Below are 72,089 nucleotides of genomic sequence, written 5' to 3'. Positions count from 1 at the left end.
AATTTATCTATATCCTAGATTTTTTTAAGAAAAAAATGTATCTTTAGCGTATCAGTATCCTCGAAATATATATATATTAAAAACATATATATATAAAAAATGACGCATCCTTAGACGTATCCGTATCTTAGTTTTTTAGAAATTGATGAATCGCTGTATCCGATCGTATCCGTATCGTGTAGTCTGTAAAGATAATAATAATAATAAAAAAAAAGAATTTAGGTCTAATCCATCCATTCAAATATTATTGTAATCTGTGAAGACAATAATAAAAAAAAAGGAATTTAGGTTTTCTTTAAAAAAATAATAATTCTTAACTTAAATTTTCTAGTTGTCACCTCACCAAAAATTTTAAAAAAATAAAGAATCAGCAACAATTTCTTTTGGTTATAGATATTTTCTTAACTAAAATTTTTACTCTCGAGTCTCAATAACATTCTATTAAAAATGTATCGATAACTTTTTTTTTAACCTAATTTTTGAATTTGTATTGCTTAGTATATATTTATTTGAATCAATTTTAGAGTTAAAGCTACAAAATATTTTCTCATTCCTTGTCAGAATATACGTATTATATTATTCACAAGGTTCATTTTTTTCTCAATCCTTTTAATTTTCATACTTTTAAATCTATGTAATAAATCATAATACTTTTATGATAATACTTTTTTAGAGTTAACTCTACTATTAATATGGAAAGATATTTTAAAAGAAAATTAATAATAGAGACCATAGAGTATCGTCTTTAAAAAAGAAAACATATCTCTGGTTCTGATAAATCTCATATAGAAATCAATTTAAGAGAATTGTCTGCAGATCCTAGTTAAGAAGTAAAATTTCTAAATATAATTATAATATTTATGATCAAGTTCGTAGAACATACTTACAACAAGGTATTTGTCAATCTTAGAATCATATTTTTTTCATTTAAGAAATTTAGATCGATTTCAAAATATGAAAACTCGTAGAGGACACTTGTGATATGTACTAAATTAGTTATCTATCAATCTATGAATGTTTTTTTTTTTTTTTTTTTACATTTTCTAATAGTTTTTTTATTTACATAGTGCCCCCTCTACAAAATTTTTGGCTCCACCACTACTTACACATTACTCACCTTTATATTGATTACCTGTTGCCATAGCTACAGTAGAGATAACATTTTCTGCTATGCATATCGTGAAGTCTCAATTGCGTAATAGCATAGGAGATCAATGGATGAATGATTGTCTTATAGCCTATATTGAAAATGATTTATTTGATAAGTTAGATATTGAAGTTATCATGGATTGATTTCAAAACATGGAAACTCGTAAAGGACAATTGTAATGTATTAAATTAGTTAATTTATGAAATTATGAATATTTTTTTTACATTCATTTATAGATATCTTTTTTGTTAGACATGTACATATAGTGCCCCTTTGTAAAATTTCTAGTTCCACCACTGGATGCCAATGAAGAGTAGAGGAAACAATTAGGTCGCTCAACCCAATTAGCCTACCTCAGCTTTAGAGGTCGAAGTCGAGACTAACTTGCCCCTCTCCTTTTGACACAAGCCAATGAAGAGAGGACAAAGAAATTGGCGTGCTAGGCTAATTGGCTCGCCCAAATAAAGTCAAGGGTAAGGCCAACTTGTCTCACTCTTTGGAGCATATTCTTAATAGGCTCCTATTTGGCACTCCTATGTGGCTCAATCCAACTTTGTGGTGCACGACAACTACACATCTGTAAGTTCATCTTCCTCACTAAAAGTTTGTTTTGACCCTTGTGTTGAAAACAAAATTTCTACATTGAATTGTCTATGACAAGCATCACACCCGCGTGTTATTCTGATTGTTTTGTCGGTGGTCTTTTCCCTAAAATATAAATTCATCTTTGATGATACATAAAGGTCGATGAGATGGGTTTCCTTAATTAGATTTTACCATCAACATATACATAATTCTTCTTGTGTTGGTTTAGCCAACTAAATAGACTTATGGACCATTCTTTTCCCACCCTAAGGTGTACAATCTTGCTTTCAGCAATTTTTGAAAATGGACTTAACAAAAATTTGCACTTTTGGAATATTTATAAATGCACATTTAATCCCAAGTGGAAACTAAAAAGTGTTCACTTTCATTTGATATAATTCCACTATTATTTAAACCTTTTTTTAAAGGGACATTATCATTTAAAGCTTGCTTTTTGTACCCATCCAAAATTTCATCATGTTCACACTTCACGAAGAAAAACATCAACATTAGGTTATTTTAGTTTGCATCTTGATGATTTTCCATTAAATCATAATCTCTCTCTGTAATATAGTACATCTACATTAAATACAAGTCTCTCTTCTCCTTCTTTCAAGTTGGTTGAAGTTAGGTTCCAAAAAAATTATATATATCTTTGAAAAAAAATTAAAAAATGCTCCTTTATTCATTTTATACTTATATATAAATATTGTCTTTATTTAAAACAATAACAATAAAAAGAGGAATGAAGATTTGAATCTTCTATCTCAAAAGAGATGACACGTGCTAATTATCGTTGAGTTATGCTAATTTTAACCATATATTTACCATTCATTATTTGAAATGGCTTATTTATTTAAAAATAGTTATATCTTTAAAACTAAAAATAAAAATCTTGTGAGTAGGAGAAAATTTAAGCCAATGTTTTTTTTTTAATATATATAAATTTTAGCCTAACATTGTTGATTAAACTTTGAAATCATATGAAGTAAGTAAATATTAAAAAGGTCAAAATGAAAGTATGCTTTTTAAAATTTCTTTTACTTTTAAACAAAGATGGTAAAAAGAGACACCCATATAAAGTCCTATGATTAAAAATAAAAAATAAAAATAAAATCTTTCCCTCCAAAATCTCATATGAAAGCAACTTTTCCCTTAACCTTGATTACACTTTTCTTAAAATTTAAAAATTAAAAAAAATAAATAAAAGGCCTATTTTATGCTTTAAAACTAAGTGACCATGTAAATGGTTTTCATTTGAAATTTTAACTATTAAGCATTAGTTAAAATAAAAATGACTTAGCACAAATTTGTAAAATGATTGTTTAAATTTTAAAAAAATAAAAAATGCATGATCCAAAAATAAACCCTAAACTCATTTTCCAAAACTCTCAATAATAAATGTGCGCTTAAAAATAATAAAATAAGTGTAATCTATAGTTTATTAAAAATATATATGAAGAATTGTTGAACAAAAAAGTTTTCAAACAAAAATAATCATCATAAAATATATTATTTATGTAAAAAAACTGCATCAAATATCTCTGACATGTGAACTCAGCACTTAAAACACTCAAAACACAGACATATGAATTCTGCAACATATAAACTCCACAAATATATGAACTCGAGATATATAAACTCAGTTCAGCATGTTAAATGGCCTTTCGATTATACAATAATATAAGTACATTTTATTTGAATTTCTAATTTTCTAGTTTAAAAATATATATAATATTTTAGTTTCTAGAAGATTTGAAACAGGTTAGGAAGACATAGTTCTCTTTCAATTTTCTCTTATTTAAATATAGAGATATAGAGATATTTTTTTATCTATAAAAAATTATATTATGAAAATTGATGGAATTATTTTTGCTTATATATTTAGGTGAATAATTCTATAAAGAATTATAATAATGCTAAAATTAGTATTACTTAATATAAATATCATATATCAATGCATTTAAAATTTCATAAATTTAATCTCTCAGTTTTGAAATTTGTTAGTAATAAATTCCTAAGGTCCGTTTAATAACCATGTCGTTTTTTGTTTTTTGTTTTTGAAAATTAAGCGTATTTTCTCTAAATTTCTTACAATAATTTGCATCTTTCTTTAGTATAAGAGTCAAACTCTTAATTAAATTCCAAAAACAAAAACTATTTTTTTTTAGTTTTCAAATTTTGGCTTGGTTTTTAAAAATATTAGAAAAAGTTACATAGATAACAAAGTACGAAATTTAGAGATGAGATGATTGTTTATAGGCTTAGTTTTCAAAAATAATAATAATAATAATAAAATGGTTACCAAATGTGGTCTAAACTTTCAATTTTGACTCTATTCTCTAAAATTATCTAACAAATCTATAAAACTCAATTTTATATTTAATAGATCTCCTAAATATTAAAAATGGAGAAAAAAATTATTTGTGTCGAATTGAACCTTAAATTTTAAACTTTGTAGTTAATAGATAAATTAATTTTAAAAGATATCTAATGTACGTAGTAAGTACAAAATTAAATTTAATGTATGATATACCATTTATTTTTTAACATCTTCAAATATGTAAGAGACTTATTTGATACACAACTAATATTTAATAATATATTAAATACAAAAAATCAAGAATTCGTTGACCTATTAACATTTTTTTAAAGTTCAGGAAATATATATAAACAAAATACAAATTGATTGGTTAAACTTCTAATCTTATATATAATTTTATTCTTAATATGAAATTCCGAATTTGCCCTGCTGATGAATAACATTTATGTGGTAAAGAGTAAACGGTTAAATAAAAGTATAAATCGTGGAAAAAAGAAATACATAATATTTGTCATTTCTCAACTTAGACATTAAAATGTAACAGTAAATTAAGGGGAAAAAAAGGTTCTAACAACAAAACGGCGTCGGTTAGAACTTGCAAACTTCAAAATGAAAGGGATATTCAAATTACTGACCGTTATAGCCACAAATGAACTTGGCTACAACTATAATTAAATGGACGGTCCAGATTTTGCACTATTCTCCAAGAACAACGGAAGTTTTTCAAAATTTTCGAACCTTTCAAACCAAACCCTTTTTTTATTGACATTTAGAGTATAAATTAAAATACCAAATTTTAAATGGCAATTGAAGTCAAATTTCTAGTAGTAATAATATATATATATATTTTCCCCAAAAATTGGATTTAGAACTCTCAAGCTCTCTCAAATGTATAAAAAGAATATATATAAAAAAAAATTATAAAATTAGGTTGGTCAAAGTCAAACCAAACAAGAGACAAAGTTGTCCCACCACCATGGTGACCAAAACTTTTGTTATAAGGTTATTTTTTTTTTAAGTTCTCTCTCTATCTCTAATAATTTAATCTTTTTTGTCAAATAGAAATTAACATTGCACGTGCTTTGGAGACCAAAAATGAAGGTTGGTGGTGGGGGCAAACCAATAGGTTATTTTTTTTTTTTTTCGGTTCGAAAATTTGAATCACTAACCTTTTAATCAAGAGTTTAGTTTTTATATCAGTTATGTTACATCTCGTGTTGGTGAGACAAACAAGATTTCCTTACATCTAGTTTGGGACCTAATTCTTTGATTTTTTTTTTTTTTTAAGAATGTCTTGAATTAGGGACAGTGACAAATGTAGCAATCAAGCCTAAAGTGTTAGTAAATATAGCATAATATAAAAAAAAAAAATTACAAATATGACCAAATGTAGATAGTATATCGGTGATAGACTATATTAGTGATAGATCATATCATTGGTAAGAGTTTATCAGTGATAGAAATCTATCAACACTTAATTATTATCTTTTGTAACATTGCTCATTGCAATTACCTTTGAATTTAGTGAAATTCTGACGATTAATTTGATTCTTATCTAGACTTTACTATCGTTACTCAGAAATAAAAGAAAAATAACTTATAACCAGAAAAGAGTCGTACAAATTTTATGAATATTAATGGTTACATTGGTAGGTGGATTAACTCTACTTCTCAATCAATATAATATTTAAAAATATGATATAAATCATGTTTTTCAACATGTCAAACTCTTTATAATATTATCATAAAATGTTACAAAATACAGTTTATTTTTCATGTCGATGACAAGAGTGCAAACAAAATCTCACATTGATTATGGAAGAAAATGATCATAAGTATATAAGTAAGGACAACTATCTTCATTGGTATGAAGCCTTTTTTGTGGTATCAAAAACAAAGTCATGAGGGTTATACACAAAGTGGACAATATCATACCATTGTGAAAATGTATGGAGGTCAGTTATCTTTATTAATTAGTATCAAAGCCTCGATCTAAATCTAGTTGTGCGGGTGAAATCCTCGGATTATGAACAAATAAATTTAAGGAGCCTATCGTGCTCTCTTTGGGTAGCCTTGTTGGTTTTTTCTACCTTAAGAGCAAGTATGATATGTGCTCGTGCTCATGTCCTCTATTTGGATATTAACCTGAGATGAATGAGAAGTGCCTCAAGATGAAAAGTAAGTGACCCAAGATGAACTGGAGGCGTATTGGTATTTAGAGTAAGCTCTCGTAGTTGGGAGTGAATGGATGTGTTCAAAGGGAGAATTGTTAGGAGTTCGAACAAAATTCCATATTGATTGGAGAAGGGAATGATCATGAGTATATGAGGCATTTTGAGTGATATCAAAAGTAAAGTTGTGAATGTTTATACTCAAAATAGACAATATTATACTCTTGTATGAGTATGCGAAGATTCGTTGTCATTATCAAATGGTATATGAATAACTTTATTATTGTTATGCTCAGTGCATCCAAGTAAAGAATTCAAAGTTTAACCAAAGTACAAAGATAATGATCAAGCTTTTAAAAGCAACTAGATGAAAGGTGTATTCGAACCTACAAATAATCTACTTGCAAGAATGGACAAAATTGGATATTTAAAAAGAAATTATTTACCAATAGAAGGCAAATTTACTCATAGTTGTTGTGAAAATCTACTTTTAAGATAAATTATCTCTTTTGAAAGATGATTTTCCTTAAACTTTGGAAAATTGTGTTGAAACCAGCTGTTTCCAATAATTTTTCTTTTTTCTTTTTATCTTTTTTGAATACCACACTTTACAAATGGAAAAGAACAACAACCCCCAATTAGAATGAAAAGGAAAAATTAAGATTTTTGTAATGAGAATTGGCATAAATAATTTTGTTCAAATCCCACTACAATGGCCCACTAATTATATTTTGATTGATGGGTTAAAAAGTAAGATTGAGAGTGATGGGAATTTTGAATATTACACTAAATAATAACAAGGTTATTGAAGGTTTAAGATATTTTGTATGGATAATGGGGTTCAAAAAGACATTATAATTTTGAACCATATAATAATAACAGTGCCAATAAACAATATGATAGAAATAAAAGGAATAAGACTTGAAATGTATTATTGAGTTTTTAACATATGCAATGTCAATGTACAAAAGAAACACAAATCCTATCATAGAGATATGGTGATGCAATATGATTTTGATATGACCTTGGGTTTAAAAAGAAAAAAAAAACCTATATATTCCTTAAAATGAGGCTTTTTTTTCAATAATATATAAATAGTGCTTCATTGTATTTTTCTGTTCAAACAATTTGTTTTTAATAGGTTAAATCGTAAATTTGGTTCTTATGATCCGAAAAAAGTTAGAATTTAGTTTTTATAGTTTATAATTAGAACTTAGTCCTTATACTTTGATAAACATTCATAAATAGTCCCTATAGTAGAGATTGTATATGAAAATTTGATCAAACTTTAGAGACTATTGATGAGGTTTTATTAATTCATAAGACCTTTCTATCTTTTAAAATTATAGGGACTAAGTTCTAACATTTTTTAAATCATATAGGAATGAAATTTGTAATTGAATCTTTTTAATATTTGTGAGTGCTTAGGCTAGTTTGCATGAAACAACTTATGTGGATCAAGAATAATTTTATAAAAGGTGGTAAACAAAATTTAGAAATGTTGATGAGTAAATAAGTTTGGTAAAACGAAATAGTTTATTAAATGAAGGTTTAGGCTCCATTCGGTAACCATTTTATTTTTATTTTTATTTTATTTTTTAAAATTAAGTCTATGGACACTACTTCTGTCACTAAATTTCTTTCTCTATTATCTACATCTACTTTCTCTAAAGCACTAACTGAAGAAGAAGTGTGTCAGGCTGGTTTTAAAAACCAAGCCAAATTTTGATAACTAAAAAAAATAGTTTTCAAAAAGTAGTTTTTGTTTTTAGAATTTAGTTAATAATTCAACCATTATACTTAAAAATATGCAAATCATTATAAGAAATGTAGATGATATAGGCTTAATTTTCAAAAACAAAAACAAAAAATCAAATGGTTACCAAACGAAACCTTAAAGTTTTCTAATTTTAACTTGATTGAATTTTTCTTATCAGGATTCTAATAGTACATTACAAATATATAGACGGTTTAAAAATAAAATTAATTATGAAACCTAGGGCTCCATTTGGTAGCCATTTCATTTTTTGTTTTTTGGTTTTGGAAATTAAGCTTATTTTCTTCTCATTTCTTACAATGATTTGCATTTTTCTTAAGTACAGTGGTTGAATTATTAGTCAAACTCCAAAAACGAAAATAAATTTTTAAAAGCTACTTTTTTAAGTTTTCAAATTTTGACTTAGCTTTTAAAATTATTGATAAAAAGTAGATAATAAAAAAAGAAATATGGATAAAAAATAGAGTCTATAAATTTAATTTTTAAAAATAAAAATAAAAAAAACAAATGATTACCCAACTATGTAAAAATTCTCACAATTAAGAAGTGAAACAGTTTTTCTTTTTTCTTTTTTTTCTCTTTCTTTCTCTCTTTTTTTCCTTTTTATTGAAAGGTATGAACTGAAATAGTTACTTTCAATGCCATTGGTACACGTGATTGCAGTAATAGTTAATAAAAATATATGGTTTTTGTTCCTAAAATGAATGCTCTTCATTTGACGTTAAAAAAAAAAAAAAAAAAAAAAAAAAAAAAAAAAAAAAAAGCTGAAACTTATATAATTCCACTCAACTAAATGACAAGAACAAATTTTAAATTCCCAATATAAAAGAAAAAAAAAATCTTAAAACTAAAAACCTTATTTGAATGTATATGATATAATATTACAACAATAATAATTAAGCTTTTGAACTAAATAAAACCAAATCAAATTTTATTTGATATAGGCTAAAGCATATACTGACAATCAAATCATTAAATTGAATTAAACTATTATGTTTAGTTGCGTGATTTTTTGGTTGAATGCTTCGTATTTTTTAATGAGTTTAAAGGTTGTTAATTTGTGGGAGGATAATATATTTCTAAATATTTTTAAGAGATTCATCCACTAGTTTGAATAAATTTTTACTTTTTTATGAATGTTTTCTTTACTTTCCTCTATTATTTATACGAGTCCTAAATCTAGACCAATGGTAAATTTATATGATGAAAGTCGAACAGATGCTTATATACAAAACAATAGATAGAGAGTATAGTCAACATACCTTTTGTTCATATCACTTTTTTCCCTTTATCTATAGAGACGAGGTTATATATAACATACTAGAGCTTACTACTATCTTGATCAACAATCTTAATTGAATTCTTGAGATAAACTAAATAGAAGACTAACAAAAAAACGTGTAGAACCAAGCTTGAGACTCAATCATGTGGACCAACTCGAGTTGGTTAGCCTCAACCATGACAAGTTAACTTAGTCTTAACTAAATAGTCCTGATCATGTGAGCACCTCAGTCATGGCTCACTAACCTTCACCATAAGGGTCAACTTAGGCTAGGTAGCCTCAACCATGGCAGGTCGACTTGCCAATTGCTAGTTAACCTCACCATGGTATCACCTCGGCTATGGTCAATTAGTTTCATCGTTGGATTTTGACTTTTTTGTGAATTTTGGATACGACTTATCCCCATTTACTTTTCATTCCCGAGTTGACTTGATGACTACCTAACAATCTTATTCTAACGATGGGTATAAATGATAGGCTAAAATTTTAAGTTGAAAATCAAATTATAATAAAATTAAATATGAGGAAAGAAAAAAAAAAAAAAAAAAAAGAAAGAAAAAGAAACTTTAGAGTCCCCACTAATATTTAGACGGATTTTATATGATTTTAATAAAAGTTCGTTATGGACTAGTATGGGACAATTTAAGTAGTAGCCCATGATTAAAAGGAATTAAGGGTTATATTAAAAGAGAGATAAAATAATAATATATAGCTACATAAAATGGATGGGCTAAAAATAATTTAGAAAAAATAAATAAATAAAAGGGATAAGGAAGGAGCAACTTTATTGGGGGGGGGGGGGGGGAAATATAATAAATTTATAAAATTATTATTATTTTATTCGTAATCCAAGTTGGGGCACTTTTTAGTTTTAAGATTCGACCAAAAGCTAAAAACAAAACGCGTTTGTTTGACTAGGAGAACGCGGCAACTTTTAGCTTCACACTTGCCTAATTGTCCTTATTACCATCTTATTATTCTACAATACCCAATAATAATATCTAACATCCTATTTTATGCCCACCCAAATTTAATCCACGTAGGAGGTAGAAATAAAAAATATCTAAGAATCAATTCAATCCAAATCCATCTGATTGTTTTGTTTCTTTTTTATTATAAAATTACACATATTAATTTGTATTTGAAGAAATCTAAAAGGTATTGATTTGGATTGATTTCTCATTCATAGGTTTTATTTTTTAGATAATATCATATTCTATTTTAAAATCAATTGATCGCAATGAGAAAAGTAGTTCATCTATCTTATAAAATTTGTAAAATCTCTTGATTTTATGTACGATTTTATGGGAAAATTTGAAAGAAAAAAAAAACAAACATAAACTTCAAAACACAAAGAATTAAAAATGAAATAAATGGTTAAACTGATAATATAGATCCCGTTTGATAATTATTTTGTTTTTTAAAATTCAGTCTATGGATACTATTTTCATCTCCAAATTTCTTCTTTTATTATCTACTTTTCACCAATTGTTTAAAAAACTAAGTTAAAGTTTGAGAACTAAAAAGAATAGTTTTCAAAATGTTGTTTTTGTTTTTGGAATTTAACCAAGAATTCAACCATTGTAATTAAGAAAAAATGCAAATCATTGAAGAAATGTGTATGAAATATGTTTAATTTTAAAAAACAAAAAACGAAAAAATCAAATAGTTATTAAATGGAGCGTAGTTTTTTATTTTTAAAAATTATGCGTAAAAACGCTGCCTAATTAGTTTATTAGAACATTTGATGAAATTTTTGCTTTTTTTCCCTTCATATCTTCTTTCACACAATAGACTCTATCTTTATCAAAATGACGCTTAGGTTCTTAATCAAATGTAAAAAACAAGTATTTTAAGAGCTACTTTTTCAAAATTTCAGAACTTAGCATAGTTTTTTTTTTTTAAACTTAATTTATATACTAAAAAAAATTAGAGTCTATTTTATAACCATTTCGGTTTCCAGTTTTCTCTGTTTGAAATTTATTTGAAATTAATGTTTGTTTCCTAATAAATATGTTCCCATTGTTTTCACATATTCTATATTAACATTTGAATTATTAGTCAAATTTAAAAATTTACCTTAATAACTTTAATTTGTTGAAGGTTGTCCAAACCAAGGCCCAAAGCCCATGGAGGACCCAAGCCCAAAGGGCACAAGGAAAGAGCATATGGGAACATGCATCCTAAAAGAAAAATGTCAGTGCCTCAAGGTTTTGGTCGATGAGTTGAGCTAGTATTATACCAATTGAAAAATAAAACCAAACGAGACCAGACTAGCACCCTATAACCTCAGGCACTTGAAACATCTCTAACACCCTTATTGTCACATGTAACCATAGTCATGTGTTGGAGGACAACCTTATTAATAACCCCACTCGACTACCCCAATGGGAGAAAGTATAAGTAGTCTCCAAAGGACTAATCTTACTTCTTTTTATACTTAGCCCAACTAGTCACTCTTGGTAGTACTAACTTGAGCATGCATCAGAGTGCAGTAGACTCGACACAAACAACGATTTCATACGCAGATCAGCTCAAAACATATCGAGACCTGACTAGAGAGAAACGAGCCAAACGTCAAGACTATTGAATACCTGCAGTGAAATCCGATGCAGATGAGATCTGAGTGCCAACTACTTTATAAGTAAAATTAGTGTTTATAAGGTTAATTAAAACAACTGAATTGTGTTATCAAACAAAATCTTAATAAATCCCATATTTTATTGACTCAATCTAAATAAATAAATGGTTATGTAATATAATCACACGACAATAAATTTCATATATATCCATCTAGTGGAGTTATATAAGAAAAGGTAGGAATAGAAGTAATAAAATAATAAAGTTGGATTTATGTTGTAATTAAGGGGAAGGTTAAGGTATGAATAATGATGGAGAGTGTGGTGTCACATGGGAAGGCCTTTGGGTTGGGTTCCGTACCTTGTGTAGCCCACTCATATGGCATCTTTTAGTGGTGGGACTCCATTTCCCTTTCCACATAAAACTCTATTCCCACTCTCTTCCCTAGCGCGTTCAATTCACCTTCTTACTTTTTTTCCCTTATTTCTTTATAAGTTTTAGAGTAAATATCAATTTATATTTTTGTCGATTTAAACTTTAAATTAATAATTATATCTATTTAAACTTTAAATTTCAGAGATTGTATCAATTTAAACTTCAAACTAATAATTGTGTCAATTTAAACTATGAGTTTTTTTATAAATATATCAATTTAAATCCTGAACTTTTATAACTGTATCAACTTAAACTCTCTATTATGTTTTATTTAGATATACTTATAAATATTCAAGGTTTAAATTGATATATTTATGGAAGTTCGAGGTTTAAATCGATATATTTATGAAAGTTCAAGATTTAAATTGATATAATTATTAGTTTGAGGTTTAAATTAATACAATTCCCAAAGTTTATGATTTAAATTGACGCAACCTCCCAAAACTTAAAGTTTAAATTATACAATTATTAGTTTTGAGTTTACATTGATACGGTCCCCAAAGTTTTGGGGTAATTGATATTTGCCCTAAGTTTTAAGGTGCCTGTGAATTAGTTTGAAACAATTTTTAGATCCAACCTAATTGTTTGTGTCGTAGGTTTCTTTAACCTAAATAATTGACATAATGAACTCAATTTAACCCAACCATAAAATATTTGAATTGAATTGGTTGTGTCGTTTATTTAAATTATTTTTCTAAAAAAAAATGTTTTATGTAAAAATATATTTAATTATTTTCATATATTTAATTAAGATTAACAACTCAATCTCAATTTATATCGTGAAAATTTTCTTCCTAAATTCCTTCAAAAGTTATTTTTAAAAGTTGTTAGAGAATAATTTATCCAAAAAATTCATAAAAGGAAACAATTATGTGTCATCGTTTGGGAAGGTAGACGGTTTAGGTACTGGCATTAGGGATAGCAACGGGGTAGGACGAAATCGGGGATACACTTCCCATCTCCGTCCCAGTTTCATTCCCCATTTGGGGGGGTCGGGTTGGGTTCGAGTCTCTGTGGGAAATAATCCCCGTTTTATTTTTATTTTTAATTTTATTTAAAATCAATTACAATTTGGTATTTGTCTTGAAATGGTAAATATTTGATGCAACAAGTTAATATTATCATTGTTTCATTTATTTAAATGTATGGTTAAAATATACTTTTTACTTTAAATGTAATAAAAAACTAAAGCTATTATATTATAAAATTATTTTTTTTAAAAAAATAACACTAAAACAAACTACATACATTTTTCTTAAAAAAAAAACGTATTGTCATTTAAAAATTGAAACTATTTTTAACTATAATTTCAGATAAGATTAAACAAAATTGTAACGGTATATATGCATATATGAAATGTTCTTAATAATATTAAAGAATAAAAAAAATATTCGATCTGGGGATGGAGTGGGGATCCTTTCCCCACCTCGTCTCGTCCCCGACTGGTGACTTGATTTAGATCATCAGTTTGACTCTGTTCCCTATTTAAATCGAAGATTTCTTGTCCCGTTTCGGTCGTGGACCCGCAAGAACCCGAACCCATGGCAAATTTTGTCATCCCTAACTAGTGCTTACACATAAAAAAATACTTTTTTTTCATCACTTTTTAATTATTCAGTTTAGCCAAAAATGGAAAGTGTTTTTTCCTTAACGATTTTTTATTTCAACTCCACAATTGTAGATGTTTCGGATTAGACATTGATTTTTTTGCTCTCATTCATAAATTTATTTTTTCATTTTTCAAACCAATACGGGTCCTTTCAATATGCTTTGTCCTCACTCACATGTATCCTAGGAAAAAACTAAGCACGCTTAACTTTTGAGTTCTTATGATTGAGCCACCGAAAAGAAAGGTGCACCTTATTAGTATAGGTAATAATTTTCAATTCTTTTAGGCCTTTCTTAACCATACTTTCATGTCCTTAGGATCTCTCTCATTCGGATGTGATATCGATTCATTCATGTACCCCTCCTGAACTCTGGTCGTTACAATTAAGATATACATTGACATAAACATAGTTCGATAATAATTCATATATACTTCTTCTTTTAATGTCGAACTTTCAAATTCCTATCCTTATATATATATATATATTTCTCAAGGAAAAAAAATGAAATGCAATAGTGAAGAATTATTCATAACTTGTGGTAAACACTAACAATAAATATAATGATTCTTATTCTCTTATTCTTGTTCCTAAAAGTGAACCTATTCTAAAAAGTATGACCTTATCTCTTCCAAAAATATGATCATGTTCAATAGCATGGAATAACATAAATCATAATTTTTTTTTTCATTTAATTATGAATAATGACTAATGGCCACATAGGAAAAAACTATTGAACAAGGTTGTCTCCCATTATAGAATGCATATTTAAAATTTTGCAACCTCTTAATAACACTATGATATAAATGTAAAGTATTTATATATATAACAATGTAAAACCCCCCTTCCTATTGTACTGGACTCTCCCAATAAATTTTCAGTTAAGTAATCTTTTTTTAAAATGATAATTGTGAATTGTTTGTTTAAATAATTTTATATGAATAGTAATTTTATATAAATTTAAGATAATTAAAGATTATAATCATATAAAAAAAAATATATATATTTTTCTCTCCAAATATTTGATTTCCTTTCCAAAAAAAAAAATTCTTTAATATATTGAAAACTTTGTTTTTTATTCTTAAAAAAAAAAAAAAAACCCTGCTATTGACTTTTTATAAGTCACACCGTTACTATTAGTTTAAAATACTATTTTGATCCATGTATTTAAAAATTACTTTTTTTTTTAATAATTTTAGTCCTCATATTTTTAAATGTCCAATTTTAGTTTATTTACTTATAATATATCTTAAATTTAGTTTCTACTACTTTTTATTGTTAATTATTTCCTTTTAGAAAAATAGTTATCTATTAGCATTTTTACGGTAAATTTTGAAAATATATTTATATTTTCAGTTTCCTTACTGGAAATTTATTATGATAAAAAATAATTTTGAGAGTTCGACTTTAAGATTTATCGAAATTACATGAACTAAATTGAACTAATTTTAAATTATGAGAACGAAAATAATATTTTAACATTATTATTATTATTATTATTATTATTATTATTATTATTATTATAGTAATCAAAGAATAAGATCATGTAAGATTTTGACTCAAAGAAGGTCATTATCAAGACTTTAGAACCAATATAATAAAAGCACAACACAACTATTAAGGTATAATCTTTTTCTTTTTAAAATTTAAAGTTCAAATTCTTACTGTGATTTTATTTTTTAAAAAAGTAATAATAAAATTGACTAATTGGTGGCAATAGATAAATAAGAAAAGAGTATGTTGTAAGGATGTTGGAGATATTATGTACAAACTCTTATGATACACTTTCATGTCCCATAGGTTTTTGGAGTTAAAAGTAGTTGTACTTAATATGGTTCAAAACTTTAAAATATGTCTTATCCATTTTCAAACTTTTTTTTAATATGTATAATAAGTCACTAAAGTTTAATTTTATATCTAATAAATTTATGATCAATCATATGTTAAATTTCATTTTGTGTTTAATAGATTCATATATAAAAAAAAGAGATAAATATGTTATACATAGTTATAGATATAATTGAAACTTTATAAATAGCTAAATTATACCCCCAAAATTTGTACATTTTATTAAAGAAATCCTTGAACTTTGAAAAAAAAAAGTTAAAAAATATATTTACTGTTAATGTTTTGTCTAAAAAATATTCATGAACTTTCAAAAGTTTCAATAATACATTTAAACTTAAAAAACTTAAAAAAAAATACTCTTATTATTAGTATATGAGCATAAACTATTAATATTCATTGTATAATATTCTTGAACTTTCAAGAATTGCTTTAATACTCTTACCCTTACAAAAAGAAAAAGTTTTAAAATGTTCCTATGATTAGTATAGTGATCAATTTGTTGAAGCTTTCTTGAGTTCAAAAATCACCAATTTATAAGCAAATTATAGAGATATTCTCTAACTTTTTTTAAAGAGTATATTTGAAAATTTTGAAAGTTCAAGGATATTTATGAAACAAATCACTAACGATTTTCATCCAAAATTAACGGTAAAGGTATTTTTGAACTCTTTCTAAAAATATAAGAGTATTTTTGAAACTTCTGAAATTTTGTGAGTATTTTTACCACAAAATATAAAATTCAAAAATATTTTTATATAATCTAATCTTCATAAAATATAGCTCATTTAGTTCAGTTTTATATTTCAAGTGTCAAAGATTTCAAATCTCTATCACACTTTGTTATTAAGCTCATAGAAAAAAGAAAATTATATCAGACACGAAATATAAATTTTCAAGTCTACCATACATTTGTTGATTTTAAAAATTACTTATTATTATTTTAAAATGTTTTTAGTTGTTTTGAATTTTTGAAAAAAATTCTAATTGTGAGTCGCATTCACACTTTTACTCTGAAAATGATATTTATTTTTCCAATTTGATTTTAGTTTAATGAATAAGATAATAAATACTATCTTATTAGATTAGATTCAATCTCTAACTTTGCCACATGTAAAAAAATAATAATAATATATATATATATATATATATATATTTTTTTTTTAAGATGGAGACATGGTCAAATTTAGTTTCTTTATTTATTTACAATTCATTTTCGTAATGCAATTCATATGGGACATGGAATTTCTTATTGAATATTTTTTTTATAAAAAACAAGAAAAAAAAAGAAAAAAGTATTTGTATTTCTTTTTCCACAGCTTGCTCTGCTCCAATGGCAGAAAGAAAGAAAACAATTCACTTTCCTCTCTCTAGAATCACACTCCACTTTTCTCTCTCTCATGCTATGAAAAGCTAAGCTGCAACAAGCTCTGTACTAGTACCACCATTGCCCTACTTCCCTTCCCCCATTTCTTCTTACACTCTAAAACCTTTCATTTCTCTCTCTCTCTCTCTCTCTGTTTTGCATTTTGGGTAATTCTTCTTACCCATCAGTCTTCTTCCTCCCATTGACTTCATATTCTTCAACCAATTCAACCAATTCCAGAAACCCATATCCAATTTGTCTTTTTAAGTTCTGGGTTCTTCTAATTCCTTCCCATTTCCTTCCCCTTCTCTTCAATGGAGAAGAAACCCAGCTTCTTCTCTGCTCTGAAAGAGGAGGTCATTCGTGGGTTATCGCCGTCACGTTCTCGCGCCAAAAGTCCGGCGAGAACTGCTTCCCCTTTCTCCATTCTGTTGCGTAGAAAGAAGAATCAGTACGTTGCTCAAGCTGGGATTCCGCAGCAGTTCATTGCGCGATCCGGCAGTTTCCGCCCTGTTGGGGAGGCTCTTACACCCTTGGTGGAGGGTCCTGATCCGGACGGCGGCGAAATCGGCGATTCGAAGAGGATTAGTTCGGGGTTAGGGCAGTGGATGAAAGGCCAACTCTCTCGAACTCCGTCTATTGCTTCTTCCATGGCGAATAAGAGGTCTGATTTGAGGCTTTTGCTTGGCGTTATGGGTGCTCCTCTTGCTCCTCTGCATGTTAGCACCTCCGATCCTCTGCCCCACCTCAGTATAAAAGATACTCCCATTGTTAGTCTCTCTCTTTCTCTCTTCATCCTAAAAGAATCACCCATTTCACTTGTTCAATTCTGTAACCTTCTTCTCTTCTTTTTGGAGTTTTTGAGCAAGTACAACTTGAATGGATACTGAATTTTACCTTTGTGACTTTAATTTATCTGGCCCATTTATTAATTTTTCCTTTGCTTCAATGAAGTATTTGCTATGAGACCTTCTTATCTCTTTCTGAAGTTAAAGGACATGGGTATTGGCTTGCAATGAGAAATGGAGCAGATCTTTAACTTGTTTTCCAGATGGTTTTAGTTGAATTACTCTTGAGATCTGCTTTCTGTTTATTCAAGCAGGAATTGAATATGAATGTTTGGTTCAGTAAACTTGGGATGGAAGCTTATAAGTTCTCTTCTGCTTAAGGAATTTTACTGTCTGAGTTTGTAGTTGCAGAGCTAGAGGCAGTGAAGTGGGCTGATCTTTTGTGGTTTTTGTTATTATTTTCAGGAAACTTCATCAGCTCAGTACATATTGCAACAATACACAGCAACGTCTGGTGGGCAGAAGCTTCAAAACTCCATCAGAAATGCATATGCAATGGGGAAGCTTAGGATGGTAGCTGCTGAGTTTGAAACTGCAACAAAGGTGATGAAGAGCAGAAATCCGTCAACCCGAGCTGAGTCCGGTGGCTTTGTGCTCTGGCAGATGAATCCAGACATGTGGTATGTTGAGCTTGCAGTTGGAGGCAGTAAAGTTCATGCTGGGTGCAATGGGAAGCTCGTTTGGAGGCATACACCTTGGCTTGGTGCTCACACTGCGAAAGGGCCGGTTCGACCTCTGCGCCGAGCACTTCAGGTGAGATTTTGGTGTACGAAAATGTTTGTTCTACTTTGAGATTTGATCACATTTCACTCTGCTGACTTTTGTATGTCTTTGCAGGGTCTTGATCCCAGAACAATAGTGAGGATGTTTGCTGATGCAAGATGCATAGGAGAGAAAAAAATCAATGGTGAGGATTGCTTCATCCTTAAGCTCTGTGCTGATCCTCAGACGTTGAAGTCAAGAAGCGAAGGACCGGCAGAGATCATAAGGCATGTCATGTTTGGCTACTTCAGCCAGAAAACAGGATTGCTGGTGTACATGGAAGATTCTCATCTAACCCGCATTCAATCCAACGGTGGAGATGTAGTTTATTGGGAAACCACAATCAATTCGTTCCTCGAAGATTACAGGCCTGTTGAAGGTATCATGATCGCACACTCTGGCCGCTCTGTGGTCACACTCTTCAGGTTTGGCGAAATGGCCATGAGTCATACCAAAACAAAGATGGAAGAAGCATGGACAATCGAAGAGGTTGCCTTCAATGTCCCCGGCCTATCAATGGACTGTTTCATTCCCCCAGCTGACTTGAGATCATGTTCTATCAGTGAAGCCAGTGAGCTTCCTCAGGATGAGAGGGCAAAAAGTGCAATTGCATTAGCGGCTTACCGAGCTAAAGTTGCTGCACTGGAAAAGCCCGACGATGACTGTATGGATAACATGACATGGAAATCGGATTTCTAACTGCGACGGGGATGCATTTAGAACAGTTGTTTATACTCAAAGGTGATTTCTTAATTTTAGGAAAGCTTATAGAGTAGGAAGTTCTATAGATATTTACAAATCATGTAATGCCTCTGTTAATCTGTAAATAGAGATAAATATTCTCAGGCTTCAAACAAGCCTGAATGAATCTTTATACTCAGTAGCAGAATCCAACTATGGAGTTGGAGCTCGGGTTTCCAGTTAGGGATGGAGCGAATGGAGGTCCATTTTTTTTCGGTTCACATTCGATGCAAGTTAGGAAAGAGGTGAAGGCTCTGTAAGGCAGAACAACCTTTAACCCTTGTTTTAATCTTTACTAATTTTTATTTCTTAAAGGAGACACTGTTGGTGGTGGTAATGTTTAGGAAAACATCCACTTACACGGTTGAGATCAAACGGTAACAATCGATCAGCCAAGCCAAGTCCCATTACACTCTTCATGATGATTAGTTGGTAACCTTGATTCATTAGTGAAAACTGAAAAGTAGGATTCTTTCTGGTGAAAATGAAAGTAATGTTATTGAAGCCATTTCTGCTGGTAAAAGAATTGTATATGACCATGTCAAGATATTGAATGCCATTGACAGAGACTTGTTGGAAAAGCTCATGAAGAAGGTGGAGGGCCATTCTGTGTTTTTATAGACATTTCTGGGAGTTTTTTTTTTTTTTTTTTTTTTGGGTGGGGGGTGGGGGTGTTATTATTGTAATGATTTGTTAAGGTGGGGAGCAAAGTGAGCAGCTTTAAGAGGCAAAGTCTGGTAATATGATGCTCCTTGTATTTGACCTTCTAATGTCCAAGATGCTTGGTTAGTGTTTGGAATGTCAGTGTTTCTGACCCTTTTGTTTAAATTCTTCACAGCTACTTTTGTTGTGTAAAGCTATAAACTTCTTCAAAACTCCCCCCTCAATTTTTAAAAGGAGAAATAACTCTGAAACTATGATATATTATTTCATTAATCTAGAACCCATTTCTTCGGTTGAGTTTTCGGTTCGGTTTCTGGTTTAAGTTCCATGAAACAGAAACAAACTGATGGTTTAACTGAAACAATCCGCAAATATGTATTTTTTGCTGTTCGTTATCATGAAATAGCTATCAAACAAGAACGTCCTCGAACAACCACTTAAATTTACTTACAGATAAAGATACTTAAGGAGTCACATGAATTTGATTCACTGGGGTTATTGGCTAACTTTGCCTCGTTCGTACAAAAAGCTATTTGGAATGTTTACCACCATCATTGCAGGTTGCACGAGTTTAAAGTCTCTATACTTCTTTCTTTTTGTCTTTTTTTTTTCCCCCTAAATACATAGGATTACCTGTAAAATATTAGGATGTACGTATTTATAATAGCTTATGCACACCATTCTAATAATATCTCCCATTGCTTTTTTAAAATCAAATCATAAATGTGTAAAAAATGGTTTCAATAATGTAATGCCACTCTTTAAAATGTTGATGTTGAAGAACATGTTGATATCTCAATTTCATAGAAATATTGATGAATATTGGGGTATTTTCAAAAATAGAAAAATAAAGAAAACTACTTATACAAAATAACAAAATTTTAATCTTCTTTGATAGAGGTTGGATAGAAGTCTATCAGTGTCCATTAGTGATAGAAACTTATAGAAGTCTATCACTGATAGACGCTAATAGAAGTCTATCAATGTTTATCAGTGTCTTCTTTTTGCTGTTTCTGTAGATAGGTTGGCATTTTTTCTATCTGTGAAATTTTTTAATGAATATTTATGGATAAATTATAAAACATAAAAATAATATATATATATATATATAAATTAGTAAGTTACGTCTTTTAACCTAGTTAAAACATTCACTATTTTATATTATAGGGACATTTGCAAATATAGCAATCAAGCCCAAAATATTAGCATATAATATAATGTAAAAAAAATTTACAAATATGATAAAATTTAGATAGTCTATCAGTGATAGACCATATCGTTAGTAAAAGTCTATTTATACTCACATTAGTAATATTTTGTTGTTTTTTTTTTCATTAATATTTCTACGAAATATTGAAAATATCGAGTTATTCATTATGTCCATGTGCAACTCATGAAACTATGAAAATATCATTGAATATTAACATGCCAATGAAAATTTAATACCATGGGTAGATTAACTTTTAAGAGAAATTGAGTAGGTGCTGCGAGCAACCTAGTTGGTATGTAATCCCACGCATCTTCCCTACATAGTAAAAAGAAAAATACAAATAATCCAATTTTTTAATAATAAAAATCTGCTACATGACAAATTTTGATTGGTGTGTATCTTGACTGCACAAAGACGAATGTAACCCAAAATGCACATAAGTATTTTTCTTCTTACAAAAATTTTAGAGACTAAAAATAAATAAAAATTGTTGTAAAAATAAGTGACGTATTGTTCTGATCCTCCCAATTTTGATGCATGCATGTCTATGTTAATTGTAAAATGTATTATGAATATTTTTACTTTTCAGTCCAAAAAGTGGAGTATAGAGATTTATACCTTTGACTTCGAGAAAATGAGCACATGTCTTTTTTTTTTATTATTATTATGAATGTTTAATTAGTTCAATTTAAAAGGATGTATAAATGAAGAATTAAAAGAATAATAAATAAATAAAATATTGAAATAACATTTTGGTCTATTTTAAGTTTCATTATATTTTAGTCGAAGTAGTTTTAGTTGTAGAACATAGTCCTTATACTTTCAATACCTTAGTTTCTAATTTAGTTTATTGTTACTTTTTTTCAAAAAAAAAAAATAAAAATAAAAAAAATAAAACCATATGAGTCTTTCCTCTTCAAATTTTGGAAACATATTCTTATTTTGTCCTTTCTTGCATTGAAATTTTTATTATTATTTAATCAATTTCGATAAAAGAAAAAACACTTTAATTATTTTAAAATTTATTAAAAGGACAGATATAAAATTTGAACATTTAGAAATACATACATCAAAAGTTATATATTTCAACCAAAATGGCTATATTTAGAAATTTATAAATAATAATAAAATACTATATGAGGGTGTAGATATATATATATATATATATATATATATATATATATATATATATATATTCTTTTTATTTATTTTATTTTATATTTTCCTCATAGTCATACCCTTACCTATTTTAAGAGGGAATGGTGATGTTTGATATGATGATTTTTTTTTTCCTCTTTTCTTTTGGGAATTCTCCAACCTAGAAATCATTCTCCATACATATTAATTAAAATCTTTGACATAATATTTTTTTAATCTACTATAATCTCATTATTTTAGCATTTCATAAAAATTAAAAAAAAAAGTTTTTTTTTTCCCTCATAAAACATCTAAATTGAAAAATTTTTAGCAATTGTTTTTTTATTTGACAAAATGAAATTGAATGGCTTAAAAACTACAAAGTATATGATAGATCAATAGATGTGACTTTGCATAGGTTTATTATTTATGACTTCCACCAAATTAATTTCAATAATGAAAAAATCATTAATATTTAAAAAAGAGGGACCATTTCTATTTATAAATTACTTCATTGAGAAGCTTTTGTCTTTTCTAAAATATTACAAAAATATAAAGTTTTGAAAGTATATTTGTCATGGTTATAAAGTATCTCCCATACATCCTAAATCCCTATAAATCTTTTGAAAATATTTTAAATTATATAGCTTAGCATTGTGATGTGTTGTTTGGTTATACACTCAATATTATTTAGAATGATTAAAAATATTTTGAAGCATTTTAAAGTAAATTTAAGTAAAAGAAAAAAAAATATCATAATGCTCTTTTAAATAATGTTTTAATATATCACTAAAAACATTGCTATTAAAAAAAATTTTAAATATCATTTTGGTCCTTATACTATGAAATTTGTTCAATTTTAGTCCGTGTACTTTTAATTGTACAGTCTTAATCCTCATACTTTTAATAAATCTTAAATTTAGTCTCTCAAAATTAATTTTTCCTGAAATTTTAAATAATAATAATAATTTTCATGCAAGAAAATACAATATGTGAACATGTTTTCAAAATTTATAGTAAAACTCCTACTAAATAACAAAATAAATAAATAAATAAATAAGAAAATCAACAATAAACTAGCATTAAAGACTAAATTTAAGAATTATTTAAAGTACATGGACTAAAATTAGACAATTAAAAGTACTGTGATTAAAATTAAACAATTTTCAAAGTATAAGCATCAAAATAGTATTTTAACAATAAAAAAATTGTCTCAAACTTAAAGGTCGCATTAAACCTTCATTTGCGTATAATGTAAATCACTAGTACTCAAAACAGAAGAACGATGTACGTTAATCACATGATTCGAATTCTATAGAGTGAAAGGATTCAAACTTTTGATCTCTTGATCAACGATATACGTCTAACAATCAAAATCAAATAAGTTATGTTCAAGTAATCGAATTCTACGCTAAAATCTAGCATAAGAGGGGGGAAACCTATCACATGTGTGTCCAAAAAAATTTATTAAAAAAATGTAGTCCAAGCAAACACAAAAACTTATGAAAACAAGGCTAAATAATTAAAAGGAGTGTGTAGGAAGGGGAAGGAGGAGCCCTCAAAAGAGGGGGTGTGTCCCTAAATTTCAATAGGCAATGTCGGCAAAAGGAAGCTTCCAAAGGGGTGCGTGGGACTTTCATTACCTAAAAAACAATGCACATTTATGAAGCTATGTTTTTACCAATGCATCTTTTTTATAAATAATTATTATGTATTGCTCACCATATTTGTTTATTTATTTTCAGCTTTCAAAAGTGGGTGTGTCACCCCTTACCCTACTCCCAATAAATGGGATTTCTCCCAATTCTTCTTGTATTTTATCTTAAAAAAAGAAGAAAAGTGCCACACAATCGTGATATAATTGGATGAACTGCATAAAAATAAATGTAACGAAATATTTTTCTATTTATATATATTTTGCCTTTTGCTTTGAAGGAATAAATTCTTATTAAGTTTTGAGTTCATATAACTAATTCAAGCATAACTTTAATGGTATGACAATGTATTGTTCCAGTTTAAAAGTTGGTGTATCTACACATCTACCCATCTCACAATAAATGTTTTTTTTTAATTCCTATTTTGTTTCCTTTGTTTAGTTCAATTTTTGGGGAGTAGTAGGTTGGACCATCAATTAATGGTAATTGATGACGTATCTACTGAGCTATGAGGAATTGGTACGTTTCCACATGCTTGATTGGGTTGGTGCTACCGTCGTACTCCTTCATGACAGGGAGTTTGAAGTGCTCGGGGAGCTCTTCAATTGAATGATTTTTTAGATTAGTAGAGTTTATTTTTTAATAAGTACATTTGTTGAAATGTTTACAATCATTTTTAAACTTATCTTATCAAAGTATGTGGGAGGCACTCAAAATGAAGAGATTTGCCATAGAATTTGATTCGTTGGTCAGAGAACGAACACATGTAAATGAGAGATTCAAATCTGAGGACTAAAGTTGAGCGAGATAGAGATGAGATCAAAAGAACCATTTATAAAGAAAATTATGAAAGCAAGTTTTGCCGATGCAACCTATATATATCCACAATTGAAATGACTCCATACCATCACCTCTCCCTTTGTAGATGGCTAAGTTACTTCTTGTGTTAGAAAAAGGTCCATTTTTTCTTAATCAGTTTACATGCTTCGATTATAGAAATTTATTTAGATGCAAGTACATTAGGTGAATGATTTTCAACGCGATTGGATATGTTATAGGTGTGTTGTTTGTTTGTTTTTTTTTTTTTTGATAACCCAGTATTGAAGCCCCATCGCAAAGCTTATTTTCCTCTGGATGATTAGAGATTTTTTTTTCAAAAAGCGTAGATATCAATCGTTCGAAACCCACTCATTCTAACAGAAATTAGTGGGGAAGGGGAGACGTGAAATGGGCCTAGGACTAAAGTCTAAACCTAGACAATATCAGCCAATTTGAGAATAACTAAGTAGAAAAGACACCGATTACCATCATGAAAAAGTTAATAATTCAATCTTCCACCTGCAATGGTTGATTTTTTTTTTTTTTAATCCTTTTCCTCAAATATCAAGAGCCAGTATTTTGATGCATACACACTCTAATTAACCTCACAAAATGTTATTTATTAGAATGAAAGGTGAAATGAAACACAAAATAAAAAGGACCATTTGCAAATGTAGTAATGATGACCTAAAAAAAAGATAACAAAACACTAATAAGATTAGCAGTTCAATGAGAGATCATCCAACCCTTATGGTATAGCCAAATAGTATCTTTTTCTATGGCATACTTATGATTATGACATAAATATGATTATTAAACCAAATACTTGCATCCACATAGTAACATATTTCAAGCCCAACATATATCAAACTCAAACATTTCATTCATCATTTAACATGTCTTATCATACCAGAAATCCTGTCACAATAATCCAACTCTTAATAATACTCTACAGATAAAGACATTATTGATAATAAATATTTGAGGTGTATTGTTAATTGTGATAACTATGATGTTTACATGAGAAAAATTGGCATCACAATATCAGAGCTTAAATTCTAGAATAATAATTGACATACATGGGTCAATATCCCTCTATCATTAAAGCTTAATATACAAGCATGGTAATATATATATACATATCGATGATATACCTTACAGAAAAGAAACACAATCATTAAAAACTATAATATTAACAATATTATATGTAACATTTCTACAAAACAATTAGGCTGTCAAAAGAAATGAAATAATAGTATGATACAGGGTGTCTAAAAAAAAAGAAAAAGAAAAAGAAAATTGGGGGAGGGGGGGGTTTACAGATGACCCAAATTGGGAGAGAAAAATGATATTTGTTCCACTTTTTGAAAATAAGGTATTTTGACTGTATGCTAATGTCAAATTTGAGTGAAATTACCAAAACGTAACCCACACAGAATGACCAATTCTCGCTCCTTGCTCTTTCGCTATCTTCTCTCTATTCTCTTTCCTCTCTCTCCTGTTTTCTTAGGATCGCTCTCCTCTATCTCGCTTGATGTCGCTCTCTTCTATCTTTTCTTGCTCAATCTCGCTTTCCTCTCTCCTTTCTCACTCTCCAGCATTAGTCTCCTTCTGTAACATCATCAGATCTGATCGCTCACAGTCCAGGGAAAAAAAACCGGATCTGGCGCTCACCGGAGAAGGATCAAAAAAGAAAGAAGATGCATAAAGAAGATGGAGGAAGAGAGAAAATGTAAGTAGGGTAATTTTGTAAAATTGTTTGAAGATGACGTAAACAAGAGGCCAATATTAAGTTTTAGAAAAGGGGGCATTTTTCATTTTGGGCCTCCAAAATGTGTCAGCCATACAATTTTCTCAAGAAGCCCAACACACTAGGAAAAAAAGGCAAAAACTCGTACTATAGATACAAAACCTATAATATATGTATACAACATTATTAATGAAGAATATCAAAATAGATATACTTTTATACAAACTTCACGAATGCAATGAAATTGCCTTCCCTATCTCCTATTACCAATGCAGCATTGCATCGGAGAAGATACCGATTTCTTAGAACTACGAAGTTTGACGGTTTAAACTAAATTTACCTCTATGCCAAAACTAGTCCTAGAAAGCTCATCGCAAGAAAACACCAGGATCCAAATAAATATTAAAATGTTGCCTTTCTAACCACATTTGAACCAAAGCTTAAATTGGTTCAATCTCAAATGGAAGGAGGGGGAAAAAATCTATATTTCGTGTTGTACATCACCAAGAAAATTACATCTGCCCTTCAAGAAATGAAGATGTAACCTGCGAAGTGTTTGATATAGTCCTTTTACAAGTGCCACTTAAAGTTCTCTACTAGATGTTTATCATTTCCCCTCAAATATTCAGGATCCTGAAGAAAAAGAAATTAGGTTAAAATACTTTTTTAGTCCTATACTTTTGTTTTTGTTCCATATTGGTCCATGTAATTTTAAATGTTCAATTTTGGTCAATTAATCTTGCAATTAGTTTGTTAACTTAAAAAAAAAATGTCTCTACTACCATTCCCCTTATAAATTGTGAGAATATATTTACATAAAGGCATTTCTTACCTAAAAAATATTATCATTATTTAATCAATTTCAACAAAAATTAATTTTGAAGGATTAAATTTAAAATTTGTTGAGAATATATGGACTAAAATTATACAATTGAAAGTCCAAAAACTAAAATAAAATGGAACTTTGGACCAAAATGACATTTTAACCAAGAAATTATCATGATGCAAAAACTGAACAAAATAGTAGGAAGGTCGAGGAAGAGAGGTGTTTGATTTCAAAATACTGCTGGATTGGTTTGTCCACATTTACTCGTAAAACAGAACATATTAGTAAATAGTGAATGACAAACACATTAGAGTTACCATCTCACCAGTGAAACCTAGAATGTTGTGATGGTTATAGCGCAAGTTTCATATGAGCTCAATATCTAGATCGGGTATAAAAGCTACTTGAGTAGCATGAAAAGGTCAACATTCATACAATTATGTGGTTTGATTACCTCTCAAAGTTCGAGCACCAAGAGTGTTGGCTTTGATAACATCATTACAGGGTCAGAGATTGGACAACAATATTGCCAGCTCTTCATCAGATACTTTAACTTCAATGCAAGCCCCCAGTGAAGTAGCAAGCCTTGCAGCTAACTGATGCTTGCACTACGAAAGAAATAAACAAAGAAGCAGAAAATAAAGATAGTTGGGAAGTGGAAGGAATTGGATTTTCTTCAAGCTTCAACTCATACATTACATATTAATAATAAGAACTGGTGCTTACACAAAGTTGTTCTCCTCTGTTCACAATGTCATAGAAGAAGGAATAACAGGCACAAAAGTTTTCTGGGAAACATAAATACTCCTCTTTCCTTCGAGATTCTCCCAGAACCTAACATTGTAAGAAAACTGAACTCATTTTTCAAACTATCCTCGTGTTTAGAAGTACTTAAGTTGTTACATATTCTAAATGAACGATTTCCATTTTTTTTTCAGTCCAGCAACAAAAGATTTTTTTATTTTGGGAAAGTTTTATTAAGAACATGTACAAAGGAACAAATATACCGTAATATCATCTTGAGTATTAAACCACCACTGAGCCAAATGATTTAGATTATTGTACAAATTCCTAACATTTCCATTCATTTGCGAGTTAGGAAATTAGCAAAAAACCCAACAAGTGACTATCAATATTAATTAGAAAGGAAAATATATTATAGAAATTCAAAGTTGTACACGGGATTTCTTTCGCACAAGGGGAAGAAAAATTGCGTGCAACATCGGATGTCCATGATGATCAAGGCAAAGTGGCTTATTTTTCCTTTTTTGTTATTAATATTTGTGAATGTCCAAACTAGCTTGCACATCTAAATAATCTCATAGGACAACTGTCTGATCCTACACCATTTTGTTGTTAAGAAAATTGCTAAGATATTAAATCCTATGTAAATATAGTTACCATGGCTAGAACTCATTCCCTCTAATACTTTAGGCCCTGTTTGGTAACCATTTTGTTTTTGAAAATTAAGCTTATGGACACTACTTCCACCTCCAAATTTCTCCCTTTGTTATCTACTTTTCACTTATGGTTTAAAAAACAAAGTCAACTTTTGAAAACTAAAAAAGTAGCTTTCAAAAAGTTGTTTTTGTTTTTGGAATTTGGCTAAGAATTCAACTATTGTACTTAAGAAAAATGCAAATCATTGTAAGAAATGTGGATGAAATAGGCTTAATTTGAAAAATAAAAACAAAAAACCAAATGATTATCCAATAAGGCCTTAATTATTTACTTTAGCTGTTATCAACCACTAGGCCAACCGATGGTGGTTAGAGCAGTCTTCCACTAAAAGTGGTTGGTTTAATTCTCTATACCTAGAGAGATGGAGAAAAAACCTGGTTTAATTCTCCAGGCCATTCCATATAATGAGGCTTTAAACAGAGCAGAAGTACATCCTATTTTAGGACACTTAAAGATTTTCAGAGTAGCTTTCTTGGTAATCTCTCCATGATCTTATTGATAGGCACAATAGCCATTATATAGAAGAGAAGAATACAAGAATATAGAGAATAATGATAACTATACTAACTACCGTATAGAATAATCATCGGAAAATTACAATCTGTTTAAGCTAATACCCAGATATTATCATCCCCCCTCAAACGAATGCTTAATGAAGCATAAGTTTGCATCTTCTAATTGAATGCAATCAATCAGCAGACAATGCTTTAGTCAGAAGATCAGCTGGCTGTTGAGAAGTGGGAATACCGGAAGGACCAAATCTTTTTTTTTTTTTTTTTTTGAAAAGGAAATGATTCATTGTATTAATAAATAAAGATGAGTGAAAGCTCTAAGTACAAGAGATATATATATTTTTTTAAAAAAAGGATACGGGTCTTTTTATTATTGCATTATAAGAAGAGACTAATGCTCCAAAGTACAAGAGATTTATACAAAGAGCATAAAGAGCAAATAACAAGGAAAAGCCCGAGCCTACTTGAAAAGAAAAAACGAATACTATCTTTAGAAAATGAAAAGATCCCCGAGACAGAAACTGATAAAAGTTAAAATGCTGGGAAGATAAAAGCCCGCCAATTAAGAAAAATGTCTTCGATTGAGAAGCCATCAAGTTCTTTGTTCAAAAGCACCAAGCCGACGCATTCCTTTTAGCTGAATCAAAGCGAAACTCCCAATTTTTCCCAGCATCATGGAAAATTCTCTAATTTCTTTCGAACCAAATATCAGAAAATATAGCCTTGACCATGTTGATCCAAAGGAGCCAAGGCTTTTTTGATAGAAAGGGACTCGAGAGAAGATAGTTTAAATTGCCTCTGAGACTATCACCAAAAACTCCTATAAAATTAAACATCTGAAAGAAAAACCACCAACACTTTTCTGCAAATGTGCATGAGAAGAAAAGGTGCTGTAAATCTTCACTAGCCGAATTACATAGAGGACAAACAGAGGGTAGTAGGGTGACTGAATGAAGCTTTCTTTACAAAACTGTAGAGCAATTCAATAGGCCAAACAGCATAATCCATATTTGAATGTTCACTCTCCTTGGGCATTTAGATTTCCAAAGAGCTTTGAAAAGGTAGATCTCCATAGGTGGCTTGGAAGAGAGGTGGGCTGAGAGGGACTTAACTGTGAAAAACCTGAGGCTTCCAAGGACCAATGACGACTGTCCGGGTTAGAAGATACTGCCTTTTCTGATAAAGCAAGCAGCAGTGCTTGAAAGTGAGCCATCTCCTCTTCCTTTAGTAGCCTTCGAAAGGTGATGGACCAAGAGTTTAAAGAGTGATCCCAATGTTCAGCTATGGAATCCCTTGGTAATAAGGAGATCCTAAACAGAGATGAAAAATGAAAAGACAGTGGAGAAAGGAAGAGTCAAGGATCTGGCCAAAAGCTGACTCTATTCCCCTCTCCAACAGTAAAGGGAGCTAAATTGTCAACCTTGGACTAGCCTTTTGAAATGTTTATCCATGGACTTCTCAAACTATTCCCATACTTTCCAGATGTGTGCCAATCAAAAGTCCCTTTGCCGTGGATGCTGGAAATGATCCTTCTCCAGTAGGAATTCCCCTCCATCATATACCGCCAGCCCCATTTGGCAAGCAAAGCCGTGTTCTTAGCTTTGAGTCCTCCCAAACCAAGACCTCCATTTAAAGTAAATTGAGAGACTAAACTCCATTTAGCCAAGTGATTGATTTGCTTCCTTTATAGCCTTCCCAAAAGAAGTTTCGAATTAATCTTTCTAGGGAGCAAACCACTGAGTCCGACATTGAGAAGATAGACCGATAGTATATTGGGAGGTTTGATAAAACTAAAGAACAAATCGTTGCCAACTCCATTTAGCCAGGTGATTGATTTGCTTCCTTTATAGCCTTCCCAAAAGAAGTTTCGGATTAATCTTTCTAGGGAGCAAACCACTGAGTCCGACATTGAGAAGATAGACATATAGTATATTGGGAGGTTTGATAAAACTGAAGAATAAATCGTTGCCCTACCACCTCTTAAGAGATTAAATCGTTTCCATTTATCTAGTTTCTGATGGACCTTTTCTACCACAGGCTGCCCAAAGGAGCATTGCTTAGGATAGCCTCCAAGGGGTAAACCAAGATAAGAAATAGGGAGGGCTTCGGCCCTGCAATTAAGAAGACCAGCCATAGTTGATAGATCACTTTCTGCTATATTAATTCCACTAAGGGCTGACTTTTCCCAGTTAACCTTTTGACCAAAACACCATTCAAAGAGACTGATTGCTTCCTTTAGCTTTAGAAGCATTTCGTTCTCATATTTGCAAAAAATGAGGGTATCATCTGCAAACTGGAGCAATGTTATGGATCCTCTCCTTTCCAACCACAAAGCCCTCATATACTCCATTAACATACAACTTTTCAATGATAGAGCTGAGCACTTCACTTAATAAGATAAAGAGGAAAGGTGACAAGGGATCTCCTTGTCTAATACCTCTTGAAGCTAGAATAAGACCTCGGGGTCTACCATTGATGATGATTAAGTATTTAGGGTCTTTAATGCAGCCCAAAATCCATGAGATCCATCGGGAGTCGAAATTTTTTGCAATTAAAATCTTCTCTAGAAATGACCAATCCACTCGGTCAAAGGCCTTCCATGAGATCCATCGGGAGTCGAAATTTTTTGCAATTAAAATCTTCTCTAGAAATGACCAATCCACTCGGTCAAAGGCCTTCCATGAGATCCATCGGGAGTCGAAATTTTTTGCAATTAAAATCTTCTCTAGAAATGACCAATCCACCCGGTCGAAGGCCTTCTCCATATCGAGCTTTAATATCCATCCCTTTTTCTTTTTTGCTCTGTAATCTTCCACCACTTCATTAGCAATCAATACGGCATCAAGAATTTGTCTTCCTTCAATAAAAGCATTCTGAGATGGACCGGTAATAGAATTCATTACTTTTTTCAATCTTTCTGCGATAACCTTTGCCACTACTTTGTAAGGTAGGATAGTAAGGCTGATTGGTCTGAAGTCCTTGATGGAGACTACATCTTCTTTTTTTTTGGATAAGGCAAATGAAGTTTTCTCTTACACACGTGTTCAATTTGCAACTAGAGTGAAAGTCCTCGAAGAGCTTAGTAAAATTATCCTTGACTAAAGGCCAGAATCTTAAGAGAAACTCTGAAGTAAAGCCATCTGGACCAGGGGTTTTATTTTTTTCCAAAGATTTGATGGCCAAAACAATTTCTGCTTCCATGAAACTTGTAGTGAGCATAGCATTCTGGACTTGTGAGACTTGGGTCCAATCTAAAGGGGCTGGTAAATACCTAACACTTGGGAATTTAGAGTAGAGAGAATCATAAAAGTTTAGGATAATTCCCTCAACTTCCTTGGATGAGTTTGTAGGCACCCCTTGGTCGTTAAGAAGCTCAATAATCTGATTCTTCCTTTTCCTTGCTGCCAAAAACCGACGAAAGAAACTAGAGTTTTCATCTCCCAATTTCAACCAATTCAACTTACATTTCTGTATTAGATCCCTTTCTTTCAGCAAATATATTCTTAGCAATTCTGTTTTTAGCTTGGATATGTTGGCTGCTAACACCGAATCCCCACCCAAAGAGTCAATCTGAGCTTCCTTTTCAGCTATTTCCTTTGACAGGGCCATTTCATCTCTGTTTTGTGCTTTTTGGTATTCAGCTAACCAGGTTTTTAGTGCTTCTTTGACCAGCCTTAAGTTTGCATTGATGACATAGCCTGGCCATCCCTTTATGTTGTTGTTTTTCCATGATTTCTCAATGGAAGAGACACACTCTTTGTTGAGTAACCAGCTGTAACAAAATCTGAATGGAGATGGCCCCAATTAATAGTTCCTGCACTTAGGATCAAAGGGAAATGATTAGAAAGAAGTCGTACCTGGCGGTTCACCTTTGAATTAGTAAACAATTCGTCCCATTCCTTGTTAATAAAAAATCTATCCAGTAGAGATTTAGAGCTGGAATATTCTCCCCTAGACCAAGTAAATTTCCCATTTGATAAAGGAATCTCTAGCAGGTTGGCTGAATCAATGAAATCATTAAAAAGCTTCATGCCTTTGGTATATCTTCCAACTGGTGATCTTTCATGACTCCAACGAGTTAGGTTAAAATCCCCTCCTAAGCACCAAGCATCAGGGCAGTACCCTGCAATGGCTGAGAGCTCTGGCCATACATATTTTCTCTCCTTATAATCAACCGATCCATAAACATTGGTAACCCAGCAGACTTTCTTGCATAAGGTACGACATTTGATTGTCAAGGTATATCCCCCATTAAGGGATTCTACAACTTCAATTTTGCTGCTATCCCACATCGTTAATAAACCACCGGATTTTCCAAAAGAATCCACTGATTCCTAACCAATTTCTTTAGAACTCCAAATAGATTTGATGAAGGCAGCATCGAAACTCTCTTTTTTTGACTCCTGAATAAGTACTACATTTGGATGTAAGCTTTTGAGCAGCCTTTTAAGTGCAATTCTCTTATTTAGGTCTTTAAGACCCCTTGTATTCCATGAAAGGATCTTCATTAACTGGAGAATGGAAGGCGGCTGTCAGGGAAGGGGATTTTCTGGCCAATATGAATTCGCAGTCCTTAACTATTAAGGATAGGTGCTCTGGAATTTCTGGAGGCTGAACTGAGGTGGGGCAAGGGGTGCAATGCTCCAAAGAGATATCCTTTTCTTCAATAGAGAATAAAGCCTGGAGGTCTATTCCAAGGGCAGAGTCTTGGAGCCTTTCATCTTGATTCGAAACAGGGCAAAAATCCAATTCAGCACTGCTTACACTAAAAGGTGAGTCAAACTCCCAAATTTCTAAACTTCTTGGCTTTAGAGGGGTGCAGGGTAATCCCCTAATGAAAGTGTTGCTTGACTCTGGAATTTTGAAACTGGAGTGATTGAAATGCAGAGTTTGAGGGCTGGGGAAGGCTTTATTTAAAGTTGGAGAGGGGAGTTGGAATTTGGTGCAACATACCTCTAGCAAGTCAGGGTTGCTTTCACTCTGCACTAAAATGGAAGGGTCAGAAGCCACACTTGCTGTCGATAAGGGCCTGTCATGAAGTCCTATCCATTTATTTTTTAAGGAGGTTTTTCTCCGAGTGAAGACATTGGAGAAGTGAGCCCGAGTGTTTGATTGGTTTTGCACTGGAGAATGGCAGCCTGGGGGATTTCTAGAGTGGCTGGTAATAATACGGAGGCTGGATTAAAAACACTGCTGACCTGTCCTTCTTTTTTAGACCTTTCAGATACCCCTGATTTATTGGGGGTTAAATAAACTGAATCATTTAAATTTTTTTTTTCCTGACCTTTCTGCTACTTTTCTGATGTGTTAAAAACAATTTGGGGGGAAGATGGATCGGCTGAAGGGCTGGTAAAGAGTTATGACTTTTCCCCTTCTTCCTCTTTATTAGATAAATTTCTGGAGACAACTTTATTTAATAGTTGAACGGCTGGAATCTTCTCTCTCATCATTAAAGACAATTCTTCATTTTCATCTGTGACGTTTCCTCTTCCTTTCCAACTATCATCTGGTGACCTTTCTCCTTCGTCTGCTCTGTTTGGCTGGAAAAGACTCTCCGGATTGGCATTCGACTGTTGAACATTTTCCATTGGAGTATTGGGGTTCCTCGAGTAGCTTGGAACCGACTGGTAGGAAGCTAAAAAGGACCAATCTGAATGTAGGGCCAGGGAATCAACCCCTTCATCCTTCAAAACTTGATTTAAACGTAATATATCTAAAGGATTTGAGAACTCATCAATAGAAACTTCACCGGAATTAATAACCGGGGGTTCCGAGTACTGTATATCCCCAAAATTTAAGTAAATACTACCAAGGCTTACATGTTTAACTTCTATAGTCGCCGAGATGTAACCACATAAATTCCTTTTAACTATGATTTTGGCTTCTTGACAATTAATGAGATTGGGGGTCTCAACAGCTATACATTCCAGACCACAAAAATAGGCACCAATGGCTTCAAAAGTACTTTTGCACCAAAAATCCAGGGGAAGATTTTTGATGCTCAACCAGCCCCCAAAGCCTTTTATGACTGTTGGCCTTCCATGCTTTTTCGGATTCCATTTTTCAAAACGAAGGTGAAAAGGACCAAATTGTTGCCACTAAATAGACTCAATCAATTCACCAAGGTCTCCTTGTTCAATTTTAATTAAAGCCATATCTGCATGCAGGGGAAAGTGCAAGAGAGTTATACAAAGAGCAAAGCAAGAATACAAGTGTTTGTGAAAGGATAAGGAGATGCACCCGGACGTCTCAACTAGGTTGACACTCCCTTAGCATCCTCATCATATCCAATTCTATCCCAGGACTGAGAGATAAGAGAACAAGATTACAAAAAAAAGGACAAAGCCTAAAAAGACAACAAAAGTGAAAAAAACTAATGATGAAGGCAAAACAGTGGTCTGAAAAATAATAAAAATATATAAAAAATTCAATAGGCGTTGCTGGAATCTGGAAATCTAGAGGATTTTAGTGCTGTCCGTTGGGAGGGGTTGAGATAAAGGCCTCCCAATTGAGGTTGAAGTCTGAAAGGCTGTAGGCATGAAAAGGGTCGGAGAGGAGACACCAGGAGGAGGCTTGACGACGAGCGGCTTCAAGGCGATCTTGGCAACTTGTGGCTTTGTTATAGAAAATTATTTGGTTCCTTTCAAACCAGAGGTCTGCCAATAAGGCTTTTACAGCATTGCACCATAACAAACGGGTAGATTTGTGGGAGGTGGGTCTGGCAAGGAGCTGAAACACATTACTTTTGAAATCATTGCACAAGGTCAATGGAAGATTGAAAAAACACAGCAGCTTATTCCAGCACCAACTTGAGTAAGGGCATGTAAAGAAAAGGTGAAGCGAGACCTCGCTGTGATGTAGGCAGAATGGGCATACTGTGGGGGAAAGGGAGGATGTTGGTTGCTTCTTTTGAAGGACTTTAGCTACATTCAGCTGACCGAAAAGCATAATCCAAATGAGGATGTTGACTCTTCTTGGGCTTTTTGTTTTCCAAATAGTCGAGAAGATAGGCTTTTCCAAAGGAGAGAATGGTGTAAGGTGGTTTTTGAGGGATTTAACGGTGTATTGACTATTGTTTGAGATGGACCACACTCTTTTATCAAAAGAGAGAGAAGGGCTTCTGCTTACAATTTTCCTCAACAAGTCTTGGAAGGCCGACACTTCTTCATCTTTAAGCGATCTTCGAAAAGTAATGGACCACGAAGCTATGTTATTGTCCCAATGATCGGCAACTGAGCCATTAGGTATCGTGGTGATTCTGAATAAGCTAGAAAAAAGGATATTGAATGGGGAATGTCCTTCCCAAGTGTCTAACCAGAAAGCAATACGACTGCCATTACCAAGTTTGAAAGTGGCCAAGGATTCTACCTTCAGCCATGTTTTTGAGATGCTGACCCATGGACTTTTCAGGCTTCTACCTCCTTTCCCTGTCATATGCCAATCAAAAGCATCCGTACCATGGATACTTCTAACCACTTTACCCCAAAGAGAGTTTTGCTCATTGAAAAATCTCCACCCCCATTTAGCAAGTAGTGCAGTGTTCATAGCTCTGAGCCCCCCGAGACCTAGACCACCATCTGCTATAGGTTTTTGAACCAATTCCCATTTGACCAAGTGATTCTGCCTGCTGCCCTTATTGCCTTCCCAAAAGAAGCTTCGTATAAACCTTTCCATTTTAGTTGCTACCCCTTTGGGCATAAGAAAGATAGTCAAATAGTAGGTTGGGAGGTTTGAAAGGACTAAGGTACAAAGAATAGCTCTTCCACCCCTAGATAGATTGAATCTTCTCCATTTGTCGAGTTTGCCTTGTACTTTATCTAGGAACGGCTGCCAAAAGGAGCTCTTTTTGGATAACCCCCTAGAGGCAACCCTAGATAAAGGAAGGGTAGGTGGTCAGCCGAAACATTTAAAGAAGTTGCTGCATTATATAGCTCACTATCATCCACGTTAATGTCGTAGAGTGCTGATTTATCCCAATTTCCCTTCTGCCCTGAACACCATTCAAATAGCTCCACTGTATGCTTAAGTTTTGACAGCATAGTGCTGTCATGTTTGCAAAACAATAAGGTATCATCCGCAAATTGGAGTATGGAAACTTGGACTTACTCTTTGCCAACTAAAAACCCTTCAATGATGCCGGAATGATTGAATTTGGAGATTAATGCACTCAACACTTCGCTGACTAGAAGATAAAGAAAAGGGGAGAGAGGATCACCTTGTCTAAGCCCTCTTGAAGCGGCCACTCTTCCCCTTGGTCTCCCATTAATGAAGACCGAGTAAAGTGGGTTTTTGACACAGCCCAAGATCCATTCTATCCATTTCTGATTGAAGTTCTTGGCCCAAAGCACTTTTTCTAAAAAATCCCAATCAACTCGATTGAAAGCTTTTTCCATATCAAGTTTAAGTATCCAACCCTTCTTTTTTGCTCTATACTCTTCCACTGCTTCATCGGCTATAAGTATGGGATCCAAAATTTGCTTTCCTTCTACGAAAGCACTTTGGGATGGAGCAATGATGTCGGACATAACCCCTTTTAGTCTCTCAGCTAACACCTTAGCAATGACTTTGTAGATTAAAGAGGTTAAACTAATGGGTCTATAATCACTTACCTTGATGGCTACTTTCTTCTTTTGAATTAAGCAAATGAAATTCTCTCTTATACATGCATTGATCTTGCCATTCTTGTAGAAGTCATTAAAAGTATCTTGGAAGCTTGACTTGAGCATAGGCCAAAACTTTAGTAAAAATTTAGTAGTGAAGCCATCGGGGCCTAGGCCTTTGCTTTTGCCAAGGGATTTTATAGCTGAGAGGATTTCTGTAGCTGAAAAATTGCTTTGCAGTAGAAGATTCTGATTTGAGCTCACACAAGGCTGATCTAGGTTTAAAGGAAGGTGCCTCTGCCCTGGAGATTTTAGGTAAAGGTTGCTGTAATAGTTGAGTATTAGGTTTTCAATTTCTACACTCGATTTTGTTGGGATCCCTTGTTCATCAACTAGCTCATTTATAAAGTTTCTCCTCTTTTTTGCTGCAAAAAATCTGTGAAAGAAACATGTGTTCTCATCTCTTTGCGTAAGCCAGTTTAGTTTACTTTTCTGCAATAGATTAATTTCTTCCAACCTGTATAAAGTCATTAGTTCTGATTTTAAGGAGGACCAAGCTGCATAATCAGTGCTGGACAGTGGGGAATTTTCTGCAAGTGTATCCCAATTTTCTATTTCTGCTAGCAACCTCTCCTCTTTCTGTTTTGACTCTTCCTTATTGCTGATATGCCACTGTTTTACTGATGTTTTCACATCTTTTAGTTTCTGATTTAATACAAAACCAGCCCAACCATGTGCTTTGCTGTCAAACAATGCTTTCTCTATAATTTAGATGCAATCTTTGTCGAGTAGTTTCTCTATAATTTAGATGCAATCTTTGTCGAGTAGCCAGCTATTGCAAAATCTGAACGGTGAAGGACCCCAACTAAAAAATCCGGCTTCTAATAAAATTGGGTAGTGGTCTGAAAAAATCCGGGCTTGTCTATTGGTTCTAGAATTTTCAAATAACTCATCCCAACTCTTTGATATGAAGAAGTGGTCTAGTAGGGATCTTGAAACAATGGTGCCTTCCCTTGACCATGTAAACTTCCCATTATTCAACCGTACTTCTATAAGTTTTGCTTGCTCAATGAACTTATTAAACTTTCTCATGCCTCTAGTGCTTCTACCCAAGGGAAATCTTTCGTGTGCCCATCTTGTGATATTAAAATCGCCACCCATACACCATGCATCTTCACAATAAGCTACCAAGGACAAAAGTTCTTCCCACACAAACTTTCTTTCTTTATAATCAGTTGGCCCATATACATTAGTAACCCAACAAGTCTTTTTGCAATTAGTGTTGCACTTAATTGAGAGAGATTAACCACCTTTGAGGGTTTCTATTACTGAAATTAGGTTTGTGTCCCACATTGTTAACAGCCCACCCGAAGCACCAAAAGATTCAACAAATTCCCAATCAACTTCTTTAGAACTCCATAAAGATTTAATGAAGCTTGCATCAAAATTTTCTTTCTTAGATTCTTGAATTAACACAACTGAAGGGTTAATTTTCTTTAAGAATCGTTTAAGGGCCAATCTTTTATTAATGTCTTTGAGTCCTCTGGTGTTCCATGAAACAATCTTCATCTTTTCGAGATCAAAAACAATTTCAACCAAAGGTTAGTCCAATAATAAGCTGCATTCAGTGACTAAGCTCAGAAGGTGTGGTGGGAGGTCAGAAGAGGCTGAATTAAGGGTTGGAAGGGCAGGGTTGGAGAAATTATTCTCGGCAGCAGGTTCCTCCCCTGTTTGAAACAGGATATTTAGGTCAGCAAGTATGGTTTCTTCCAGAATTGACTCATTTTGATCTTCTGAAGTGCTAGGCCAATCCTCTGAACTGATGCTAAAGGGAGAGTCAGGGGGCAGTCTCTTACACTGGTTGAATGAAGTTTAGGGGGGGAAAGGGGATTTTCTTTTGGTGGTGGTCCAGTCGAAGGAAGTGAAGATGAAATAATTGACCTGGTCTTAAGAGACTGTTTTGGAAAAGTCTCTTGGGGTTGGGGGGAGGCTGAGCTGAGGGTGAGTCCGAGGCTTTTGGGATGCTCCCTCAAATGCTTTCTTCTAATAAAGTGTTTGGGAAAGGTTTTGAAGAGGCAGAAGGGGTGGCGAGCTCTGGGTGGCCTTTTCTGGTTTGTTTTGCTAGGTTTAAGGGCAGGTTTTATGTTTAGGGGAGGGGGAGGTGGCTTGGGGAACGCAGAAACAGTGGAGGAAGGTGCTTTGCTAGGGCAGGGGAGAACAGGGTAAGGAAGGGGCCGGCTGTTTGGTGGAAGGGAGGCAGGGAGGTCGACTGGTCTGGAAAAACAGTGGAGGGCAAGGGAGAGGAATTGAGACAGAGAGCAGGGGAAAAGGAGAACTGATGAGGGGCTCTGGTTTCGGGCTTGGCTATGGCTTGCTCGATCGAGGAAGAGGCTGAGTGAAGCACTTCATTACAGGGGATGCAAAGTTTTGCTTTCTTTTTTCTTTTTGGCAATGGTGGTTTTTCAACTTCTTTCTCTTTCATCTTAATGGCAGCAGAGGAATTAACTTCTATTTGTGGGACACGAGGGGTCTTTTCTGCAACATTAAATAAGTCGGGGGCTTTTCAAATTCCTTTGATGTACTTTCAAAAAGTTGTGGCTGCAAGGGTTTCTCAATTGCCTGAGATATGAGGCAATCTTTTTCACAAGGTTGTAAATGTGGGGACTTTTCAGCTTCCAAAATTAATTATCTTCGGTAGCCCTAATAAAAAAGCAAGTTGGTTGTTCGTCTACCGTTATTTCTCCCGCATTGATGGATGAGGTCTGAGGCTTTTCAACTTCCTTTATTACTCCCCGATTGAAGGAGGAAATTAGAGGCTTTTGGATTGCTTTCAACTTTTCTGATTTTGCACTTGGGCTTCACGAGAACTTAGGTTTAGAATTATTTGCCAATAGGAAGGACCAATTGGATGAATCAATTTCTTCAACTTGGGATGAGGCATCTTCATCCTTTAGAGCATCATGGACCCGAATTAGATCAATTGGGTTGGAAAATTCTTTAAGCAAGACTTTAGTGGGTAGTTTTGAAGGCGGATGACAACAAGTAATATCACCAAAGTGTAAGTAGAAACTTCCACGAATTTCATCCTTAACTTCAATGGTAGCTGGCATAAAACCACATAAATTCCTCTTGACTTGAATTTTTGCTTCTAAACAATTGATAAGATTAAGAGTTTCTGAAGCAATAGCAATTAATCCACCAAAATAAGCCCCAATTGCTTTAAAAGTTTTCCTACACCAATAGTCTAAGGGGAGGTTTTTTATTGTGATCCAGCCCCCATAACCTTGCATTACTGAGGGCCTTCCATGACTGTTTGGATTCCATTTTTCCAGATGAAGATGGAAAGGGCCGACCTTAGTCCATTTACCCTTAATTGGTACTTTTTCGTTGATATTTCCTTAGCTTAGTTTAATGAGGGCTTTGTCTGCAAACAGAGGATTAATGATGACATTGGTGCTAAACACTTGCTTAATTCTACCGCAATCTCCTTCCAACTGTATGATGCCATTAGTCTTGAGATAATCAAGAGGTTACTAAAATTCTCAGACAAGACCTTGTCATCCTTCATCAACCATACAGCAGGGGTGCTCTCCTTGAATTCTTGCCAGCCTGCCTTTTCGTTGCCAAACGGGATGTGGATATTCCTTCTTCCTCTGTGAAAGGAGGAGAGAGGGGAGAGCATTTTTTTTTTCCTTTGACCAAATCTTTAGCTGCAACTTTTTCTCTAACAGAGTGAAAATCTATCTCCACATGTTTTGTTCTACCATGAAATACTGAATTTTTAGCAAGTTGAAGAGCTGACTGATTATCACTGAGAAGAACAGAAGCAACTGGAACGCAAACAAACAGGTCTTTTAAAATCTGACGCACCCATGATAATTCAGCTGTGGCAAAGGCAAGAGCTCAATATTCTGCTTCAGTAGAGGTCCTAGAGACTGTAGTTTGCTTCTTAGAAACCCAAGAATTTGGATTATTGCCAAGGAACAACACAAAACCAGTAGTAGAACGTCTACTGATATAGTCACCAGCCCAATCCAAGATTAGCTATGAGAGTGTTGAAATTAGGGTTTTGAGCCCTAGGGGTATTTTTGTCTTTTCATTGTACCCTAGGGTTTCCCTGTTCTCTATTTAAGCTATTGATCTACTGTATTTCATTGTATCAGTTTCTAATAATAATTCCCTTATCCCGTGGTTTTTCTCCCTAATTAGGGTTTTCCACGTAAACTCTTGGTGTGTTATTTTCCGTTCCCTACTCTATTTTTCATCATGGTACCAGAGCATGGAGACGAAACCCTGGCCACCATTGAGGAAAACCCATTAGGAGAATCCCAAACCAATAACCCAGATATAACCACTATTATCCAAAAAGCCATTGATAGATACTTCCAAACCCTTCTTCCCCACTTCCGCGACCCTACCCACCGCCAGCCGTTTCCGTCGAAGTCGCCGGCGCCCTCAAAGACCCAACCACCAGCCGAAACACCCAGTCGCGCATCACCTGCCCGAACCAGCTGCACGCGAACGAAGCCTTGACCCAACCGCGTGAAACCTGTCCAGCCGCGCGAACGATGCCGGCTCCGACGCACGCAAAGGAGGTCGACCAGCGACCAGCCGCACAAACCCGATCCAACCGGTCCCAGATGATGCCGACCGAAGGTGTGGAGCACCGATCTGCGGTTTCCGGCGCCGACTGGACCAGATCCACAATGCCCGAGGTCCGATCTGCTATTTCCGGCGCCGATTGGTCCAGATCTGTGATGCCTGGTGCCGATCAGTCAAGTTTCCGTCCGTTGGGAGTGCCGTAAAGAGGTATGGGTATTTTCCAACAAGGTATGAGCAACCAAATAGGGTTGGATCAGTTTGGAGGGGGCGAGGACCAAGGAAATATAATCAAAGATCGAGTTACCCAGTTGCAGTTGCAGATTAAACAACAAAACGAGATGTTTCAACAGCAGCTTGCTGCTATTGGGGAAGCCATGGGATCGAAATCCAAGATCCAGTCAAATCTAAATCCTTACCCTGAAAACTCGGTAACTTCGTTCCCTACTTACTCCTTAAATTTATGTTCTGGAACTATAAACACTTCTGGAATTATTATAGGGGAAAAGTTGAATGAGGATAATTACTTCTCTTGGTCCCAATCTATTAAAATGGCCCTTGAGAGCCGTCATAAATTTGGATATCTGACAAGTGAAATACCAAAACCTAGGATCGGTGATCCCCAAGAGCGAATGTGGAAAGGAGAGGATTCTTTGTTGAGGTCAATTTTAATTCGCAGTATGGAACCTCAGGTTGGAAAACCTTTATTGTATGCAGCTACAGCCCGTGATATTTGGGAGGCAGCCCAGAAACTCTACTCCAGGAGACACAATGCCTCACGTTTGTGTCTACGCAAACAGGTCCATGAATGCAAACAGGGAACGATGGACGTTACCGCTTACTTTAACAAGTTATCTTTGTTATGGCAAGAGATGGATTTGTGTCGTGAGATGATCTGGAACTGTCTTTATGGAGGAGTGTTGCATTATCAGTCTGAAGAAACGGATCGCGTGTATGACTTTCTTGCAGGTCTCAACTCTAAATTTGATACAGTGCGCAGTCGTATATTGGGGACCAAACCTATACCATCCCTAATGGAGGTCTGTTCTGAAGTTCGCCTGGAAGAAGATAGGTCGAGAGTCATGAACAGTACACCTATAACACCAACAGACTCTGCTGCTTTCAAAACATCAGGCCTGGTACAAGATAAACAAAACAGTAAGCCACCACCCAGTGTGTGAACATTGCAAGAAACCCTGGCACACTAAAGATCAGTGTTGGAAACTCCACGACCGACCTCCTAATGGTAAGAAACGACAGCCAAGTCAGGCTCTCGTAGGTGAATCTGTTACTGAAGATACTCAAACTCAGAACCAAGAAACTTCTCAGAACACTACTACAATGGGTGTAGTGCAATCGCCCATACAGGTACTTTTCAATCCTTTGGTCTTGTGAGTATCACTGGTAATAAACCATGGGTGTAGTGACTCAGGAGCCACAGATCACCTCACTGGTTCCTCTGATCAATTTTTATCTTATCAACCTGGTACTGGGAATGAAAGAATCAGAATTGCATATGGGTCTTTTGCTCCTGTTGCTGGAAAAGGACGAGTATTACCCTTTGTCGGCTTAGTACTCCAAGATGTGTTACATGTGCCAAAAGTCTCTTACAATCTGTTATCTATTAGTAAGCTAACAAGAGATTTGAAGTGTTGTGTTAGTTTCTCACCTGATGATGTTGTGTTTCAGGATCTGACCTCGGGGAGGACAATTGGCACGGCCCGGCATGACAGGGGACTCTATTTCCTTACCGAAGAAGCTTCCTTTAGGCTATGTGATTGGACTAGTTTGTTTTCTTCTCATTTTTCTATTTCTGAAACTGATTATATGTTGTGGCATTTCCGTCTTGGCCATCCTAATTTTCAGTATATGAACTATTTGTTCCCTCATCTTTTTCGTAATATTAATATCTCTAAATTGAAATGTGATATATGTGTCCAAGCAAAACAGCCTCGTGTTTCTTTCCCTTCTCAGTCCTATAAGCTGTCTAAACCATTTACTCTAGTTCATAGTGATGTCTGGGGTCCTTCACCAGTCACTACCATAACTGGGAAGCGTTGGTTTGTAACTTTTATTGACGATCATACTCGTCTAACCTGGGTTTTCCTGCTGACAGATAAATCAGAAGTCACGTCAGTTTTCCTACAATTTTACAATTCCATAAAAACCCAGTTCAATGCTAAAATTGCTATCCTCAGAAGTGATAATGGTTGAGAATACCTTAGTAACACCTTACGAGAATTCCTTACCTCGAAAGGTGTTGTCCATCAGAGTTCCTGTGCGTACACTCCTCAACAAAATGGAGTGGCCGAACGAAAAAACCGTCACCTAGTCGAAGTCGCCCGCTCTCTTATGTTGTCTACCTCTCTTCCCTCTTATTTGTGGGGTGATGCTATCCTGACAGCAACCCATCTCATAAACCGCATGCCATCCTGGATCCTTAAATTCCAAACCCCATTAGACTATTTCAAAGAGTCTTACCCAAACTTCAGACTTCTTTCTGATGTACCCCTTCGTGTCTTTGGCTGTATGGTGTTCGTCCATACACACGTACCTAACCGTACCAAGTTTACATCTCGAGCACAAAAATGCATTTTTGTAGGATACCCTCTACATTAGCGTGGGTACAAGTGTTATCACCCTCCTTCCAGGAAATACTTTGTCTCTATGGATGTGACCTTCTTCGAAGACCATCCATTCTTTCCCAATGGTTCTCTTCAGGGGGAGCATTCCAGTGAAGAAACCAATTGGGGTCCCAGTCTTCCTACCTTATCTGAACCTGAACCCATCCTTGATGTCAGTGTCAACACCAACGCACCCATCCTCCCAACTGAACAAGTCCCTTGGATCACATACTATAGAAAGAATCTTAGGAAGGAAATAGCGCCACCTGTCATCTCTCCGGCTCCAGTCCATGAGTTTGAACAAAGATTGGTTCCAGGTACTAGTAGTCCTATCCCTGATCATGATAATAAATGTGATAACACTGATGCTTGTGTTGAAAATGTTGAGAGCAACAGTAAGGAAGATACTGCTAGTAGGGGTGTGATTGAGGTTGATGATGGTTCAGAGACAGATGAGCGTGTGACTCTTGAGGACATGGTAGAACCTAGAAAAGAAGCCTCTCTTATTCCCACTAAGAAAAATGTTGAGAGTCCCAAAATAACAGAACCAGAGGGAGAATGCAGTATGTCAGAAGAAAATAAAGATAGAGATGAATCCCTTGATCTTCCGATTGCCCTGAGGAAAAGTACGAGATCATGTACTAAATATTCGTTGCAAAGCTACTTGTCCTATAGTAATTTATCTCCTGAGTTCAAGGCCCTCACTACTAGCCTAGACACAGTGGTGATACCAAAAAAATACAAACCGCATTGGAAAGTCCTGAATGGAAAGCAGCGGTTATGGAAGAAATGAAAGCCCTCGAAAAAATCATACATGGGATCAAGTCAATCTTTCGAATGGTCATAAATCAGTCGGATGTAAATGGGTATTCACAATAAAGTATAAGCCCGATGGAACTGTTGACAGATAAAAAGCAAGATTAGTAGCAATGGTTTTTACTCAGACATTTGGGATTGATTATTCAGAGAATTTTTCGCCAGTTGCAAAGCTAAATACTGTTCGAGACCTTCTTTCTATTGCAGTTAATAAGGATTAGGCCCTTCACCAACTTGATGTGAAGAATGCCTTTCTCAATGGAGAACTGGAGGAAGAAGTTTATATGAGTCCTCCCCCTGGATTTGAGAGACAGTTTGATCACCGAGTTTGCAGATTGAGAAAGTCCTTATATGGGCTGAAACAGTCACCAAGGGCTTGGTTTGACAGATTTACTATGTTTGTAAAATCTCAAGGATATAAACAGGGTCATTCTGATTACACCCTGTTTACTAAAAGGTCTGTTTCTGGGAAAATCGCAGTTTTGATTGTTTATGTCGATGACATTGTTATTTCAGGTGATGATACCTCAGAGATTGACCGATTAAAGGCAAAGATGGCCGAGGAATTCAAGATTAAAGACCTTGGAAAACTAAGATACTTCCTCGGAATGGAAGTAGCTTGATCAAGAGAAGGAATTTCAGTTTCCCAAAGGAAGTATACTTTGGACCTGCTCAAGGAAATAGGTATGATAGGGTGCAAACCAGCTGACATCCCTATAGAAGCCAATGCAAAGTTAAGTAATATGAGTAAAAGTGTTCCAATGAGCAAAGAAAGATATCAGCGACTTGTTGAGAAATTAATATATCTTTCTCATACTAGACCCGACATCTCTTATGCAGTAAGTATGGTAAGTCAGTTCATGCAGTCACCATACGAAGAACACATGAGGGCAGTGGAGCACATTTTGAGATATCTAAAAACTTCTCCAGGGAAAGGCTTGATGTTCAGGAAAACTGAAAAACGATGTATCGAAGCTTACACCGATGCTGATTGGGCAGGATCTGTAGTAGACAGAAAATCAACATCAGGATACTGTACCTTTCTATGGGGCAATCTTGTTACATAGAGAAGCAAAAAACAAGGTGTTGTTGCCAGAAGCAGTGCTGAAGCAGAATACCCCTGTGAGTCAGGGAATCTGTGAAGTGGCTTGAAAAAGTTTTGAAATACCTTGATCAAGAGCATACCAGCCCAATGAAACTCTACTGTGATAATAAAGCAGCCATAAGTATAGCAAACAACCCTGTTCAACATGACAGAACAAAGCATGTGGAGATTGACCGGCACTTTATCAAGGAAAGACTCGATAGTGGCAACATTTGTGTTCCTTATATTCCCTCCAATCAACAAATTGCAGATGTCCTAACAAAGGGGCTTTCCAGACAGTTGTTTGATACTTGTGTGAGCAAGTTGGGACTTATTGACATTTACGCCCTAACTTAAGGGGGAGTGTTGAAATTAGGGTTTTGAGCCCTAGGGGTATTTTTGTCTTTTCATTGTACCCTAGGGTTTCCCTGTTCTCTATTTAAGCTGTTGATCTACTGTATTCCATTGTATCAGTTTCTAATAATAATTCCCTTATCCCGTGGCTTTTTTCCTTAATTAGGGTTTTCCACGTAAACTCTTGGTGTGTTATTTTCTGTTCCCTACTCTATTTTTCATCAGAGAGAAAAAGAACCACGACGAAAATACAAACCAATTGATAGAGTACCACAAATGTATCTAAAAATATGTTTGACTGCAGTGAGATGATCATATGTTGGTGAGTGCATAAATTGGGATATTGGGTTTACAGCAAAGCATATATTAGGACGGGTAAATGTCAGATAATGTAGACCACCCACCATAGATCTATATGATTTAGCATCTTCTAGACTACACAAAGGAGCTTGAGTATTAAAGAAGGAAGTAAAGCATGGAGTAACACACAGTTTTGCACCATTCATACCAAAAGAAGACAACATATCGGTAGCATATTTAGCTTGACTAACAACAATACCAATAGCATTCTTTTGTACTTCGAGACCTAAGAAATATGTCAAAGCTCCAAGATCAGTCGTGTCAAATCTATTTCTTAGTTGATCCACAAGAAAATTTACATATGAAACATCATTACCAGTCAATATTAAGCCATCAACAAAGAGTAACAAATATGATAATGGTCCTTTATGATTTCGAACAAATAATGAAGGATCAGCTTGTGAAGCAACAATTCAAACCGCAGAAGACGGGAGGTAAAGCATTCAAACCAAGTGCATGGAGCTTATTTTAAACCATACAATGATTTCTTTAATTTGCAAACATGATCAGGAAAGTCCTTGTAAAGAAAGCCTCGAGGTTGTTGCATATATACTTCCTCTTGTAATTCAGCAAGAAGAAAAGCGTTTTTGACATCCAATTGCCTCACCGACCAATCAAACTAAGCTACTAATGAAAGAACAATTCTGACAGTAAGCTTTTTTACAACAGGGTTAAAAGTATCAAAACAATCAACTCCTTCTTGATGAAATCCTTTAGCAACTAGCCTTGCTTTATATCTAGCAATGCTTCCATCAGAAATTCGTTTAATATGGTAAACCCACTTACAACCAATTTCTGTTTTATTTGGAGGAAGAGGAGCAAGATTCCAAGTTCCTTTTTTGACAAGAGCCTCAAACTCATCATTCATTGCAATTTTCCACTTAGTAACTTTAGAAGCCTGAGTATAGGAGGATGGTTCTATAGACAAACTGCTTGTAGAAACTTTTGCAACAAAGACCTTTTTCTTGGAAATACCAGACTTAGATCTTGTCTGCATAGGATGAAGATTATGCACAGTGGGAATGACAATCTCTTGAGATGGTATAGGTACTGATTCTGGTATTTGAGAAGAATTGGAGAAAGATGGATCATTTGAAGTAGGTTGTTGATTGTCTATAGCATCAGTAAATGTAGGCATAGGAGGTGGTTTGGTGGCTGGTAAGGAACACGTGGAATATCAGTAGGTTGATGTTTTAGGGATTGTGAGGATGTTGGAGCAAGTTGTGGTGAAGAAAGGGACTGAGATAAAGTGTCAGAGGCTGGTATTTGGGGATCAGGAATAAATGGTAATGGACTAGGAAAAAATACAGGTGAAGTATTTTGAGTAGATGTAGCTGGAGTTGAACAAGAGTTAGTAAAAGGAAAAAGATTTTCATCGAAAACAACATATCTAGAAATATAGAATTTGTTTGCAAGAGGGTCATAGCACAAGTAACCTTTGTAGCCAAGTGGATAGCCAAGAAACACAATTGGGTGGTGCGAGGTTGATGTTTGTGAGAGGAATAGTGAAAAAAAAAGGGATAACATGCACATCCGAAAACACGAAGAAAGTAATAATCAGGTGGAGAAGAGAAAAGAACTTCATAAGGAGATTTGTTTTGAAGAACTGGGGAAGGTAGTCGATTAATAAGAAAAACAGCAGTGGCAAAATCAAAATACCAGAATTTTAAAGGAGCAGAGGACTTGGACAAAAGGGATAATGCCATTTGGATAATAAGTCGATATTTGCATTCAACAATACCATTTTGCTCAGGGGTGCAGAGGCAAGACTTTTGATGTAAGACACCAGGAGAAGCGAAGAATTGGCTAAGATTTTTATTAACGAATTCTCCTCCACCATCACTATGAAAGGTTTTAAGTTTGCAAGACAACAAATTTTCAACAAAAGGTAGAAAATTAAAGATAACAAAGAATACTTCATATTTATATGAAGGAGGAAACATCCACGTATATCATGAGAAGTCGTCAACAGATGAGACATAAAATCGATGGCCATCTATTGAAGTGTTAGGGGCAGGGCCCCGAACATCTCTATGTAAAATTTCTAAGGCATACAAGTAGAAGTAGAAGACATGGAAAAGGGAACATCTTTTTTACAACAAGACATAAATGTAGAAGACATAAAAGAAAGCTACTCTGAAAATCTTTATGGTATCAGAGCATATATCAGACTAACGCAGTGCGGTCCTTCTCTTCATCTTTTTTTTTCCTTCTTCGTCTCCAATGTTCCTTCTCACAAACATCTGCAACCTGGTTCCGGTATGCCTTGACTCCACCAATTTTGTGTTATGGCAGTATCAAATCTCTCCAATTCTGAAGGCTCCCAAGCTCTATCGCTTCGTCAATGGATCTTATCCAGCTCCTACTAATATGATTAGTACTTAGGGACAACCAGCGTGCATTAATCCCAAGTATGAGCAATGGTATGAAAAAGATCAAGCCTTAATATTGTTGATCAATGCAACCTTATCATAAACTACTCTCTCCTATGTAGTTGGATCTCGAACATCTAAAGTGGTGTGGGAAATGTTTGAAAAAAAAAATCATCTTCTTCTCGAATTACAAAGTATCACCAAGAAATCAAGTGAAACTGTCGATGAATGCATTCAAAGGTTCAAGACTATAATAAATAAATTAGCTGCTGTTTCTATAATCATTGATGCTGAAGATCGAGTCATCTATGCTGTCAAAGGATTACTCGCTGAGTACAATGTTTTTCGAACCTCTCTGTGCACTAGATCTCAGACAATTTCGTTTGATGAGTTGCATGTTTTACTGAAAACTGAAGAGTTAGCGCTAGAAGCTCAAGCCAAGATCGATGATGCAAGTTCAATCACTTCTTTGGCAATGGTTGCAAATCTTGACAATCAAAATCGAGGAGATTATAGAGGAGGAAATCAGAATCGCAATGGCAATTGGAATGGAGATAATCAAAATAATAAAGGAAGCAATGAGAATCAAAATGGAAATCGTGATAATCAAATGCCTAATACTGTCTCTTCTGGACAAATTTCTTCTGATTGGCAATCTAATCAAGTTGACTGTCAAATCTGCATGACATTTGGGCATACAGCTCTTGACTGCTATCAACGAATGAATTATTCATTCCAAGGAAGGCATCCTCCTGCCAAACTTGCTGCTACGGCTGCCTCTGTTAATGGTTCCAGAATGCTATCTCAAGATTCTCAAATTTGGCTGTCTAACAGAGGTTGTAATGCATATCTGACTAGTGATCTTGCAAACCTCAATATCTCCTCTGCTTATAATGGTGAAGAGAGTATTAGGTGGGAAATGGGCAATCTCTTCCTATATCTCATCAAGGTTCTGGTATTTTTATCCACACCTACTTCTTCCTTTCAGCTCTGGTACCATAAAGATTTCCAGAGTAGCTTTCTTGATAATCTCTCCATGATCTTATTGATAGGCACAATTGCCATTATATAGAAGAGAAGAATACAAGAATACAGATAATGATGATAACAACTATACTAACTACATATAGAACAATTAACAGAAAATTAACCAGATCTGTTTAAGCTAATACCCATTCATTATCAACTCTTAGCAAACCCCAAACGGCATCTTCATTTTACCAAACGGAATTTTCAACAAAAATAAGATGGAAAAAGAAAAAATAAACAGAAATTGACCTGAAAGATAGACCGCGTGCTTGGGTAGCCTGAAATTTTCTTCACCCCTCTTTGATCAACAATTCGAGTAGCTCGCTCGAAGTTCTTGCCAAACAAGAAATGCAAGCTGAAGCAGCATCCACACAGTCAAAAACAAGGTTCCATGAACATAATAAGATGAAGAAAGACTTCTCGAAATGGAAAGAATCGAGAATGCTCACATTGAAAGCTGATCGTCAGTCACTGCGAAAATCAGTTCGAGATTATTTCAGCAAAGATTGAGAACCAAAAAAAGAGAAAATCATGAGTTATTGAAGGAGAAAATCCGAAAACAAATGAAGGGAAAGAAAAAACCTAATCGGGTCGACTCGATCTGCTTCCACACAGCTTCAGCTACCAGACTACTCGCACTCATTTCCACCGAAATTCTTTGTCCGAAATAAGAACCAAATTGCCTTTGAGAAAATTTGTACCGTTACTCAAAAATTGGGCCCAAAATGTCAAAGGATCCTTTTTTAAAAAAATAATGTCAATTGACGTCATCGTCCTACCAAATTACTTAATTTGTCCTTACTTCATCTTCTTACCTTTTTACGGAGAAAACCCACTAAAACTAAATTATTATCCATTCAAATTTTCCAAGGTTAACGGCTATATTGCTCATAAACGAAAAAAACTATTTCCGACTTGCAAACGATTCTACTTCCCGCTTTCAATCGAATCTTAACGGTAAATCTTTCTTTCAATATTGTTTTTTGGTTTTGGATGTCTTTCGTGGTTGAAGACGAGGAGATAAATGAGAGTGAAATTGATAGAGCGACGCTGAAAAGAGCAACACCGGAGATATAAGTGAACCTATGGTTTTTTAATTGTTTTTTTGGTTTTCAATGTGTTATGTGGTTGAAGACGAGTGAGGGAGATAAGGGAGAGCGACACCAGCGAGAGCAATTCAAACGAGAGTGACACAAGCGCGAGCGATGCCAGCAAGAGCCAATCTAGCGAGATTTAAACAGCATGTTTTTTTTACATTTTTTTTTTTCTAAAGGAGTTTACAGGTTGATTTTTTTAATAAATCCATAAGTGATTTAAGATGGCTACACGTTTCATAATAGCTGAAGGTGACAGATTTCCCAGTCAAGTAACCAGCTTGGCCCACATTGCCAATGCAAATAAGATTGTCAAAGAGAAGCTCACGCCAACGCAGTTGGCCATATTCAAGAGAACAGTTTTTGGGCGATTTGTTGACGTTGATATGGTGTTCAACAACCCAAATGTCCATCACATGTTGCTCAGAGAAGTGAAGAGGACAAAATCAGACTCAATGACATTCGCTGTCTATGGGAAGCTTGTCATCTTTTCGAATGATGGCATCTTCGCAATAAAACTTCTGGAACACCTGGTGACTGGTGCTGATCCATCCGTAATCACTCAGGAGAAAAGTGAATATAGGATGCAATTAGTGTGTCAGCTATGGGCAAACACTCCATATTTTTTATATGTAACATTGTTTTTCTTATTCTTTGTAAAAACATTCATTTATTTTTTATGTATGTAAAAACATTCATTGTATAATTGAACATATATTTTTTATGAAAATTCAAATATATGTATCAGAATTTTATCAGAACACCTGCCTATTGCTCTTTTCATTGTATAATTGAATTTTATCAGTATCAGAACAGAGCACATCCAAAACTAATTATACAACACATCCAATTGAAAGAACATTCATTGTATAATCTTTGTTTGTTATCCATTTTTTTTCAAGTATGTGTTCTATAAAAACATTCATTGTATAATTGGTTTTGGATGTGTTCTGCTACTGCTATTATCAGTATCAGAATTTTATCAGAACATGTAAGTTCAAAGTTCAAAGTTCAACATCATAATTCTATTAGAACATGCATAATTGAGCTTAGAACATTATATGGTTCAAGGTTCAAAGTTCAAAGATTGAGAGAGCAAGATGTTGAGAGGGAGCGAGATTATGAGAGCGAGATTGTAAGAGAGAACGATATTTAGAGAGCGAGATGTTCAGAGAGAGCGAGATTGTAATAGAGAGCGAGATGTTGAGAGAGGGCGAGATTGAGAAAGCGAGATGTTCAAAGAGAGCAAGATTGTGAGAGAAAGTGAGATTGAGAGAGTATTTATTATCCATTTTGTTATAAGTATGAAGATTGAGAGAGTATGAAGTCATTGTTTTTACACGTAGGAAGATTGAGATATGTATTTGTTATCCATTTTGTTTCAAGTATGAAGATTGATAGTGTATAAAGTCATTGTTTTTTGTTAATCGTATGAAGATTGAGAAAGTATTTGTTATCCACTTTTGTTACAAGTACGAAGATTGATAGAGTATGAAGTTATTATTTTTTGTGTTCAGTATGATCTATTTTTGTTACGAGTATGAAGACTGAGAGAGTATGAATATTGCCATTATATAAATACTCCAGCTTGTTATTATTTATTTATTTTTTTGTTTACAAGATGAAAGTATCAAGTATCAAGTGTTACAAGTATGAAGTATGAAAAACAATGAAGTATGTTACAAGTATGAAAAAGTATGAAGTATATTACAAGTATGACATATGAAAAAATGGTCAATGGTATTCATAACTAAACTTGATGAGGGGTGTTTGTGTCTCGGTCTCTGGCACTTTCGACAGTCGCACAGTTGTAAGCGGTTCAGTACAATTTTGGCGGTTATGTCTATAATTTCCACACCGACCACACTTCATTTGTCTGCGAAATTCTCCTCTGGATGGTATTCTTCTCACTCTTTGTCGCCCAGCTTATGGCATAAACTTGGGAGGAAAGATAATATTTTCTACGTATCCAGAAGGTCTTTTTCATTCAGATATGTGGCCAAGTGGATTTATAGGCTCCGCATACGCAGTCATTAAATAGTCCATTGTATAAAATTGACTGCAAAGACCATGGATGGATATATTTCTTTCCTTGGCTGTAACAATTGCATGGGAACACGGGATACCAAGTGATTCGAATTCCCTACACGTGCACTCCTTCGTGTGAAGATTGACAATATCGTCCAATCGATTATCTTGTACATGTACCCGACCGTGCTATCCTTAAAGTTTGTAACCAGATTCTATTTTATATGCCATGTGCACAATCCATGAAATGTTGTAGGAAAAAATGCACGAATAGCATTTCCGATAGATACCATCCGATCAGACACAAACACAGATTATCAGGTTCTCCGATACTGTATTTTAAGTTTAACATAAACCATTTCCATGATCGATCAATTTCATTGTCCACTATTGCATATGCTAGTGGGTATAACTGATTGTTCCCGTCCATAGAAACCGCAACCAATATGGTGCCTTTGTATTTTCCTTTCAAGTATGACCCATCAATAATAATACAAGCCCGACAGCTTGCAAAACCTCTAATACAAGGCCCTAATGCCATAAACATATACTTGAAATGCACCTCATCTTCAAGTTCGACCTCAAAGACTGTATCCGGATTCTCTATTTTTAGCGCTTCTCCACAGGCATGTAGTATGGAGTATGAGTGTTCTGGAGTACCTCTAGCGAGATTATATGCGGCTTCCCTTGCATGCCACGCTTTATCATAACTTATCTTTGATGAGTTGACCAACAACCGTAGCAGTTGCTTGTCTATGGTCATGATTCAAAATTCCTATGGAACATGTGTGCGAACTGCAGTACTTTGTGATATTAAATATATCAGACCCTTCCATTTTGACTGCACGAAGGTTCCATTTATATGTCTCCCCAATGCATTTAACAGTGAACAGAGACTTGGTTGATTTCCTGACCTTAAATCCAAAATTTATGTTGATGGATATAATAGACAATCTCATTTTCAAGTCCTTTTTGCTCAAAAATAGTTAACCAACTTCAACGTCCTCTATCCCAAACGAAGATGTGCCAGGCATAATCAACCCTGTCCTATGACTTGAAGACACAGATGGTGGAACCACTGAAGCTACTGTAGAACAACGCATATCTCCATGATCACGATTAATTTCATTCAATCATGTTGGTTGCTCATTCACATCCACATCCACTGAAGGACCACATTCCATATAATCGAATGTTGATGGTATAGTGTTGGTGGGACTGTGGAATATCAGTGTTGGTAGATAACGGAATATCATCCTCTTCCTGACGAAACTGATGTGATTCCTCGTAATGTCTGTCCACAGCCGTATCATCATGACTCACATCTCCAAACCCCATTCCAACCCTTTCATCCTGTTTAGACTTCAACGTTACAGCTATCTAAAGTATATTAACCTCTTATCGCAAAAGAAAGAACTCAAGACCATCATCATCCGTTATGCATTGTGGAGGGGCTTCAAATTCAAGATTATATTTAACTTTCAGAATAAGATCAAACTCTGAAGAACTGATTTTTGTAGCCCTGTAAATGCGAGATTTAAGTTATTCATAATTCACTGTAAGGGGCACAACGATTCCTTTCAACTGTCTCCCAATATATGAACTTTCATTTTCATCCCAAGCACCTCCAAATCGAATAAATATACACTTTCCTGACATCATACAAAGCAAGAGAAAAATTGTCATTAAGCTGTACAAGCAATTGAAGTGTACTCTCGCTCTCTATCAAAATCTCGCTCTCGCTCCCGCTATGAATCTCGCTCTCGCTCTCCCTCTTAAAATCTTGCTCTCGCTCTGAAAATTTAATATGTAATCTCTTCTTTGAAATCGAAAGTTCCACAATTCATTTCATAATTGTTGTTATACTAAAACAGATATCTCGTGGTTTAAAATTATTCCAAATCAAGAGATTTAACCCATTGGTCCTTAATCTATGATTTATTTGAATTTTAATACAAAATATCGTTGTTGCTTTGTTTTTTCTATTATTATTAATAATTTCAAATATTGCATGCAAATATCAATAAAAATTGTACAAAAACTATCAACTCTCAAGGAAAAAACATCAACGTGTCATTTAGCTATTGGTTAGGATAATATTAAAATGTGTACAGAAACACAGACGATAATTCCACTTTTAAAAGAACCGTTGGGACTTCTAAAGAGGCGCCCTTTTAAGGCGTAACGGCTACTTTCCATTTTCAAAAAAGAAAAAAGAAAATTAAACACAGCTCTCTCTCTCTCATTGATTCCGTGCAAAATTCCACCGCAAGAAAGAAATTAATTCGACATTTCTCTCATTGCAATTGATTCAAACATCTTTCGCATCAAATCTGTTTGATTTCTGAAAGCTTGATTCTCTTCAACCTATATTTCTTAGAAGATCCGTCATGGATTCAGCTTACTTGAACTTGGAATCTGTTTCAGCATCGAAAAATCGAAGTAACGAATTCACTGATATTGATTCGGAGAATAAAAAGAACGACTCCAGCGAGCCTGTTTCTGCAAAAGCGAGAAGTGGAAGGGTACAGCTTCTGTTTCTTGATTTGAAGTCTTTTCGTTTTTTTTTTTTTTTTTTTTTAAATTCTGTTTTCTTTCTTCGGAATTGAAAAGTGGAGCTTATTCATTTGAGTCATTTTAAACGACGGTGATTGTTTCTGGCTTCCATTTTGGAATCTCTTTTCTACTTGTGTAGAACTGAATTGGTACTTTGTAAACTCTAATTATTCAAGTTATTGATATCTTTTCTTTCAATTCAATTATGTAAGATTAGAATCTGTTAAATGTCGACTCCATGATATTTTCCGTTTGGATTTGAAATCTTTGTTGTGTTTGTTAACCTTTTTTCTTCTTTATACATTGATCACAGAGTAAATTTTTGAAAGAGACAAGCCAATCAATAATGCACGGTCTTAACAAATTTACATCACAAATCAAGAAGCCTCCTCACAGGAAGGTTTCCCCTATCAAGTGGTTCCCACGCAAGAACGTGGACTCTTACTTGAAGAGAAAAATTAAAATGTTGCAGGTTTAGTATGTTTGTCCCTTCTGCATTAATATTGCAATGGAAAATTGCCCAAAATAACTCAAAATCCAAAAACTTTGGTCTCTTTTTTGAAGATATATTTTTTTCTACCTTTTTGAGATGTGTAATCACTAACCTTGGATGCACGATCAAACACCTCGAGGTTAGTGATGGCTCACTCAAGGTTAGGGATTGCACACCTATTATTTTGGGAACGTTGATTTTATTTTGGTCATATCTCCGTTAATACAACTCCGTATTAGCTAAATGACTACTCATTTTCATAAATTTTCTCATATATTTTTTTTAAACCATACTTATTAATTGAGCAAAATGTTAAAGCATCCTCATTTGGATGCACGATCAAACACCTCGAGGTTAGTGATCGCTCACTCAAGGTTAGGGATTGCACACCTATTGTTGTTGGAATGTTGATTTTATTTTGGTCATATCTCTGTCAATACAACTCCATTTTAGTTTAATGACTACTCATTTTCATAAGTTTTCTCGTATTTTTTTAAAACCATACTTATTAATTGAGCAAAATGTTAAAGCAATGCCTTACAAAATTTAAACTTAAATCATCTCTGGTACTTGATGTTTTGGTAATATAAGAAGAAACACAAAGAGGAGAAATGGAGAAATTGTTCATTTGAAAGTAAGGGCAAAGTGGGTACTCACATGGCAAAAAAAAAAAAAAAAAAAAAAAAACATGTTTTCAGAAAAGAGGTTAGTCTGCTAGAATTTTTTGGGTTTTGGGCAATTTTTCCATTACAATTCATGTTATCTTTCTGTACCCAACTTGAACTGGAAATCTATAATGTACGGCAGGAAGTAGATGGTCTGAATTTAACATTAGACGAGACGTTAGGTGATTCTAATCCACATTACTCCAGAGTATTGAAAGAAAAAATGGCAGCAAGAGAGGCAGCACATAAAGCAATGAAAGCTCGAAAAGCAGCCTTGGTCGAAACCTCTTGGTGTCGAATACTCCGAGCGGCTAGGTATTTTGTTGTACACACTTTTTATTGTCCTGTGTTTGTGTTAGATTATATAATAATATTAAATTTGTTTTCACCCATCAGCTTAAGCATTTGGATCAATCGGTGATTTTAAGAGGACGATTGTTGAACTTGTTTGATTTCTGATATTTTGAATTATTATATGCTATCTAGAATTCAATGTAAAGAAGCTGAAGAGCAAATGTACAGAGCTGAGAAAACTGCAGCTGAAGCTTTCAAAGCAGCTGCAGCTATGGGAGTAATCATGTATGATACACCCAATTGTCCACGGAAGACATACAAAATGGAAACTTCATCTTTTGGTGGTGGTGGATCTACAACTCACACCATTACAGCATCTTTTGAGACAGAATTTGAGGTTGATAAGGAAGTGGCTGCAGCAGTAAAAACAGCATTGGTTAGGCTTGCAAGTTGCTCTTCTTTAAAAGAAGATGACTTTAAAGAACTCTTAAGAAAAATCTCTCAGAACCCAGATTGTGATACTAATGTAGACCCATCTGAGATTTCTTCTGAATGTGAATCAGAAAATGGCTCAGAACTTGATCAAGCGCCTCGAAAATCTGATTTCAGCTCTCACAATTTGGATTGCAAGATGCTGGATTTACATATGAGAAACAGAACTTTTGAGAAAGAGACCAAGATTGAGGACTTGATGTATGAAAGGCTTAGGCGTTTAAAAGAAGATGAACTTTCCTCTCTTGCCACCATAGTTGCAACTTGTGGTTTAAATGCTGCTTTGGCTGAGGTAGAAAGTGGGAAGCCTCATGATTTTCACAATGGAAGGAAGCAAGTTGAGTCAGAACTTCCCAGCCTAGATAAGTTCTTGGTGAAGCATGTAACTAAATTGGAAAGAGAAGTGCTTGAAGCAAAGAATAGCAGAAAGAACAAAGAAAAGGAATTGGCTAAATCTGCATCACAAAACCTTCCAAAATTGAGCAGCATTCAGGATGAGAAAGTTGTTCCCAGCTTGGAAACTATGCAAAGAACGGCACCTTCAGAGCTTGAGAAGGAAGTTAATGAGACTAAATGCAAAGAGTTAGAAGAATTCAAGACCTGTAGCAAGAAGTTGCAGGCAAGGCAAAGATTTGTTAGTCATAAAGAAGTTGTATCAGCAATTCCTAGTCTTGATAAGTATCTTGTGAAACACGTCTCACGGCTCGAAAAAGAAGTACAAGAAGCAAAAAACAGAAGAAAAGTGGAGCTGCATGAAGAACCATCGATGGAAACAGAGGGAAAGGAAAATGTTAATATGCCAAAGTCTTCATCGAGGATGGGAAGGGACATGGAAGACAGTTTAGAACAGATCTTAGTGAAGCCGGTGCACAGGCTGGAAAGGGAAAAGATGGTCGCTGTGTTAGCTGAAAGTAACTACGATAACCAAAGACAAAATAAGAAGAAACAGATGGACAACCATACATCAGATTGCCAAAGCTTGGATGAAATTTTAGTGAAGCATGTCTCAAGACTTGAGAAAGAGAAAATGAGAAGCAAACTAAAGAACAACCTAAAGAGAAGTGAGAAAGGTATGCATTCAGCAATCAATGGAGGAGGAGATGGTGGTGGGGGTTTAGGTGAGATTCTGGTTAAACATAAATCAAGACTCGAGAGAGAAAAGCTGATGTCTTCTCAGGAGTCAGAAAATCAGAACAAAAGTTTTCGAACACGTCGTGAAGCTAGAGAGAAAGATGACCTACAGTCAGGTTGGGGAGGCTTAAGTTTGGGAGATTCCATGAGACCTCATCTCTCCAAACTTGAACGAGACAAGGTACATGTAAATATGTGATGTTTTGATTTGATAACCATCTTACCTTATATAGAAGGAAGTTATGTAATGGTTATTGTTTTTTCATGCTATGTAGGCTGCCTGGATCAAAGCTGAAGAGGAGGAAAGGAAACAAGTTATGAACGAAGTGTAATCTTTTCCTCCATTGGAGGAAGTAAATGTTGTACATTACAAATCAACTGTTCTGTTACATTCTGCCTTGGCAGTAATGTCTGTACTGAATGATATCTTACTGAATGATATCTTCATTTCCATTTATGATAGCATTTTTCTATTCTGCAGTTGCAATGGCCACCACACCACAGCCTGCTTTCTTTACAATGCTAAACTATGAATATTAGTTTTTTTGAGCTTATTGTTGTTTTTGAAATTTTATTATGAGTTCAAGTGTTACCTAAAGATGAAAAGTGAAGAAATTAAACGAAAAGAATGCAATATTCAAACATAAGAACGCATTACAATTTTCTAAAAAAACAACCCTTTGCACTAAGTTTGTTTGGTGTCTAAAAAATTTTGCATACCGTTTTGAATATCACACCACAGCCTGCTTTCTTTACAATGCTAAACTATGAATATTAGTTTTTATGAGCTTATTGTTGTTTTTGAAATTTTATTATGAGTTCAAGTGTTACCGAAAGATGAAAAGTGAAGAAATTAAACGAAAAGAATGCAATATTCAAACATAAGAACGCATTACAATTTTCTAAAAAAACAACCCTTTGCACTAAGTTTGTTTGGTGTCTAAAAAATTTTGCATACCGTTTTGAATATCACACATCGCTGGAGAAAGAAGAAACAACTTTGTTCGTTGTCACCATCATCAAAGAATGTTACTTTGTTCGTTGTCACCATCATCAAAGAATGTTACTTTGTTCGTTGTCACCATCATCAAAGAAACGCCACCGAGAGGAGTGTTTAGAGAGGGAAACAAAATGAGAGTTGAGAGGAAGAAAATGAAATAGTAAAAAAGAAAAAGTTTGAAAGGGGTTCTAAATTTCACTAGAAAGGAACCGGTTCAAATATCATTGGGATCCAATCGTAAGAGATCCAACAGACAAAGGAGAGAATGATCATTAAAAATATAAGCAAACAATGGCCCCACCATAAATTAATTGTGAAAGTATGTAATTAACAAGATCTACAAATAACTAAAGAATAGAACATGAGATCGCAAGCCTATTCTATTAAACCTTCTCTAACTCATTGTTATGTTTGTCTAACTGATCTTTCAAATCCTTCTTCCACCCTTCAATGACACCGGAGAGAGCGCGATTGTGAGAGAGAACGACACCGGAGTGAGCGTCACCGGCTAGAGCGATTCTAGCGAGAGCGGTGCCAGCGAGAGCCATTCTAGCGCGTGCGATGCCAGCGAGATCCATTCTAGCGAGATTTAAACAGCATGTTTTTTTACATTTTTTTTCTGGAGTTTACTGATTGATTTTTTTAATAAATGCAGGAGTGATTTAAGATGGCTACACGTTTCAGAATAGCTGAAGGTGACAGATTTCCCGGTCAAGTAACCAGCTTGGTCCACATTGCCAATGCAAACAAGATTGTCAAAGAGAAGCTCACGCCAACGCAGTTGGCCATGTTCAAGAAAACAGTTTTTGGGCGATTTGTTGACGTTGATATGGTGTTCAACAGCCCAATTGTCCATCACATATTGCTCAAAGAAGTGAAGAGGACAAAATCAGACTCAATGACATTCGCTGTCTGTGGGAAGCTTGTCACCTTTTCGAAGGATGGCATCTTCGCAATAAAACTTCTGGAGCACCTGGTGACTAGTGCTGATCCATCCGTAATCACTCAGGAGAAGATGAGGTAATATAGGATGTTATTAGCGTGTCAGCTATGGGCAAACACTCCATATTTTTTATATGTAACATTGTATTTTTTATTCTTTGTAAAAACATTCATTTATTTTTTATGTATGTAAAAACATTCATTTATTTTTTATGTATGTAAAGACATTCATTGTATAATTGAACATATATTTTTTATGAAAGTACAAAGTTCAAAGTTCAAAGTTCAGTATCAAAATTTTATCAGAACACCTGGCTACTGCTCTTTTCATTGTATAATTGAATTTTATCAGTATTAGAACAGAGCACATCCAAAACCAATTATACAACACATCCAATTGAAAGAACATTCATTGTATAATCTTTGTTTGTATCCATTTTGTTTCAAGTATGTGTTCTGTAAAAACATTCATTGTCTAATTGGTTTTGGATGTGTTCTGCTACTGCTCTTATCAGTATCAGAATTTTATCAGAACATGTAAGTTCAAAGTTCAAAGTTCAACATCAGAATTTTATCAGAACATGCATAATTGAGCTTAGAACAAAGTTCAAAGATTGAGAGAGCGAGATTGTGAGAGAGAGCGAGATTGAGAGAGAGCGAGTTGGAGAGAGCGAGATGTTCAGAGAGAGCGAGATTGAGAGAGCGAGATGTTCAGAGAGAACAAGATTGTGAGAGAGAGCGAGATTGAGAGAGTATTTATTATCCATTTTGTTACAAGTATGAGAATTGAGAGAGTATGAAGTCATTGTTTTTACACGTATGAAGATTGAGATATGTATTTGTTATCCATTTTGTTTCAAGTATGAAGATTGAGAGTGTATGAATTCATTGTTTTTTGTTACACGTATGAAGATCGAGAGAGTATTTGTTATCCACTTTTGTTACAAGTAGGGATCCAGCACCTCTTGAATTGAAGGCTAGAAGCTACTGTTCTTAGTTTTCTAATTTTTCCCATTGAGTATTTTAGTTTTCTCTCTGGTGTGGTTATATTTCTTTTCATATGTAATTCTGGGTTGAGAGGATTGATTTTCGGTAAATAAATAAAGATTGGAAGAAGTGTTGATTGCCATTATTTCTTTCTTTGGTTTTATTTACTTGTTCTTTCGATCTAGGAGAAGGGTAGGAAGAATCCGGGGCTTAACATCTTCATACGTGTAACAAAAAACAATGACTTCATACACTCTCAATCTTCATACTTGAAACAAAATGGATAACAAATACATATCTCAATCTTCATACGTGTAAAAACAATGACTTCATACTCTCTCAATCCTCATACTTGAAACAAAATGGATAATAAATACTCTCTCAATCTCGCTCTCTCTGAACATCTCGCTCTCTCTCACAATCTCGCTTCCTATGAACATCTCGCTCTAAATCTCGCTGTCTCTGAACATCTCGCTCTCTCTCCCAATCTCGCTCTTTCTCAACATCTCGCTCTTTCAATCTTTGAACTTTGAACCTTGAACCATATAATGTTCTAAGCTCAATTATGCATGTTCTGATAAAATTCTGATACTGATAAGAGCAGTAGCAGAACACATCCAAAACCAATTAGACAATGAATATTTTTACAAAACACATACTTGAAACAAAATGGATAACAAACAAAGATTATACAATGAATTTTCTTTCAATTGGATGTGTTGTATAATTGGTTTTGGATGTGCTTTGTTCTGATACTGATAAAATTCAATTATACAATGAAAATAGCAGTAGCCAGGTGTTCTGATAAAATTCTGATACTGAACTTTGAACTTTGAACTTTGAACCTTGAACTTTCATAAAAAAATATATGTTCAATTATACAATGAATGTTGTTCAATTATACAATGAATGTTTTTACATACATAAAAAATAAATGAATGTTTTTACATACATAAAAAATAAACGAATGTTTTTACAAAGAATAAAAAATACAATTGTCCTCTTCACCTCTCTGGCAAACATGTGATGGACAATTGGAAATCGCCTAAAAACTTTTTAATTTGAAGGAGTTTACTGATTGAATCTAATCAGCGAGATTCAATCAGAATGTTTTTTTACATTTTTTTTTTTCTGAAGAAGTTTATCGATTGAATTTTTTAATAAATGCAGTGATTTAAGATGGCTACACGTTTCAGAATAGCTGAAGGTGACGAATTCCCGGTCAAGTAACCAGCTTGGTCCACATTGCCAATGCAAGCAAGATTGTCAAAGAGAAGCTCACGCCAATGCAGTTGGCCATGCTCAAGAGAACAGTTTTTGGGCGATTTGTTGACGTTGATATGGTGCTCAACAGCCCAATTGTCCATCACATGTTGCTCAGAGAAGTGAAGAGGACAATTGTATTTTTCATTCTTAGTAAAAACATTCACTTATTTTTTATGTATGTAAAAACATTCATTGTATAATTGAACACATATTTTTTATGAAGTTCAAAGTTCAAAGTTCAAAGTTCAGTATCAGAATTTTATCAGAACACCTGGCTACTGCTCTTTTCATTGTATAATTGAACACATATTTTTTATGTATGTAAAAACATTCATTGTATAATTGAACACATATTTTTTATGAAGTTCAAAGTTCAGTATCAGAATTTTATCAGAACACCTGGCTACTGCTCTTTTCATTGTATAATTGAATTTTCTCAGTATCAGAACAGAACACATCCAAAACCAATTATACAACACATCCAATTGAAAGAACATTCATTGTATAATCTTTGTTTGTTATCCATTTTGTTTCAAGTACGTGTTCTGTAAAAACATTCATTGTATAATTGGTTTTGGATGTGTTCTGCTATTGCTCTTATCAGTATCAGAATTTTATCAGAACATATAAGTTCAAAGTTCAAAGTTCAACATCAGAATTTTATCAGAACATGCATAATTGAGCTTAGAACATTATATGGTTCAAGGTTCAAAGTTTAAAGATGGAGAGAGCGAGATTGTAAGAGAGAGATGTTCAGAAAGAGCGAGATTGTGAGAGAGAGCGAGATTGAAAGAGCGAGATGTTCAGAGAGAGCGAGATTGAGAGAGTATGAATTATCCATTTTGTTACAAGTATGAGGATTGAGAGAGTATGTAGTCATTGTTTTTACACGTATGAAGTTTGAGATATGTGTAACAACATATATAGTTTTTGCCCAGCTTGCAATAGCAGGGGCAATGCCCCTGCCTTATTTTGCAGCCACGTCGGCTGTTGTGGCTTCTGGTCTTCTTATAAACTTTATGAATTACTTTAATGTTCTTCCTGTGCAAATCTTGAAATTTTGGGAAGACTTTATCACTGTTGGTGGATTTTCTATGCTCCCCCAGGTAATCTCTCTTCTAGCCCAGCTTAATTCAAGAGATGATAACATTTAATAATAAAATTTGTCTCAAAGAGATGGAATTTTGGTTTTGCAATTTTTTCTTTTTTGCAGGTTATGTGGTCTACTTTTGTTCCATTCACACCGAATAGTATCTTGCCTGGAGTAACTGCTTTGGTTGCAGCACTACTAGCAGTTGCTTTGGTAGATTTTTCTTGCCTATATTTTGTTTTTTTTCTTGTATTTGCTAATCTTTTAATGAAATATGTCAGCACAGAAATCTCATGTTTTGAGGATTAAATCTCTTTCAATAATGATGTAAAAATTGGACCAAATTCTTCTGGACAACGACTTTTCTTAGATGTATATAGTTATTAAATGGGATAGTGCGAAATTGAGATCTGAAACCAAGATTACTATCTTTCCTCATGGTGTTGCTAAAAACGTTATCACTCCGATCTAGTTCAACATCCCTTAAAAGTGTCCTTGTAAGATTTACAGGCACGAGAGCAGGAAAACTTCCTGAGAAATGTGTGAAATTGTCAATCTCGCTCTATCTTACAATCTCGCTCTTTCAATCTCGCTCTCTCTCAACATCTCGCTCTCTCAATCTTTGAACCTTGAACCATATAATGTTCTAAGCTCAGTTATGCATGTTCTGATAAAATTCTGATGTTGAACTTTGAACTTTGAACTTATATGTTCTGATAAAATTCTGATACTGATAAGAGTAGTAGCAGAACACATCCAAAACCAATTATACAATGAATGTTTTTACAGAACACATACTTGAAACAAAATGGATAACAAACAAAGATTATAAACAATGAATGTTCTTTCAATTGGATGTGTTGTATAATTGGTTTTGGATGTGCTCTGTTCTGATACTGAGAAAATTCAATTATACAATGAAAAGAGCAATAGCCAGGTGTTCTGATAAAATTTTGATACTGAACTTTGAACTTTCATAAAAAATATATGTTCAATTATACAATGAATGTTTTTACATACATAAAAAATAAATGAATGTTTTTACATACATAAAAAAATAAATGAATGTTTTTACAAAGAATAAAAAATATAATTGTCCTCTTCACTTCTCTGAGCAACATGTGATGTACAATTGGGCTGTTGAACACCATATCAACGTCAACAAATCGCTCAAAAACTGTTCTCTTGAAAATGGCCAACTGCATTGGCGTGAGCTTCTCTTTGACAATCTTGTTTGTATTGGCAATGTGGGCCGAGCTGGTTACTTGACCGGGAAATCTGTCACCTTCAGCTATTCTGAAACGTGTAGCCATCTTAAATCACTTCTGCATTTATTATAAAATTCAATCAGTAAACTCCTTCAGAAAAAAAAAATGTAAAAAAACATTCTGTTTAAATCTCGCTGGCATCGCTCTCGCTGGTGTCGCTCTCTCTCACAATCTCGCTCTCTCCCGTGTCGCTCTCTCCGATGTCGCTCTCTCCAGTGTCGCTCTCCCTTATCTCCCTCACATTCTCTCTTTTTACTCGTCTTCAACAACATAACACATCGAAAACTAGAAAAACAAACAAAAAAACCATAGGTTCACTTATCTCTCCGGTGTCGCTCTACCGATTTCACTCTCACTTATCTCGCTCACAAACTCTTTCTACTCGTCTTCAAGCACAGAACACATCCAAAACCCCAAAAAAAAAAAAACAATATTTAAAGAAAGATTTACCGTTAAGATTGGATTGAAAGCCGGAAGTAGAATCGTTTGCAAGCCGGAAATAGTTATATATAGCCGTTAGTTAGCCTTTGAAAATTTGAATGAAAAATAGTTTAGTTTTAGTGGGTTTTCTCAGTAAAAAGGTAAGAAGACGAAGTAAGGGTAAATTAAGTAATTTGGTAGAGCGATCACGTCAGGGTCAATTGACATTATTTTTTAAAAAATAAAAAATGGTCATTTGACATTTTGGGCCATCCGTACAAATTTCCCCCATCTAAGCCTCGCAGACTACGCTTCAGTTGCAATTGCAATCAATTTCGATCTTCTCCTTCTCCTTCTCCCGTTTCAGATTTTTTTTTTCTCCTTTCCCCATTTTTTCTGGTCCGAAATTAAGCTTCGATGGAATGGGTCTTGATTCTACCAATCTTTGTATAGATTTAAGATAGCGATGATTCTGTCACCCCCCTCTGCCGGCTTTATTCCAAGCCGCTCAAACACCAACCGTCAGCCGGAATCACAACGAGTTCGTCCTCGAAAGGTATACTTTAAATTCGATCGAATTCTTCAACCAAAACCTTCCAGATCACCCTTCACCCTCAATGCACGACTAAAAACGTAAGTTTCTCTTTCACGCATTTTCACAAACAGGTTATGTGGACATTCTGTGGAATCCCACCTATGTGTTTGGCTTTTTGATTTTGTAGGTGCGAGTGTTTCGATTTGCATCAAGATCTGATACCCTATGGCGATGCATGGTCTTGGCAAAAAGAAATTGTGAGAGAAAAGGTGGGATTGATCGATGCGAACCAGGATTGCCCGGATACGTTAATTGTTCTGCAGCATCACCCTGTATACACAATGGGCACTAACAGTACAGAAGAGTATCTCAATTTTGATCCCAAGAATTCTCCCTTTTCCATTTATCGCACTGAGCGTGGCGGGGAGGTTACATATCATGGCCCTGGCCAGGTACTTGATCAAAGTTTCTAACCATTGATTTAAGGACTTTATCTAACTTGTTTTATCGTTTGCTTATCATTCTACATAAGGACATATTGCTTTTACAGGGTAGTTTTTGTTTGACTCAATTATAATAAATATCTTGAATTTTGCTTTTTGTTTCACTCAAAAGTATCTAGATTCCTTCTTTCAAATTCGTAAAATTACCCTCATGTTTAGATATCCTTTAGGGTGTTTGGGGCAATGTGTTGAGTTCTGAGTTGAATTCTAATGTCTAGAAACTATGTGTTGGGGTAGAAAGTTGTGAAGATGATATCAAGTTCCTCGGTAAATATGCAAAAGAGAGAATAAGAGAAAAACGAAGTTTCTCGACAGGTTCAAGCAAAAGTTGGGACTTAGAATGATGTGAGGTGACCTAATTTGACAGTCCAAAACCAAATTTTCATTCTAAGTCACGATTCACCATTCCATATCGCAATGGATGTTTATTATTAGGAAAGGTAAATATGGTAAGAAAAAGGGCAAAGTACATGGCGTTCTTTTCTTAAAAAAAAAAAAATTATAATTGAATATTTTAATCATTTAACATCAAACTTAGAGTATACACACCTTTTTTCTCATATCAAATTTAGCTGTATTCTTCACATTGTGATGTGAGGCTACTTTTCTCAAGGTTTTGGCAATTTTGGAGAAAAATATCAGAGTTGCTAGTTTGGTTTGTTTTAGAGGATCATTTACTATTTTTGTGGGGTTTTTATATGACATTGATAGGATTTGTCCTGTGCTGTAGCTAGTAATGTACCCTATTATCAATCTGCGAAATCACAAGATGGATCTTCATTGGTACCTTAGGGCACTTGAGGAGGTCATCATACGCGTTCTTTCCTCGACATTTTCGATCAATGCTCATCGAATCGATGGTTTAACAGGTGTCTGGGCAGGTATTCCTTGTAGAAATTTGTATATACCATATTCCAAATGCTTTTTCTCTTCTATTTTTGTATGTAGCATATTCTAAATGCTATATTCATTCCTCCCTACTTCGACATTCGACATAGCGAATTGAATTTCTTAAATGATTTTCCTTTGCAGGAAACCAGAAACTGGCAGCCATTGGAATTAGGGTATCTAAATGGATAACATTTCATGGTTTAGCACTTAATGTTACCACTGATCTAACTCCATTTAATTGGATAGTTCCATGTGGAATACGAAACCGTAAGGTTGGAAACATCAAGGAGTTTCTGAGAGAAGTTGATTTACACACTAGATTTCAGAAGGATTCGCAGTTGATAGATATCACTTTTGAAGCTCTAATACAGGAATTCTCTGAAGTTTTGCAACTTGATATGTATCATAAAACCATCCCTACTTTGGAGTTATTGAAGCAAGCACCCAAAAGCTTCCCTGGTGAGATATCTTATAATCTCTAAACTATAGATGTTAAATGTACCTCACTCTCTTAATTTATACTAATTTTGTAGCTTTCTGGCAATTTTTGTAGTGATATGTATGAAAGAAATAACTCTTTGATCTAAACTTCTTATTTGTATGCCCAAGCTTTCATCGTATAAGGTTTTCTTTAGTTCAACAATTGTGGGGTGAGTTTATGAAGATTGAACCATCGATCTTTGAGGTTGTAATTGATGTCTTAGTACTCGAATTGACCATAGTAAAATTGGGACTATGGGAGTATTAGAATTTTCCAATGGTATTTCGTAAATGGATAGAAGTTGCATTAAATAATATCCTTCTATTAATTGGCTATGTTTCCTGAAGATATGTCGATATATCTTAAATTGAAGGGTTCGACATTGATATTAAATATCTACGGAAATTTTTAATAATTTTTATAAATGCTTGTAAAACATTAAAAAAAATGTCATCTATTTGATCCAATATGAATATAAATACTAATAATAATATACATAATTAAGTTTAAGAATAAAAACATCTTAATTATTAATATATATATATATATTTTACTTACAGAAATATCCATTGATATTTATATCTTATCGATATATCCATAAAACAAAAATCTCGATATCGATTTTAATCTTTTGCGTTTATGTATGTTTATGGGGACGGTAGGACATGTGGGAAATTATTTCTCATTTAATTTATTATTACTACTTTTTCCAAAAGATCAATTTAATGAAAAGAATTAGGATAAATTGCAAAGAGGTGTGTGATATAAAATATGAACTTGAATCACAATCAATACACATATAATTTCAATTCACTTAAGAACAAATGAATATTTCAATAATAAAAATTCTCAATTCACTAGTAACAAAGACATTCAATAACAACAAACTTTCATTTTTCTTAATACCTTTTCTCCTTTTGGAATCAATCAAAAAAGATCATAAAAATAATATAAAGACATAAATGTTTCTCCTAAAATCACAAGCACATACTTTGTATTTCTTCTCCTATCAATACGTCTTCTAAAAATAAGCAATATTGTAAATTCAAGAGGCATCATAAGAAATCACCAAGCTCAAGCTGGTTTTTTTTAAGGCCAAATTTCAAAAAATTCTCCCCTCTTGAAATCAATTGGACACTCCCTTTAAGACAATTAGCACATATCAACTTGAGGGTAGAAATATCAAACTAATTTTTAAACAAAATTTTACTCCAGAGACATTTACTCCCCCCTAAAGGTATAAACAATAATATACATAAGTGGGTACAAAACTAAAGAAACATGTGAAGGTTCGCATCGGAAGAGGATCGTTCCAATTTTACAATTTTCACAAAATCACAAATTTACAAAAACGATCAAATTATGCAATATAATAAAATTACAACATGCTTTTAAGAATAATTAGGGAAGAAGCAAACAAAATGGCCACCACCACAAACGGAACCTCCTGTATTTTCTTGGGATTGAGAATTCAGTAGGAGTAGTGGGTTTGCTTCTTTTGGAAGAGGGAAAAAATGAAGAACAAGAACCTTTTTTCTCTGTGAACTCCAACAAGAAAAACCAAAGAAATTTTTTTGATAAAAAACCAAAGGAAGAAGATGATTGGGTGTTCTGAAAAACTGAACCCTTCACGTTCTGGTTGAGAGAGAATTAAGGGGAGTGAGTTAAAAATTAAAAGGATATTGTACTTTTAGAAACTATTTAGGAAACTATTGTTGTTTTCAAACTATTTGTAAAAATATTGTTGTTTTAAATAAGTCGAGGGTTGAAAATTCGACCTAGATAGGTCGAATTTTGAACCCTCAACCTTCTTTTTTTTTTTTTTTCTAGGAAAATATTGTTGTTTTCAAAAGGATTCTATCATCTCAGCAAGTTTGACTAAATAACGAGCTAATGAATCTCCTTCTTTTTGCCACTGAACTTCCCAATCAAATTCAAGAGCGAGATTATGAGAGAGAGCGAGATTTTGAGCGAGAGTGTGAGCGAGAGCGAGAATACCGTACAAATTTTCCTTTTTTTTTTTTTTTCCTTTTTAATTATTACACATTCCACCTTCTTCTTTCTAATCCTTTCTTTTTTTTTTTTAATTTTCCATTTTATAAAAAAAATTCTAAAAATATTTATTATTTTATTTAAACTCTAAAAAGAATAAATTAAAAAAATAATAACTCATAAAAATAAAAAAAAATGTAAATTAAATATCTCATTTATATAAAAATAATTACAAAAATCAATGTGTCCCACAAGGCGGACGTCGTCGATTTCGAGCTGGTTGTCGTCGTCGACTTTGAACTTGAGGTTGCTTGGGTTCTTCTTGATGTTGCTCTGATACCTCTGCAGGCACTTCATAATATAAATATTCATTATGCTTTCCACGACCTTGACCATGTCCATGCATGTATGAAGACGAAGGACCAGCCTCTGAGTCATAATGTCCTGAATCAAATGCTGGCATCATCATCATCGGACTAACATAATCAGTTTGACTCTGCGTCTGCGTCATAGGGGGAAACTCTTCCACATTATGTGCAACCTCATCAAACTCATTCTCTTCCCGAACAGGTCCTCTACGTCTAGGAGCTAGTGGAGGAACAATAGGTATATCGTACA

General features: G+C 34.1%; 4 protein-coding genes across 8 annotated transcripts; 3 read left to right on the top strand and 1 right to left on the bottom strand.

Moving 5' to 3' along the window:
• Positions 1 to 16,985: 16,985 nt before the first annotated feature.
• On the top strand, positions 16,986 to 20,300 carry LOC120091638 (uncharacterized). The gene is made up of 3 exons (XM_039049741.2): positions 16,986 to 17,891; positions 18,375 to 18,722; positions 18,807 to 20,300. The coding sequence occupies exons 1-3, from the start codon at positions 17,436 to 17,438 to the stop codon at positions 19,428 to 19,430; spliced, it is 1,428 nt and encodes a 475-aa protein (XP_038905669.2). The 5' UTR covers positions 16,986 to 17,435; the 3' UTR covers positions 19,431 to 20,300.
• Positions 20,301 to 26,116: 5,816 nt separating this feature from the next.
• On the bottom strand, positions 26,117 to 52,060 carry SSN2 (zinc finger SWIM domain protein). 4 transcript variants are annotated; one of them, XR_005485449.2, is made up of 6 exons: positions 51,926 to 52,060; positions 51,793 to 51,814; positions 51,593 to 51,698; positions 28,259 to 28,366; positions 27,987 to 28,140; positions 26,117 to 26,619 (listed from the first exon to the last, which is right to left on the bottom strand). XR_005485449.2 is itself a non-coding variant. In XM_039047768.2 (5 exons), the coding sequence occupies exons 1-5, from the start codon at positions 51,984 to 51,986 to the stop codon at positions 28,039 to 28,041; spliced, it is 399 nt and encodes a 132-aa protein (XP_038903696.2). In that variant the 5' UTR covers positions 51,987 to 52,060; the 3' UTR covers positions 26,117 to 28,038. The 4 variants fall into 4 exon arrangements, 1 of the variants encoding a protein (XP_038903696.2); XR_005485451.2 differs by having other exon boundaries at positions 26,117 to 26,567; XR_005485448.2 differs by lacking the exon at positions 26,117 to 26,619 and adding an exon at positions 26,859 to 27,339.
• A 4,603-nt stretch (positions 52,061 to 56,663) lies between these two features.
• Positions 56,664 to 60,553, top strand: LOC120090199 (myosin-2 heavy chain-like protein). 2 transcript variants are annotated; one of them, XM_039047741.2, is made up of 5 exons: positions 56,664 to 56,990; positions 57,335 to 57,493; positions 58,322 to 58,494; positions 58,666 to 60,277; positions 60,372 to 60,553. In XM_039047741.2, the coding sequence occupies exons 1-5, from the start codon at positions 56,856 to 56,858 to the stop codon at positions 60,426 to 60,428; spliced, it is 2,136 nt and encodes a 711-aa protein (XP_038903669.2). In that variant the 5' UTR covers positions 56,664 to 56,855; the 3' UTR covers positions 60,429 to 60,553. The 2 variants fall into 2 exon arrangements, with proteins under 2 accessions (XP_038903669.2, XP_038903670.2); XM_039047742.2 differs by lacking the exon at positions 57,335 to 57,493.
• Positions 60,554 to 67,335: 6,782 nt separating this feature from the next.
• On the top strand, positions 67,336 to 69,586 carry LOC150032645 (octanoyltransferase LIP2p, chloroplastic-like). The gene is made up of 4 exons (XM_090306747.1): positions 67,336 to 67,702; positions 67,792 to 68,056; positions 68,838 to 68,988; positions 69,140 to 69,586. The coding sequence occupies exons 1-4, from the start codon at positions 67,536 to 67,538 to the stop codon at positions 69,478 to 69,480; spliced, it is 924 nt and encodes a 307-aa protein (XP_090162873.1). The 5' UTR covers positions 67,336 to 67,535; the 3' UTR covers positions 69,481 to 69,586.
• Positions 69,587 to 72,089: the final 2,503 nt, after the last annotated feature.

The sequence above is a fragment of the Benincasa hispida genome, chromosome 11 (assembly GCF_027475165.1).
Source record: "Benincasa hispida cultivar pf3 chromosome 11, pf3_genome.v1.1, whole genome shotgun sequence".
Taxonomy (NCBI): domain Eukaryota; kingdom Viridiplantae; phylum Streptophyta; class Magnoliopsida; order Cucurbitales; family Cucurbitaceae; genus Benincasa; species Benincasa hispida.
Note: the sequence above shows the minus strand (reverse complement) of the source record. Positions and strands in the feature narration are given on the sequence as shown.

Bases quoted from the DNA above. Each gene is read 5' to 3' on its own strand.
- SSN2 (XM_039047768.2), bottom strand. From the start codon at position 51,986: ATGAGTGCGAGTAGTCTGGTAGCTGAAGCTGTGTGGAAGCAGATCGAG. The intron at 51,699-51,792 runs GTGAGCATTCTC...ATGCTGCTTCAG, and splicing joins ACTGACGATCAGCTTTCAAT to CTTGCATTTCTTGTTTGGCA. The intron at 28,141-28,258 runs GTAAGCACCAGT...TTTCTTTCGTAG, and splicing joins ACAGAGGAGAACAACTTTGT to TGCAAGCATCAGTTAGCTGC.
- LOC150032645 (XM_090306747.1), top strand. From the start codon at position 67,536: ATGATTCTGTCACCCCCCTCTGCCGGCTTTATTCCAAGCCGCTCAAAC. The intron at 68,057-68,837 runs GTACTTGATCAA...CCTGTGCTGTAG, and splicing joins CATATCATGGCCCTGGCCAG to CTAGTAATGTACCCTATTAT. The intron at 68,989-69,139 runs GTATTCCTTGTA...TTTCCTTTGCAG, and splicing joins TTTAACAGGTGTCTGGGCAG to GAAACCAGAAACTGGCAGCC.
- LOC120090199 (XM_039047741.2), top strand. From the start codon at position 56,856: ATGGATTCAGCTTACTTGAACTTGGAATCTGTTTCAGCATCGAAAAAT. The intron at 56,991-57,334 runs GTACAGCTTCTG...CATTGATCACAG, and splicing joins CAAAAGCGAGAAGTGGAAGG to AGTAAATTTTTGAAAGAGAC. The intron at 58,495-58,665 runs GTATTTTGTTGT...TATGCTATCTAG, and splicing joins CGAATACTCCGAGCGGCTAG to AATTCAATGTAAAGAAGCTG.
- LOC120091638 (XM_039049741.2), top strand. From the start codon at position 17,436: ATGGAGAAGAAACCCAGCTTCTTCTCTGCTCTGAAAGAGGAGGTCATT. The intron at 17,892-18,374 runs GTTAGTCTCTCT...TATTATTTTCAG, and splicing joins GTATAAAAGATACTCCCATT to GAAACTTCATCAGCTCAGTA. The intron at 18,723-18,806 runs GTGAGATTTTGG...ATGTCTTTGCAG, and splicing joins CTCTGCGCCGAGCACTTCAG to GGTCTTGATCCCAGAACAAT.